The 72089-nt window shown below is 40.2% G+C and overlaps 2 protein-coding genes and 2 pseudogenes across 2 annotated transcripts; all 4 read left to right on the forward strand.

Moving 5' to 3' along the window:
* Positions 1-1116, forward strand: part of LOC136157601 (vomeronasal type-1 receptor 4-like) — a 4537-nt pseudogene extending 3421 nt beyond the window's left edge.
* Positions 1117-12150: 11034 nt separating this feature from the next.
* On the forward strand, positions 12151-19159 carry LOC136157602 (vomeronasal type-1 receptor 4-like; annotated as a pseudogene).
* A 6112-nt stretch (positions 19160-25271) lies between these two features.
* On the forward strand, positions 25272-26189 carry LOC136157603 (vomeronasal type-1 receptor 4-like). Its single transcript, XM_065919433.1, has one exon. It carries the CDS (start codon positions 25272-25274, stop codon positions 26187-26189), a length of 918 nt encoding a protein of 305 aa, XP_065775505.1.
* Positions 26190-36272: 10083 nt separating this feature from the next.
* Positions 36273-37061, forward strand: LOC136161683 (vomeronasal type-1 receptor 4-like). The gene has a single exon (XM_065926708.1). The coding sequence runs from the start codon at positions 36273-36275 to the stop codon at positions 37059-37061; it is 789 nt and encodes a 262-aa protein (XP_065782780.1).
* The last annotated feature ends 35028 nt before the right edge of the window (positions 37062-72089 follow it).

Consider the following 72089-nt stretch of genomic DNA (forward strand, 5'->3'; position numbering starts at 1 on the left):
TGCTGATAACTGAAAAACATAAAGTAAATATTTCTTAGGGGAATTAAGGGTAAATGGAGAATAATGGATTTCAGCTGACATGATGCATGTAACCCACACATCATGTTCCCATGCAGGACATTTTAACTCACAAGACAAGCATCAGTGAGTGAACTGAGAGGATGGCCAGCAGCGATTTGAGAATATCTTGTCAAATATCTTATCTCTGTTATCTTCTTAACACAGACTGTGGTTGGAATCCTGGGGAATATCTCACTCCTTTGCCATCATATCACCATTCACTTCACTGGCTCCAGGTTAAGGTCCACGGATTTGATACTTAATCACCTGATTGTGTCAACTCCTTAGTCCTCCTCTGTAAAGGGGTCCCCCAGACAATGGCAGTGTTTGGGAGGAAGCATATTCACAGTGATTTTGACTGCAAACTTCTCTTCTTTCTGCACAGAGTGGGGAGGGGAGTGTCCATCGGTAGCATCTGCCTCTTGAGTGTCTTTCAGGCGATCACGATCAGTCCCTGGAACTCCAGGTGTGCAGTGCTGAAAGTAACAGCTCCCAAGTACATGGTTCTCTCTATTTCCCTGTGTTGGATCCTGCAAATGCTGGTAAATTTCATTTTTCCTCCACATATAAATGGCAAATGGAATGACAAAAGCCACATAAACAGGAAGGATTTTGGATATTGTTCTGTTCATCATGACAAAATCCAACAGTTATTGTCTGCAGCATTGCTATCACTCCTGATGTTCTGTGTTTGAGGCTCACGCTCTGGGCCAGCAGCTTCATGGTTTTCATCCTGTACAGACATAAGCATCGTGCTCAACACATTCGTAGGACCGATACCCCTCCAAATTCTCCCCTGCGTCCAGAGCTACCAAAACCATCCTTCTCCTGGTGAACACTTTTGTCTATTTTTATACTCTTTCCTCAGTATTTCAACTGATGATGGCCCTTTTTGATTATCCCAGCTGGTTCCTTGTGAATATCACTGTAATCTTGGCTTTGTGTGTCGCAAGTGTCAGTTCCTTTCTGCTCATGAGCTGTGACTCCAATGTACACAGACTCTATTTTGCCTGCATAAGGAACACAAAGTCACCTACTATTATGAGAAATGTGTGAATTGGGTGTATTTCTGAAGTGTAGAGTTGACCATTCATCAATTCACCTCAGTTGTTGTTCAGACATTTAGTCATGTCTGACAATTTGGACTGCAACACGCCAGGCTTCCCTGTCCTTCAACATCTCCTGGAGTTTGCTCAGACTCATGTCCATTGAATTGATGACATCATCCAACCATCTCTTCCTCTGTCATCCTCTTTTCCTGCCTTAAATCTTTCCCAGCCTCAGGGCTTTTCTAATAAGTCATTTCTTTGCATACGGTGGTCCAAGTATTGGAGCTTTAGTATTAGTCCTTCTAATGAATATTCAGGATTGACTTCCTTTAGAATTAACTGGTTTGATCTCCTTGGAGTCCAAGGGACTCCCAAGAGTTTTTTCCAACACGACAGTCCATATTATCAATTCTTCAGTGGTCAGCCATCCTTATGGCTTCACCTCAGAGACCTAGCTAAAATTTTGAATCTCAAGAGAATGGTAAACAAGACATGCTGAGCATCTTCTTCAAATAAACAATTGTAATAGTATTGTCATGACATACAGTTATCTTGTAAAGAATTATATGATTGAATTTTCTAATACTTTCAGAAAATTAGTTCAGAATTTATGTGATAATAAAATCAAGTCTTGAAACTATCTGCATTTTTTTTCAATATTTGGAGGCTAATTACTTCACAACATTGCAGTGGGTTTTGTCATACATTGACATGAATCAGCCATGGAGTTACATGTATTCCCCAATCTGCATATTATAAGCTATTCAGGTGTATAGTTTTCAGTCTGCAACAATAAGTTTCCTAGAAGTTATACAGGCACGAACTTATAGAGAAAGGTATGCATGACTATGGGTTAACATGTGCAATAGTCATTAATGAAACAGAACAAGTTAATGTCCTCACAGAATAAAGAGTGACCTGGTGTGTAGTTGGAATTTAAAATCCATCTCCTTCAGTAGAGACTTTGGCAGTCCATTATGAGTTTTATAGATAACATGCCTAGAGAGGTGGTAGTACTTATTAGAAATATGTTGTTTGGAACTGAGATTAAAACATTTAAATACTTTCATGCAGAAATGACCAGATTGAAGTGAAATGCACTTTCCAAAAAGAAACACAAAAACAAAAGAATACTCCAATAATTTTCAAACAATAGATGAACTATGTCAGCTGATTTTTAAAATTAAAATGTATTTGACATAAGTATTGTGCAAATTTAAAGTGTACAAAATATTGAAATAATGTTACAGTCTTACATGTACATAGCTGTCGAGTTTTCCCAGCACCACTTTTGAAGAAACTGTCTTTTCTCCATTATATAGTCCTGCCTTATTTATCTTTTTTTTTTTTTCCATTTATTTTTATTAGTTGGAGGCTAATTACTTTACAATATTGTAGTGGTTTTTGCCATACGTTGACATGAATCAGCCATGGATTTACATGTGTTCCCCATTCTGAACCCCCCTCCCACCTCCCTCCCCATCCCATCCCTCTGGGTCTTCCCAGTGCACCAGCCCCGAGCACTTGTCTCATGCATCCAACCTGGACTGGTGATCTGTTTCACACTTGATAATATACATGTTTCGATGCTGTTCTCTCAGATCATCCCACCCTCGCCTTCTCCCATAGAGTCCAAAAGTCTGTTCTATACAATTGTGTCTCTTTTTCTGTCTTGCATATTGGTTATCATTACCATCTTTCTAAATTCCATATATATGCATTAGTATACTGTATTGGTCTTTATCTTTCTGGCTTACTTCACCTTATTTGTCATAGATTAATTGACCAATAGCACATGGGTTTATTTCTGGTCTCTCTATTCTATTCCAATTATCTATGTGTCAATTTCTGTGCCAGTTTGATACGGTTTTGGTGACTGTAGCACTGTAGTATAGTCTGAAATAAAAGAGCTTGCTTCCTGCACTGTCTTCTTTTTTTTTTCTTTTGAAAGCAGATACGTAATACGCTTACCAAATTCCAGTGGTGTGACCAAATGGGATGGATATTCTCTTTCAAAAAACAGGAAATCAGAAAGAAGAAGCAACTCACCTGTCCAAGGCAGGTAAAATCCAAGGAAGGTAAATTCTGTCAGATTTTAAAGTTTGAGAAATATCATGTTTGACTGGATAATCTGTCCCCTGGGCTACCTGCATACAAACCCACCTTTCAGACACCAGTGGCCATGACCACACGTATGGTGCATACTGTGGTTCATCGCACCATTCACTAATAAAAGCAGCTGTTGCTTTGTGAAGTAATAGCTGAAGCTGGGGCTAGGACAGAATACACACACACACACACACACACACACACACACACACACATATATATATATATATAGAGAGAGAGAGAGTATTTAAACCTGAGTATATATATATATATATATATATATATATATATATATATAATACACATTTCCTTGAGAATCCTATATTAAATAGTAGAAAATAGGAAATGCTTTAAATAAGAAGTAAGAAGAACCATAATGATGGGCTATATCAGAGACACACAGAAGTCACCTAAAAGAGCTGCCAATCCCCAAGTTGGACAATTTGATTTTTTAAGAGAATGGTTTTGGATTATAACTCAAAGTATAAAAATTAATGTGTACCAGTGAAAACTGAAATGAAATACAGTTGAAGAAATAATGTATTTGAGGAAACAGAATTCCTCTTCAGAAAGATTCTACATAATTGTGTTAAAAGTTTATCATGAAAACGGTGGAATATCACATCCCATGCTTAAGTGTGGCCTTCATATAGTGTCTTACTTTCAATGAGTACACCATGAAAAGGGACAAAAATAACATTTGATGAGAAAATCAGAGGCCCCTACCTCATTCCGGAGACCTAGGTTAATATCAACAGTGATAAGTCATGTTGGTTGTATGGACCCTTGACATGATGAAATGAAAATGGCTTTTACACCTCTGCAGGCTTCCTCCCCAAGACACAGAACCCAAGTATAATCATGAGAGGAATGTCACATTAATCTCACTTAAAGGTCATTCCAGAAAATACCAAACTAGTGCTCCTCAAATCTATCACCATCATTAAACCTGAAGAATGTCTGATTAATTGTCACAACAAACAGGAGACTAGGGAATGATGACTGCAAACATGACAATTGGTATCTGGATCAATTCTTGGAAAAGAAAAGGGATATAAAAGAGGAACTGAGAAAATCTGAATAAAGTATTGACTTTAGTTAACACAAATTAATTACTAGTGGTTCATTGATTAAACAACTTGACACATACAGGACTTCAGAGTAACCAATTGAATGTGGAATATAAGGAGACTCTGTATAGTCTTGCCATTTTTGAAAATCTATAACTATTCTAAAATAAAATCTTCCTAAAAAACCAACTTGACTTATAATTCTCAATACATAATTGTGTGAACCCCACAAATTTTCTCCTGAGTTATCCTTTGTAATACATAACAAGAGGGTGAGATTCTCTGCTTGATTTTCAGCAATCTCAGCTAAGGGGTGGTAGGGGGTGAAGATCTCCTTCAGGCCACACATAGAAGCCTTGGGGTTCTATATATGGTGCTTGAATGGGGCATTCCAATCCCTGAGCTCAACCTTTTCACTCACCTCTTAGTCCAGCAACATTGGGAGCATGCAACCAATGTTAATACATTCATTAGTTTCTCCCAAATGTTCAAAAGTATTTTAAGCAGAGTCACTCAGATATTTACTTATCTAAGAGGTGATGGGGTGTATCCCATGCAGATGTGTTGGGAGTCTGTACTGCTGAATCAGGACACGGACTCTAGGTGCTCTCTTTACTGCTGGAAATGAGCTCATTAGTGTCTGTACTTCTAATCAGATTCGAAGTGAAGTGAAAATCGCTCAGTCGTGTCTAACTCTTTGTGATCTCATGGACTTAGTCTATGGAATTCTCCAGGCCAGAATACTGGAGTGAGTACCCTTTCCCTTCTCCAGGGGATCTTCCCAACCCAGGGATTGAACCCAGGTCTCCACACTGCACGCAGATTCTTTACCAGCTGAGTCACAACAGAAGGGCTTCAGATTCGAAAGTCATTTTGAAAAACACAGGAACCAATGCAAAACTCTCTCTTAAACTCCATTTCTCTAGAATCACTCCTTAAAACAGTGGACTCATGACATTATTTGATATTCCTAAAATGAAATTCTCATACAGCAATGCTAATGAGTGCTTACAACATTATGCAAACTTTAAATACACAAACAACATAAGAAATGTAAAAATCTAATACAAAATAGTACATGTACCTATTTTCTTTTTCTTTTTTTTTTTTAATGATTTTTTTATGTGGACCATTTTTAAAGTATTTGTTAATTTTGTTACAATATTTCTTCTGTTTTACATTTTGCTTTTCATCCACAAGGGATGTGGGATCTTGGCTCCCTTTCCAGGGATCAAACCTGCTATCCTTTCACTAGGAGGTGAAGTGTTAACCACAGCACCACCAGCAAAGTCCCAGGTCCTCTTTTTTTTTTTTTTTTTAATGAACCCCAGCTAAAGTTTCATCAGTTGTGTGTATCTTTTTGAAAAATCACCTCTTGGTTTCATTGACTTGTTCTGTTGGTGTTTTGATCCCTGATTTTTAAAATACTCTTTTTGATTTATACCATTTCCTTTGTCTCCTATCTTTGACATTTTATGTAATTCCTCTTATAATCTCTTTAGATGGTAGGTTAGGTTGTTTATTTGAAATTCTTCTTTTTTTCTTCAGGTAGGCTTTTATCTTTCTCAGTTTCTCTTAGACTTGCCTTTTCTTTTCTTTCTTTTTTTTTTTTTTGTGGTTTTTTAAATGTTATTTTTTTTATTTTTTTTTTCCAGGGGGTTTTTTCATACATTGATATGAATCAGCCATAGAGTTACACGTATTTCCCATCCCGATCCCCCCTTCCACCTCCCTCTCCACCCGATTCCTCTGGGTCTTCCCAGTGCACCAGGCCCGAGCACTTGCCTCATGCATCCCACCTGGGCTGGTGATCTGTTTCACTTTAGATAATATACATGCTGTTCTTTCGAAACATCCCACCCACACCTTCTCTCACAGAGTTCAAAAGCCTGTTCTGTACTTCTGTGTCTCTTTTTCTGTTTTGCATATAAGGATATCATTACCATCTTTCTAAATTCCATATATATGTGTTAGTATACTGTAATGTTCTTTATCTTTCTGGCTTACTTCACTCTGTATAATGGGCTCCAATTCCATCCATCTCATTAGAACTGATTCAAATGAATTCATTTTAATGGCTGAGTAATATTCCATGGTGTATATGTACCACAGCTTCCTTATCCATTCATCTGCTGATGGGCATTTAGGCTGCTTCCATGTCCTGGTTATTATAAACAGTGCTGTGATGAACATTGGGGTGCACGTGTCTCTTTCAGATCTGGTTTCCTCACTGTGTATGCCCAAGAGTGGTATTGCTGGGTCTTATAGCAGTTCTATTTCCAGTTTTTTAAGAAATCTCCACACTGTTTTCCATAGTGGCTGTACTAGTTTGCATTCCCACCAACAGTGTAAGAGGGTTCCCTTTTCTCCACACCCTCTCCAGCATTTATTGCTTGTAGACTTCTGGATAGCAGCTATCCTGACTGGCGTATAACGGTACCTCATTGTGGTTTTAATTTGCATTTCTCTGATCATGAGTGATGTTGAGCATATTTTCATGTGTTTGTTAGCCATCTGTATGTCTTCATTAGAGAAATGTCTGTTTAGTTCTTTGGCCCATTTTTTGATTGGGTCATTTAATTTTCTGGAATTAAGCTTCAGGAGTTGCTTGTATATTTTTGATATTAAGCCTTTGTCTGTTTCCTCATTTGCTATTATTTTCTCCCAACCTGAGGGCTGTCTTTTCACCTTACTTATAGTTTCCTTTGTTGTGCAAAAACTTTTAAGTTTCATTAGGTCCCATTTGTTTATTTTTGCTTTTATTTCCAATATTCTGGGAGGTGGGTCATAGAAGAACTTGCTGTGATTTATGTCAGAGAGTGTTTTGCCTATGTTCTCCTCTAGGAGTTTTATAGTTTCTGGTCTTACATTTAGATCTTTAATCCATTTTGAGTTTATTTTTGTGTATGGTGTTAGAAAGTGTTCTAGTTTCATTCTTTTACAAGTGGTTGACCAGTTTTCGCAGCACCACTTGTTAAAGAGGTTGTCTTTTTTCCATTGTATATCCTTGCCTTCTTTGTCAAAGATAAGGTGTCCATAGGTTCATGGATTTATCTCTGGGCTTTCTATTCTGTTCCATTGATCTATATTTCTGTCTTTGTGCCAGTACCATACTGTCTTGATGACTGTGGCTTTGCAGTAGAGTCTGAAGTCAGGCAGGTTGATTCCTCCAGTTCCATTCTTCTTTCTCAAGAATACTTTGGCTATTCGAGGTTTTTTGTATTTCCATATAAATTGTGAAATTATTTGTTCTAGTTCTGTGAATAATACCATTGGTAGCTTGATAGGGATTGCATTGAATCTATAGATTGCTTTGGGTAGAATAGCCATTTTGACAATATTGATTCTTCCAATCCATGAACACGGTATATTTTTCCATCTGTTTGTGTCCTCTTTGATTTCTTTCATCAGTGTTTTATAGTTTTCTATGTATAGGTCTTTTGTTTCTTTAGGTAGATATACTCCTAAGTATTTTATTCTTTTGGTTGCAATGGTGAATGGTATTAATTCCTTATTTTCTCTTTCTGTTTTTTCATTGTTAATGTATAGGAATGCAAGGGATTTCTCTGTGTTAATTTTATATCCTGCAACTTTACCATATTCATTGATTAACTCTAGTAATTTTCTGGAAGTGTCTTTAGGGTTTTCTATGTAGAGAATCATGTCATCTGCAAACAGAGAGTGTTTCAATTCTTCTTTTCCTATTTGGATTCCTTTTACTTCTTTTTCTGCTCTGATTGCTGTGGACAAAACTTCCAACACTATGTTGAATAGCAGTGGTGAGAGTGGGCATCCTTGTCTTGTTCCTGATTTCAGAGGAAATGCTTTCAATTTTTCACCATTGAGGGTGATGCTTGCTGTGGGTTTGTCATATATAGCTTTCATTATGTTGAGGTATGTTCCTTCAATTCCTGCTTTCTGGAGAGTTTTAATCATAAATGAGTGCTGAATTTTGTCAAAGGCTTTCTCTGCATCTATTGAGATAATCATATGGTTTTTATCTTCCAATTTGTTAATGTGGTGTATTACATTGTCTGATTTGCAGATATTAAAGAATCCATGCATTCCTGGGATAAAGCCCAATTGGCCATGGTGTATGATTTTTTTAATATGTTGTTGGATTCTGTTTGCTAGAATTTTGTTAAGGATTTTTGCATCTATGTTCATCAGTGATATTGGCCTGTAGTTTTCCTTTTTTGTGGCATCTTTGTCTGGTTTTGGAATTAGGGTGATGGTGGCCTCATAGAATGAGTTTGGAAGTTTACCTTCTTCTGCAATTTTCTGGAAGAGTTTGAGTAAGATAGGTGTTAGCTCTTCTCTAAATTTTTGGTAGAATTCAGCTGTGAAGCCATCTGGTCCTGGGCTTTTGTTTGCTGGAAGATTTCTAATTACAGTTTGGATTTCCTTGCTTGTGATGGTTCTATTAAGATCTTCTCTTTCTTCCTGGTTCAGTTTTGGAAAGTTATACTTTTCTAAGAATTTGTCCATTTCATCCAAGTTGTCCACTTTATTGACACAGAGCTGTTGGTAGTAGTCTCTTATGATCCTTTGTATTTCAGTGATGTCTGTTGTGATCTCTCCATTTTCATTTCTAATTTTGTTAATTTGGTTCTTCTCTCTTTGTTTCTTAATGAGTCTTGCTAATGGTTTGTCAATTTTGTTTATTTTTTCAAAAAACCAGCTTTTAGCTTTGTTGATTTTTACTATGGTCTCTTTAGTTTCTTTTGCATTTATTTCTGCCCTAATTTTTAAGATTTCTTTCCTTCTGCTAACCCTGGGGTTCATAAGTTCTTCCTTCTCTAACTGCTTTAGGTGTAGAGTTAGGTTATTTATTTGGCTTTTTTCTTTTTTCTTGATATAAGCCTGTAATGCTATGAACCAGAATTGCCTTTTCTATTTCCTGATTTCTAAAGTTTATTTTTATTTGCTTCAAGATAATTTCTGATTTTCTTTTGATTTCCCGTTGATCCTCTGGGTTTTTGTAGTATTTTATTTAGTCTCTAGGTTTGATCCTCGTCAATTAAGTAATTGCTCAGACCACTGAGCCTTCAGATCCAGATGATTTTATTCAAAAGATACTCTTTTTGAATCCTGTCTTTGTGCATTTATTCTGCATCCCATTCTTATCACCAACAGAATTAAATAAGAATAAAGAGTATTTTCTGACAAGATTTCCTTCATAATTGTCATGGAATGATGAAAGTAAGTCTAAATCATTGATTTTATTTGTGCTAATGATTCATATAATGAGTTCCCTATCGTGTTCCTCCTTTCCCTTTTATCTATTTGAGTATACCTCCCAGGTATTTCGATTCATTCCATTTCTCCACCAATACTTTAATTGATGGTTCAGATTAGTGGACTATTGATTGGGAGAGTACTAGAGAAACATCTCATGGAAGTGAAGAATCCAGAGAGACCCACGTAGTTACCTCAGTCACGTGCATATTTCAGTATTTCTTATACTCGTCCATGTGAGAACCTGTCTGCCATTAGTGATCACGGAAAATAAGAAGGCTCTTAGAAACACTCCTTTAGTCTCCTAAAGGTGCTAACCAGAAACTTGTACCTTTTTCCCAGTAATTAACAACTGAGAGAAAAGTTTCCAGAAATGTTCTCAGATCCCAGGCCTGCACTCCCATTGCTGCTGCAGGTGAAATGATAATTGCAGCTCTGATGGGAGGAGCCGGGAAGGCACAGCATCTAAAACCCATATATCAGGGTGCGGCTGCCTCCCTCCTACACACATACTGGGTATAATGACCATCAGGGAACCCACTCTCCTAAGAGAAGGACGGTGCCAGGTAAGAATGTTCTATTTCAGTCTGAGAGGCAGAGTCTGTACAAGAAAGGCAGATCAAGATGCTGAGTAAAGCAATTATATCAGAAAGGCACAGTCTTCTGTGTAGTGACCAGGTACAGTGCCAACTCTAGGTGGGAACATGGGAATGTTGTGAAATATGAGCTGAACTGGTAAAGAGAGATGGGGTCCTAACCCTAAACCAATCCCTGCTGGCTCCTCCTGGAGTTTAATTGAATCCTCACTGACAGTGACCTGTTGTGGCTTGGTCCAAGTGATAACGAAACCTGATTATTAAGGTGCTTAAAACTGCAGATGTAAAATCAGTTTATTCTTCAATCTACCTTAGGGTAAACATAGACTCGATGTTCAGGGTGAGTAGTAAAGTGAAGTCGATCAGTTGTGTCTGACTCTGTGCGACCCGGTGGACTGTAGCCCACCAGGCTCCTCCATCCAGGGAATTCTCCAGGCAAGAATACTGAAGTGGGTTGCCATTTCCTTCTCCAGTGCATGAAAGTGAAAAGTGAAAGTGAAGTCGCTCAGTCGTGCCCGACTCCTCGAGACCCCACGAACTGTAGCCCAGCAGGCTCCACCGTCCATGTGATTTCCCAGGCAAGAATACTGGAGTGGGTTGCCATTGCCTTCTCCATAAAGTGTATGATGAGTCTGCAAAAAATATGTCATTCTGCACAGAAACTGTACCCAAATGGAAACGGGTTGGAAGAAAATGTTTTCTCTGACTCTGGATGTTAATGGAGACAGTAATTGTGTCCTCACTGATAACATCCTGAGTCCACTGATTATGGTGAGGCTGTCTTCACTCTTAATGTTAGGAAATGTTAAGGAAAGTCACATAATGCTGAGTTTCAGGGAGCAACTGTCATTCATATATCATATTGCTTCTGCCCACTTAAAAAGTATCTTAATATCAATCTAAATATGTGGTATTTTCTTTTGTAAAATGGATGAGAATACAGGACTTGCAGGTTTTGATTTGTATATATCTCTGTTATGTTAACATCACCTGCAAACCCTAATTCATTGTCGTATTTTCTATTACAAATAGATAATTATATCACCTGAAAATAATAATTTAGTAACTCCTTACACTAATTAATCATGCATGAGTATTTCATGTCCCAAAGTTTATGGTACATGTGACTATTTAACAATTTCTGGGATACATGGTATTATCACTGCTTTTCTGAAATAAAAGCAAAGGATTTTCCTGCTTGCACCCTAATTCTGAGTCATCCTCATGTTCATGACATTACCTTGTCTTGGGCAGGTTCCTGCCGGATTCTCCTGGCAACAGGGCATGTACCTACACTAAGACACCTAAAGCCTCAGTCAGAATACATAGTGCCCTCCAGAACAAAATTTTACAAAAGTGGAATCTTCTTATCATGGAAATTATAAAATAGTACCATTCTAAAATCAAAGAACAAGCTGTGGGGAAAAAAAGCTAAATATAAATCTGGATTATTATATGAACACAGGTAGTTAGCTTTTTGGCAGAAATAGGGGATCGATGCACTTTATTTACCAGTCCAGTGGGTTTCAAGTCCTCACTCTGTCCTAAAAGCAGATTTTGACAAACAGTCAACTGCTCTGTGGTTATCTTACCCTCTTCTGTGTCACTAAGGTCAAATTAGTGTCTGGCTCATAGATTTTGAAGAATGAAGAAGTGATCACGTGTAGAGCCTGCAGTGATTAATTTTACTTATTGCTGCTGTGGCTGCTGCTACTGCTAAGTCACTTCAGTCATGTCCAACTCTGTGCGACCCCATAGATGGCACCCCACCAGGTTCTGCATCCCTGGGATTCTCCAGGCAAGAACACTGATTGGGCACTTTTATGTATTAGTGCTCTTAAATATCATACATGCAACTGTTTATAGACTGCTAGTTTCCAAGTAGGACTAATGTTAAGTGGAGAATATGAGATACCAGCTGACACCATGTATGTAAGCCACACCTCACGTTCCCAGGCAGGATATTCTAACTCACAAGACAAACATCAGTGACTGTGAACTGAGAGGACAGCCAGCAGTGATTTGACAATGGACATGATCATCTCAACACAGCTTGTGATTGGAATCCTGGGGAATTTCTCACTCCTTTGCAGTTATATCATCCTTCACTTCATGGGTTACAGGTTAAGGTCCACAGATTTGATCCTTAAGCACCTGACTGTGGCCAACTCCTTGGTCCTCTCTAAAAGAGTCCCACACACAATGGCAGTCTTTGGGTGGAAGAATATCCTCAGTGATTTTGGCTGCAAACTTCTCTTCTTTCTGCACAGAGTGGGGAGGGGAGTGTCCACCGGTAGCATCTACCTCTTGAGTGTCTTTCAGGTGATCATGATCAGTCCCTGGAACTCCAGGTGGGCAGCACTGAAAGTAACAGCTCCCAAGGACATGGTTCTATTTTCCTGTGTTGGATCCTGCTGCTGCTAAGTCGCTTCAATCGTGTCTGGCTCTGAGTGACCCCATAGATGGCAGCCCACCAGGCTCCCCTGTCCCTGAGATTCTCCAGGCAAGAACACTGGAGTGGGTTGCCATTGCCTTCTCCGGTTGGATCCTGCAAATACTGGTAAATGTCATTTTTCCTATATATATATAACTGGAGAATGGAGTGACAGAAGCATCACAAAGAAAATAGATTTTGGATACTGTTTTTCTATTGTTACTGACAAAACCAGAGAGGCATTGTCTGCAGCATTGCTGTTGTTCCCTGATTTTTATGCTTGGGACTCATGCTCTGGGCCAGCGGTTCCATGGTTCTCATCCTGTACAGACATAAACAGCAGGTCCAGCACATTCGGGGGAACAACCCCTTCCCCAGGTCCTTCCCTGAGTCCGGAGATACTAAAACCATCCTTCTCCTGGTGAGCACTTTTGTCTATTTTTATATTCTTTCCTCCATCTTTCAACTTGTTGTGGCTCCTTTTGATTATCTGAGCTGTTTCCTTGTGAACAAGATTCTAATCATAGCAGCGTGCTTCCCTACTGTCAGTGCCTTTCTGCTCATGAGCTGTGACTCCAGTGTACACAGGCCCTACATTGCCTGGATAAGAAATAAGAAAATCCCCTACATTTATCTTGTATATGTGAATTGTATGTGTTTCCACAGTGCACAGTTGCCAAATCTTTCATTCCTTCACTTTCAGTGTCCAATGAGAATTTTTGAAGTGGAACCTAGATAAGAATTGCTTCCAGTCTGATTTATGTTGTTGGAAGAATTTGTTTCCTTTAATAGACTTAGATTTGAATTCTCTCCATCTACCATGCCTGTATTGGCAAATTGAGTCCCCCTCCTGTTTTCAATCTGTCTTTCAATTATCTCTATTTGACTTCTAAAGTTCAGCTAAGTATAATCAACCAACCTTCCTTAACCAGAAAAATCTGTTTTAGTCAGCTGACGGCTGCTATATCAAGAATACCCCAGGTGATTGCTCCACAATGGTGGAGCAGGAAAACTGTGAGCTCTTAACTTCTCATTGACACACCAAAATTACAACTGTATACAGAGCAAATATTGATGAGGAAGACTGGAAGCTACCAGAAAAGGTCTGCTACAACTCAAGAAATGCAGAAGGATCCACAACGAGGCAGGTAGAAGGGTTGGAATCTCTGTAGAGCCAAGAATCATAGTGCTGGGTGCATGAATTACATACAGGACAATAATAATACATCTACAGAGATTCTACTCAAGGGGTGAGGGTTCTGAGCCCCTCATGGGGCTCCAACACGGAGAAGATGAGCACCCAGAACATTTAGTTTTGAAAGCCAGCAGGGCTTTCTTTCAGGAGAGCCGGAAGGCTGTGGGAAATAGAGACTCCACTCTCTTTTTTTATTAGAGTTATAGTTGATTTACAATGGTGGGTTAGCCTCAGTGTACAGCAAAGTGACATGGGTTTTTTCTTCGGATTATATGCCACTTTAGGTTATTACAAGATACTGAATATATTTCCCTATGCTACAAAGTAACCCTTTAAAAATAAAGACTATCAAAAGCAACAAGAGAAAAGGAACAAGTTACCTACAAGGGCACACCCATAAGGCTATCAACTGACTTTTCAGCAGAAATGCTGCAGGTCAAGGGGTGTGGAACAGTATTACTTAAAAGATGAAAGGAAAATACTGGATTGACCAAAAAGTTCATCTGAGTTTTTCTGTAAGATCTTATGGAAAAACTCAGATGAACTTTTTGACCCAACCAATATCTGTAACCAAGGTTACTCAGCAAGGCTTTCATTTAGATTTGATGGGGAGGTTAAAAGTTTTACAGGCAAGCAAAAGATAAGAATTCAGCACTGTGAAACAAACTGTAAAAGAAATGCTAGAGGGACTTCTCTAAGCAGAAAAAAGGCCACAGTAGAAGCATGAACATTACAAAGGGAAAAATCTCATTGGTAAAGGTAGTAAATCAACCGTGTTCAAAGCTAGTAAAATGCTTTAAAAACATAGTAAAAACATCCATTTCCTCAGAAAGTAACAAAGGAAGTAAAAGACATGTGCTTGGAAACGTGTAAGACACTGAGGAAAGAAATGACAACACAAACAGGTGGAGAGATATACCAGATTCATAGTTTGGAGGAATTAGAATTGTAAAAATGAACATACCACCGATATAACCTACATATTCAGTGGAATCTCTTTTATGTTCCCATGCCTCCTGTAACCCTTATTCCCCACAATGCAAATATGTGAGGTGCCCTTAATGTTTTTTGCTTAACCTCTGAGTTCCCTTAAATCCTGCGGTGGACTTGAAACCTACTGCGGCCTTCAAATCCATGTGCTGTTTACACCTGCACCCTCTTTCCTCCTACTCTGCACCCCAGAACCCCTTTCCCTCACCTTACCCTCTGACCTGCCCCCCATGTCCTCTTGCTTATCTCTCTCCATCACACCCACTCCCAGTCATACCCACAGACATTCCAGCGTTTATACCATACTCCCCACCTCAAGTGGCAAAGCTTTCAGACATTTTTAAAAGATACATGTCTAATATATCATCCTTGAGTGTTTGACAGGATAGATAGAGGGAAAGGTGCATACGTTTCTGCCCTTTTTCTGGCCTTCACTGCCCAGAAAAGATGCAGACTTTCCTTATACAAATATATGATGGATATAATAACCCTCTTGATGACCAAATAAATGATTCTGTGAAAGTGAGTGGGATTGTGTCATTTATGTTGATATGTGAGTGAAGGGTGTGCCATAATGTGAGTGTGGTTCCATGTGTCATGAGCATTTGTGAGTGTGGGGTGAGTGTGGAGTATGGGGTGACTGAGTATATATCTGAGAGTGAAAACACATGTGTGTCAGACGGTCTATGTATGTGTATCTGTGTGTTTGGAGTATGTGCTGTCCAGATATGATTGCGTTCACTGACTTGGAAACAGAGGGTCGTGTGGTGAAGAATAAGCCTTACCCAAAGTGAGGTCAGCAGAGCAAAGGGGAAAGAAAACTTGAATTACTAGAAATCTGTGAAAATGCATGTAATAGCTTTGTAGGATGGAGTGACTGTCTCATTAAACCTCTATTTACCTCATACTGGCTCTTCAAATGTTCGAGATTTGAATTCAGAGATACTATTGCCATCTGTCTTGTGAAGCCTATAGGAAATGTACTAAATACAGATGCTCAGGCAAATATGTGCATTTTGCTGAGAGCTGCGGCCAGAGACCAGGAGATGCCCTGTGCAGAGAACAGTGAGCGGTCTGGCGTCCTAGGCTGCTGTACCCCTTGTATCTCTCCCTTGTCTGGTGCTAATCTCTATTTTTCCATATAATAAACCATAACTGTGAGGAGAGCAGCACCAGTTAGTTCTGAGTCCTTCAAGAGAATTGCCGAAATGGGCATGGATTTGGGAAAGCCAGCACTTGCAGTTGGAATCAGAAGTGGATGTGCTCCTGTGTGAACTGTGTTTCCTTAACTTCCTATCGGGACCAAAACCGCCCGTGGGGACTAGAGAGTGGACCTTGTTCAGACTGTGAGTGTCTCTGTTGGAAAATCCAAAGCAGGGATGGAGGCTCTTATTTTGTTTGCCTTCATCAATCCCATAACCAATGAGTGCTCCTTAATGAAATTTCAGCACAAGTGTAAAGACCTCTGGTAACAATCCAATGCTGTTGATTTGAGAAAGTGGCACTGGCTTGTCTGATGCTTAAAGGAATTGTAAAAACAATCTGTTATACCACCTGACCCTTGCGCCTTTGTTTATAAAGGATGCCTTTCAAAATGCTCTGTTTTCTGTGCATATATCCCTATTTGCACTTAATGTCACTGTTAGCATCAGTCAGTCAGTTCAGTCACTCAGTCAAGTCCGACTCTTTGCAACCCCACAGACTGCAGCAAGCCAGGCTTCCCTGTCCATCACCAACTCCCGAACCATGCTCAAACTCATATCCATTGAGTCAGTGATGACATCCAACCATCTCATTCTCTGTCATCCCCTACTCTTCCTCCCTTCAATCTTTCCCAGCATCAGGGTCTTCTCAGATGAGTCAGTTCTTTGCATCAGGTGGTCAAACTATTGGAGCTTCAGCTTCAGCATCAGTCCTTCCAATGAATATTCAGGACTGATTTCCTTTAGGATTGACCCGTTTGATCTTCTTGCATTCGAAGGGACTCTCAAGAGTCTTCTCCAACACCACAGTTCAGAAGCATCAATTTTTCGACGGTCAGTATGAGAGTCCAACTCTCATATCCATACATGACTACTGGAAAAACCATAGCTTTGACTAGATGGACCTTTGTCAGCTAAGTAATGTCTCTGCTTTTTAATATGGTCTCTAGTTAGGTCATAGATTTTCTTCCAAAGAGCAAGCGTCTTTTAATTTCATGGCTGCAGTCAGCATGTGCAGTGATTTTGGAGCCCCCCAAAATAAAGTCTCTCACTGTTTCCATTGTTTCCCCATCGATTTTCCATGAAGTGATGGGACTGGTTGCCATTTTCTTCATTTTTTGAACATTGTGTTTTAAGCCAACTTTTTCACTCTCCTCTTTCACTTTAATCAAGAGGCTCTGTAATACTTCTTCACTTTCTGCCATAAGGGTGGTGTCATCTGCATATCTGAGGTATTGATATTTCTCCTAGAAATCTTGATTCCAGCTTGTGCTTCCTCCAGCCTGGTATTTTGCATGATGTACTCTGCATATAATTTAAATAAGCAGGGTGACAATATACATCCTTGATATACTACTTTCCTAATTTCAAACCAGTCTGTTGTTCCATGTCCAGTTCTAACTGTTGCTTCCTGACCGGCATACAGGTTTCTCAAGAGGCAGGTCAGGTGGTCTGGTGTTCCCATCTCTTGAAGGATATTCCACAGTTTGTTGTGATTTCCACAAAGGCTTTGGTGTAGTCAATAAAACAGAAGTAGATGTTATTCTGGAACTCTTGCATCTTTGATGACCCAATTGATGTTGGCAATTTGATCTCTGATTCCTTTGCCTTTTCTAAATCCAGTTGAACATCAGGAAGTTCACAGTTCACGTCCTGTTGAAGCCTGGCTTGGAAAATTTTGAACATTGCTTTGCTAGCGTGTGAGATGTGTGCATTTGTCTGGTAGTTTGAACATTCTTTGGCATTGCCTTTCTTTGGGATTGGAATGAAAACTGACCTTTTCCAGTCCTGCAGCCACTGCTGAGTTTTCCAAATTTGCTGGCATATTGAATGCAGCACTTTCATAGCATCATCTTTTAGGTTTTGAAATAGCTCAGCTGGAATTTCATCACCTCCACTAGCTTTGTTTGTAGTCATGCTTCCTAAGTCCCCCTTGACTTCGCATTCCAGGATGTCTGGCTCTAGGTGAGTGATCACACCCTCATGGTTATCTGGGTCATGAAGATCTTTTTGTATAGTTCGTCTGTGTATTCTTGCCACCTCTTCTTGATATCTTCTGCTTCTGTTAGGCCCCTACCATTTCTGTCCTTTATTGTGCCCACCTTTGCATGAAATGTTCCCTTGGTATCTCTAATTTTCTTGAAGAGATCTCTATTCTTTCCAATTCTACTGTTTTTCTGTGTTTCTTTGCATTGATCACTGAGGAAGGCTTTCTTATCTCTCCTTGCTATTCTTTGGAACTCTGCATTCAAATGGGTATATCTTTCCTTTTCTCCTTTGCTGTTTGCTTCTCCTCTTTTCTCAGTTCTTTGTAAGGCCTCCTCAGACAACCATTTTGTCTTTTTGCATTTCTTTTTCTTTGGGATAGTATTGAACATGGCCTCCTGTACAGTGTCACAAACCTCTGTCCATAGTTCTTCAGCCACTCTGTCTATCAGATGTAATCCCTTGAATCTATTTGTCACTTCCATTGCATAATCATTTGGGATTTGATTAAGGTCATACCTGAATGGTCTAGTAGTTTTCCCTACTTTTTTCAATGCAATAAGAAGTTCATGATCTGAGCCACAGTCAGCTCCTGGTCTTGTTTTGTGCTTGAGGGCATTATGATAAAACATCTTTAAATTAACATTCACTTCTTTAAACCCAGTACCATTAAGGAAACTTCCTTACTGGCATTTCCCTTTGAACTGCTTAATTTTTAAGAAGTGGTTTTAAAAGAAATAAAATCTTGAAAAATAGATTATATGAATTACATATGACACAAAAAGTACCGTATCTGTAAAGTACCATCGCTTAGAAACTTCTCCGTATTTTCATTTCTAAATTAAATAATTTAATTTGGTGGTTGTGCTGGGTCTTTGCAGCAGTTCATGGCCTTCTCGTCGCGGTGGCTTCTCTGGTTGCAGCTCCCAAGCTCTCGAGCACAGGCTCATAGCTGTGACACCCCAGCTTAGTTGCCCCACACCATGTGGGATCTTCCCAGACCAGGGCTTGAACTTATGTCCATCTGCATTCGCAGGCAGATTCTTATCCACTGTACCACTGGGGAAGTCTCAAATTAACCTGTTTTTATTATCCAAATGAAAAAGCAACATCATGCATGTTCTTCCTTTTATTCCTATCCCAGATATTCTTCTTGTACTACTTCTAAATCCAAGTCTCATAGTAGTGCATCTTGGAAGTCCGGAGATGAAGGATGAGCTAGATGTTTAGTGGAAGAGCTTCTCGGGGAATCAGGAAATCCTGAGACACACATAACTCACTCCCAGTCACTCACACATCAGCATGACTCTTCCTTCCACAGGTGAGCTTCTGTGCCATCAGGGATCATGAAAAATTACAAGCCTCTTCCCAAACACATCAGTGGTCTCTTTGGAGATACTCACCGGAAAGTCATAATTGGTTTTGGTAATTAGCAACTCAGAAAATGTTTTTCAGAAAGATCATTAGCTCCTCAAGCCTGCCCTGTCATTACTACTTCAAATGAAATGATAATTGCATTCTGAGGGAAATGAGGTCACAGAACATAAACCTATATCTCAGGGTCTGAGCGCCTCCCCCCCGCTCACATCCTGGCTGTCATGACCTTCACCCTGAGCCCACCATCCTGGCAGTGGGAAGGAGTCAGGCGAGTATTTTCTATTTCAGCCCAAGACAGAGTTTATGGAAGGAAGTCTGTAAGTGTTCATGTCTGGAAAAGGGATTTGGGGGGTAAGAACAGATTCAGTGGCAAAGCTAGACAGTGAAGCAGAATAAAACTGCAGGTATGAGCTGAGCTTGTAAAGAGACATGAGGATCCCAAACCCTGCCTAATGCCTCCTGGTGTCGTTGAATGAAATCTTCACTGTGGGTGATCAATGTTGAATCATCAGAGTGAGGATGAAGAATCATTATTTTAAGGTCTTAAGGCTTTTTGTTTTGAAATCATTCTGATGTTACCTTGCATGAATGCTTGAGGGCTCAGTTGTGTCCAACTCTTGGTGACACCATGGACTGTATGTAGCCCACCAGGTTCCTCTGTCCATGGAATTTTCCAGGCAAGAATATTGGAGTGGGTTGCCATTTCCTTCTCCAGAGAATCTTCCCAACCCAGGGATTGAAACTGCATCTCCTACATTTCAGGTGGATTCTTTACCACTGAGCCACCTTTATATTACTTCACAGCATTTAAAGATTAAATTTTCTTTATAATTAGAGGTACATTTTCTAATGCCTTTTTGCCTATAGTACAGAGTGAGAGAGCACTGTGCGTGCATGTTCAGTCACTTCAGTCATGTCTGACTCTTTAAGACTCTAAGGACTATAACCTACCAACCTCTTCTGTCCTTAGAACTTTTCAGGCAAGAATACTGGAGTAAGTTGCCATTTCCTCCTCCAGGGGATCTTCCCAACCCAGGGACTGAACCCACATCTCTTTCATTGCAGGCGGATTCCTTACTGCTGAGCCACCAGGGAAGCTAGGATAGCACAGTAACAATTTTGTAATCCTCTGCATACATTGGGAATATAAATTTGTTTTTGGATAAAAATGATTTTTTTATCAAGCTCTTGGAATATGATACATTTACTAAATACAGTCATTATCACCATTGAAAACATTCAAGGTCTAACAACTGTGGAGAGATGCTTTCCCTACTCAAGTTAGAGAAGTAAAATTTAAGGAAAAGATAACTTTTATTATGAGTGTTAAGATATAGTCAGGACCAAATGTATCTTGTCTTGTCTTGTATGGCTTGATAATATTCTAACATCAATTCCAAGCTCACAGCTCATATCTTTATGATTTCAACTTAAACAATACACAGGGTTCCATATTCACTATGTTGCATTTAACTGTGTTGCATTTAAGACATGCATAAAATATATGTCTCATATTTTAACATCTTTCACAAATCTTGCTTCATTGTTAACAGTTTTATTCATTGTAAGCATTAATAAATACCTAGGCATTTAGAGCAAAATTATTAATAACAGGTAAAAGAGCTACACTCTTTTTTTCACATAGCAGTACTTCATCCATTACAGTTTAGTGGAGAAGGATTGATCATCCAATATTTTATTTGATAGATACCATTGTGTTTTGATCCTGGAATGAGCAAACGATCCTTTCTATAGCCAACTAACGCTAAACAAATCTAGCATCGTTAAATCCAATTTGGACATTTACTGTAGTCTGTGAAACTGCATCTGTACTTTATGATGACCTCAAAAAATCATTTATATTTTATATTGACAATATGGTAAATTCTTAGACTAAAAACTAGTTCCTAATAGTATTGAAACACGTATATTATCATATGTGAATTAGATCACCAATCCAGGTTCAATGCATGAGCCAGGGTGCTCAGGGTTGGTGGACTGGGATGATCCTGAGGGGAGAGAGTTGGGAGGGGGATTCAGGATGGGGAACATATGTACACCCATGGCTAATTCATATGAATGTATGGGGAAAACCACTATAATACTGTAAAGTAATTAGCCTCCAATAAATAAATTTATATTAAAACAAAAGCAATTTCACACCCCTTAAAAAATTAATTTTTTAAATTTCCTAAAAACAGAAACTGTTTACAGGCATAAGTATATAATAAAATTTTAAAATGATGTGAATTAGGTAGAAAAGTATAAAAACAGAATGAAATTCAGCTCTGGATGATTTGAAAACAGAGTTAACATGATTCATTAATGTAAAACAGTAGTCAGGGCACTGTCTTGGCAACTATCCTACCAGGTTCCTATCACTCAGCCCCATAGCAGCATATGAATTTACACAGGTCATTCAACTCTCTGCACCTCAGGTCTCCTTATTGAAAGAATGCTGAAATTACTGGAAATAATGCCCTCAGGAAGATAATGTACCTCTGGCAGGTACAAAAATCAAAGAAGGCACCTCATGTGATATAGAATGATAGTGATGCATCCATCATAAACACTATTTAAAGGTTACATATACAACTCTGTGAGGCCTCTTACTTTAGGTAAGAGATAAGATAATCTTTAGATAAGATAATTTACTTTATCAAAGCAAATATGGGATTTCCACTGATCTGATGACTGTAGCCCACCGCATATGTTGCAAAACAGGATCCTCTCATTCTGAAGACAAAGCACCAGTCACCAGCAACTGGCAGAATGGCCTCTGGGGATTTGCAAACAAGGGTCTGCTCATTTCAGGCTACAGGAGGAATCCTAGCATTTTCTTCCTTTACCATTATCTCTTCCTAAAGGTTGAGATCCACACATTTGATCCTCAAGCACATGTATACAGTTGCTTGTTGGTCATTCTCTTTAAGGCATCCTCATCACACTGGCAGTTGTTAGTTAAAACATGTCTTCAATGACATATTCAATTTTCTGCCTCTTATGTGTCTCCAGCCATCATGATCCTCCCCAGGAACTAGAGTTGGGTAAAACTGAAAAGCTCCAAAGGAGTGGAGGTTTCACATTCCTCTGCTGGACCTTGTATAAGCTGGTGTATATCAATTCCCAGTGCATAGACTTGCCGAATGAAGCAATAGATGAACACAAAGAACAAAGATCTGGGATACCACTCTTCTGAATTATAAAATCAGTGACTCACTATATGCAGCCATGTTGTTATTGTCTGAAGGTCGTTGTTGGGCTTATGATCAGGACCTGTGGCTCTCAAAGGCTCATCCTTTACAGACACAATCAGCAGATCCAACATTCAAAGAAACAGCTTTTTCCCAGTCTTTTTAAAACTGTTTTTTGTAATAGATTTTTTTAAGTTAAAAACATATGCACAGGTTATAAATGCACAGCCTAGTGGAGTTTCAGGAATGGCCACAACTCTGTAGGCAATGACTGGGTCAAAAAATAGACTGTTGAGCTTCCCTGGTGGCTCAGTGGTAAGGAGTCAGACTGCCAATGCAGGAGATGTGGGTTCAATCCCTGATCTGGGAAGATTCCACACACTGCAGGGCAATAAAGCTCATGCACCAACTATTGAGCTTATGCTCTAGAGCCTGGGAGCCACAAATACTGAGCTCACATGCTGCAATGAATGAAGCCTGAACACCCTAGAGCTTGAGCTCCACAACAAGAGAAGCCACTGCAATGAGAAGCCTCAGCACCACAACTAAAGAGTAGACCCTGCTCTCTGAAACTAGAGAAATGCCTGTGCAACAATGAAGACCCAACGTGGCCAAAACACAACAAAAAAAATTATATATATATATATATATATATATATATATATATATGAATTAAACTGAATGTTGTGGGTCACCTAGAATCCCTCTATACTCCAGGTCTCTATTCCCAAGACTATAGTTTTCTTGAATCTATTTGTAGGTCAGGATTTTTGGTAAGAGATTTACAACTATTCTAACATTTAAGAGATTAGATCACGTTCACCTGATTTATATTTAAATGGAATCACAGGGTTTGAAAACCTTCATATTGGCCTTTTCTCCCAGTTGCATATGATTTTGGGGAATCTATGTGTGTGTAGTTGTTCTAGTCAGTAACTTGTGTCTAACTGTTTGCAATCCCATGAACTGTAGCACTCTGGGCTTCCTGCCCTTCCCTATCTCCCGGAGTTTGCTCAAGCTCATGTTCACTGAGTTAGTGATGCTACTTAACTGTCTCATCCTCTGGTCCCCCTTCTCCTCCTGCCCTGTCTTTCCCAGCATCAGGGTCTTTTCCAGTGAGTCATCTCTTCACATCAGATGGCCAAAGTATTGGAGCTTCAGCATCAGTCCTTCCAATGAATAGTCAGGTTTGATTTCCTATAGGATTGATGGGTTTGATCTCCTTTCAGTCCAAGGGACTCTCAAGAGACTTCTCTAGCACCAAAATTTGAAAGCATCTATTCTTCAGCACACAGCTTTCTTTCTGGTCCAACTCTCACATCCACAGGTGACTACTCTTTGTATTATTGCATTTAATTTTTAGTATACATTAGCATTGCTATATAGGCCTTCACTGTGTGATTATCAAAGGATTAATTCTACTGATTTATTCTACTGTTCATGGACAACTGGGTAGTTTTTATTCTAGGGCTATTATAAGTAATGTGTGGACTTCCCAGGTGGCTCAGTAGGTAAATATCTGCCAGCAATTCAAAAGACACAGGTCTTATTCCTGCGTTGGGAAGATCCCCTGGAAGAGGGCATGACAACGCACTCCAATATTCTTGCCTGGAGAATCCCTGTGGGCTACAGTCCATAGGGTCTCAAGTAGTCAGACATGACTGAAGTGACTGAGCATGCATACACACATGAGTAATGAGTAAGTGCTAGCATATAAATTCTACTATTCTTGATGATACACATAGGAGAGGAACTGTTGAAACATAAGATTACATCTAGTCTCCAAAATCTTTGTTCCAATTTTAATATGTGATTGAGATTCTTGGTTGACCCACATCTTTGCCAAAACGTTGTATTTCTGTCATTTCCATTCTAGTTTTCTGGATGGTGTTTGATGTGTAGGTAACGGTTCTATTTTCCTTTTCCTGATTCCTAAGGACATTGAATATTGTTTAGATATTTATTATCTGCTGAATAATTATTGATGTTTCTGTTGAAAACAGTTTGGTCATGTTTTATTCTACTATATGGTCTTTAGGAGTTCTTTGTGTTGGTGACAAATCTTGTGTGTGTTCGTGTGTGTGTGTTTTGATGTAAGCCAGTGTTAATAGAAGCTAAAGATAATATAAAGTCATTTTCCCATATGGTTTATAAGTTTTATGGTGTTTCAGGTATATTTTTAATTTAAAATTTTGAAATTGTTTTTCTAAAAATTGCATAATTTTTAAAATTAGAAATGGAATCTACTCAGAATAGATTTGTCTGATGATGTGGGCTGTGATTGAAGTGTTACTTTTCTCTAATCTGGCTAGCAAATTTCAGCTTATTCTTGAAATGTTGTAATAAGCTCTCTTTCCAATTACTCTCACTTGTCATTGCTTCCTCCAGGTTAACTCTTCTTCATCCTTATTGCTGACTTTTCCTTGAAATACACCAGCTATCTCTCCATCTCTTCCTGTCTCATGAGACATTGGCAAACCAATAGGAGCACAAAAGTAACATTACATTTGCTGTCAAAAAACATCAATGAGACATTTAACTCAGAAGAATGACTGTCACTATTTAATGGGAAATATTTTGGGGACGTCTGTGGTATTCCGGTAGCTGAGACTCAGTGCTCCCAATGCAGGGGGCCTGGGTTCAATCCCTGATCAGGGAACTAGATCCCATATGCCACATTGAAGATCAAAGATCTGGTGCAGCCTAATAAATAAATAATAAAGATTAAAACCCTTTAAAAGAAGGAGAACACTTTCATTTAAAAATATTGAATGAAAAAAATAACCCCCAGAGATCTTGCCCTAGGAATAATATTCATATCACAGATTATGATTGGAATTCTGGGCAATTTCTCCCTTCTTTACCATTACCTATTTCTTTACCACAGTCAATGCAGGATGAGAGCCATAGTTATGATTCTAAAACACCTGACTATAGCCAACTCCTTGATCATTCTCTCGAAAGGAGTCCCTCAGACAATTACAGCTTTGGGGTGGAAACATGGGTTCAGTGATTTTGCCTGCCAACTTATTTTCTATGTTGAGAGAGTGGGCAGGAGTATGTCCATCGGCACCACCTGCCTCTTGGTTATCTTCCAGACCGTCACGATCAGCCCCATGAACTCCTGTTGGAAGAATCTTAAAGTCAAAGCCCCGAAGTACATTGCCTTCTTCATTTCCTTCTGCTGGATCCAGTGCCTGTTTGTAAATCTCATTTTTCCTCTGCATACATTATATGTTTCTGACAAATGGCGCAGCATAAACATGACAAATACAAGAGATTTCGGGTACTGTGTTGCCACAGATCTTGAGAACATCTCAGGCTCAATATATGCAGCTTTGATAGCATTCCCTGAAATGTCATTTTCTGTGCTCATCTTCTGGGCCAGTGGCTCCACGATTCTCACCCTGTACAGACATGGTCGGCGAGTCCAGTATATTCACAAGGCTAGTGTGTCTCCCAGACCCTCCGCTGAGTCCAGAGCCACCCAAAGCATCCTACTCTTGTCGAGCACCTTCATGTGTTTCCACACCCTGTCCTCCATCTTTAATGTTATTCTTGCTCTTAATCAGAATCCTAGTTGGTGGTTGGTGAATACAGCCAGCCTGATTTCCATGTGTTTTCCCTTTATCAGCCCCTTTCTGCTCATGAGCCGTGACTCCACTGTATCCATTCTCTGCATTCATTGATGAGGAACTCAGTACAGTATCCCTAATCTTATCAGAAAAATGTAAATTGCATGTCTTTAAATATTTATTGGGGTATAATTGATCTATAACATTATGATAGTTTCAGGTGTAGATCAAAGTGATTCAGTTGTACATATATTCTTTCATTTTCAGATTATTTTCCCATTAATTTACTACAGAATAATGAGTAAAATTCCCTATACTATACAGTAGGCCCTTGTTGGTTATTTATTTTATATACAGTACTGTGTATCTGTTAATCCCAAACTCCTAATTTATCTCTCCCTCCCATGTTTCCCCTTTGGTAACTATAAGCTTGTTTTTGAAATCTGAGTCTCTTCCTCTTTTCTAAATAAGTTATTTGTATCATTCTTTAATTTAATCTCCCAAAATAATAATAAATTAGGTTCCACATATGAGTGATATCATATATTTGTCTTTTTCTGTCTGACTTACTTCGCTTAGTATGACAATCTCTAGGTCCATGGTGTTATTTTTCCACAACTGTCAGGTATTCATTCACTCATGAGCATAAGGCCAATGGACAGTATACAAGGAAGCCACATGTCTTTCAAAGTAGTGAGTGTGGGTATTTTCATCGTTGGTGAATACAGAACCTACATGGGCAGAGTGGAGAGGAATAAAGAACTCTGCCTCTTTCTGATGCTTAGTAACCTGAGTGTCATAGTCCTTTTAAAAAAAATTTTTTTTAATTCTGTATTGGAGTATCGTCAATTAACAATGTTGTGATAGCTTCAGGGAGATAGCAAAGGGACTCAACCATACATATAAGTGTATCCATTCTCCCTCAAAATCCCCTCCCATCCATGCTGCCACATACATTGAGCAGAGTTCCCTCTGCTAAATAGTAACTCCTTGTTGGTTATCCATTTTTAATATAGCAGTGTGTACATGCCCATCCCAAATTCTCTAACTATCCCTTTCCCTCAATCTTCTCACCTACTTAGACAACCATTTTGTTATCTAAGTCTGTGAGTCTCTTTCTGTTTTGTAAATAAGTTCATTTGTATCATTCTTAAGTTAGATTCTAAAAAATCATAATTCAATCGATTCCACATATGAGTGATATCATATATTTGTCTTTCTCTGTCTGACTTACTTTACTTAGTATGGAGTTCTGAGAACTTATTCCAGATTTTTGTTGATATGCTTGTGTTTTAAAAAAATGAAGAAACTCATAAGATGGGTATAGCATCTTATTTGTGACAAATGGCACTTTTTAAAATTTTCATTTATTTCTTTAGCTATGCCAAGTCCTAGTTGCAGCATGCGGGTTCACTAGTTGCTGCAGGCCAACACTTAGCTGCACCTTGAGGGGACGAGTTCCCCAACCAGGGGATTGAACCTAGAATCCTGCATTTGGAGTGCAGAACCTTAACCACTGGACCACCAGGGAAGTCCCCAGAGGGCTGTTTCTTTGGTATACAGGAAAATTAGCAGCTCCAGCAGGGAGTAGCAAGTGACAGAAATGTCATAGATTCAGGACGAAAGTTAAGCCTGAGAAGTTCTCTGGTCCTCAGCCAATATTAGGAGAAGTGTTTTGAGACATAGCGAAAAACAGTCCAAAATTTACATGAGGAGACGTCACCTGAGGGCCCCACTAAGCTCGCCGTGCTCTCCTCTACCCTTCATGCTGATGCCATTCCTTAAAACCCATCTGCTAGTGAGCGCAGTGTAAAACTGAGGGTAGAGCTCCAGAGCAAGCTTCAGAGTTGCCATCACACCATCCTTGTATCAGAAAACCTGGCTTTTCAAGACTGACTCATTGTCCCATCCCCAGACTGTCCTTGGGAGAAATGTGGTAGCTTCTCAGGGGTTCTTAAAGTCATGTGGAGGGCAGAAGGGACAGCCCGGCGCCCTTGGATCCCTTGAGCCCAAAGCCCAGAGCTTCACCTCTGAAAAAATCAATGAGCCTAGAAGATTGAAATCAGGAAAAACATTAAGGACGGAATGAAGAACTGGGATCACCCATTCCAGTGGGTAATTTTCCTGCCCTATTCAGACAATAAAAATGTGAGCAGGATCATCCATTTCTGCCACCTACATTTCAAGATCCCCCAAAAGGATCAGGCATATATTTCACTGATTTACTCCCCCCCCCCCCAGTAAAGAAATGAAATTCCTATGCAAAAAGGTATTACACAGTCTGTCTCTGAATAATTCCAAATCCTTTAAAACCAGAGTTTTGTTCATGCACAGTAGAGACACTGAAACTCAGAACTCAGGAGCATAAGCCTCTGACTTTGTGGATGACAACAAACTGTGGGAAATTCCTCAAGAGATGGGAATACCAGAAGACCTTACCTGCCTCCAGAGAAATCTGTATGCAGGTCAAGAAGCAACAGTTAGAACAAGACATGAAAAATCGGACTGGTTCCAAATTGGGAAAGGAGTACGTCAAGGCTGTGTATTGTCACTCTGTTTATTTAACTGATATGCAGAGTACATCATGTGAAAAGCTGGGCTCGATGAAGCACAACCTGGAATCAAGATTGCCGGGAGAAATATCAATAACCTCAGATACGCAGATGACACCACACTTATGACAGAAAGCAAAGAGGAACTGAAGAGCCTCTTGATGAAAGTGAAATAGGAGAGTGAAAAGCTGGCTTAAAACTAAACGTTCAAAAAACAACGACAATGGCATCCAGTCCCATCACTTCATGGCAAATGGAAGGGGAAACAATGGAAACAGTGACAGACTTTATTTTCTTGGGCTCCAAAATCACTGAAGATGGTGGCTGTAGCCATGAAATTAAAAGACACTTGCTCCTTGAAAGTAAAGCCCATAACCAACCAGGACAGCATATGAAAAAGCAGAAACATTACTTTGCTGCCAAAGGTCGATCTACTCAAAGCTATGGTATTTCCAGCAGTCGTGTATGGATGTAAGACTTGGACCATCAAGAAAGCTGAGTGACAAAGAATTGACGCTTTTGAATTGTGGTGTTGGAGAAGACTCTTGAGAGTCCCTTGGACTGCAAGCAGATCCAACCAGTCCATCCTAAAGGATATCAGTCCTGTATATTCATTAGAAGAACTGATGCTGAAGTTGAAGCTCCAATAATTTGGCCACCTGATGCTAAGAACTGACTCACTGGAAAAGACCTTGAGGTTGGGAAAGACTGAAGGCGGGAAGAGAAGGGGATGACAGAGGATGAGATGGTTGGATGGCATCACCAACTTGATGGACATGAGTTTCAGCAAGCTCTGGAAGTTGGTAATGGACAGGGAAGCCTGATGTGCAGAAGTCCATGGGTCGCAAAGAGTTGAACATGACTGAGTGACTGAGCTGAAGGCAATCATCAGCCTATTTCCAGGGGAGAAAATGGAGTTGAGGTGTGAACTGTAAACGGTGGAGAAAGGTAAACTCAAGGATTTGGGTCTAAGCCCAAAGTGAGCCATGGTGGATATGTCAGTGACTAGAAGCCTTCCGTGTACCATGAGCAGAGGCCATGAGAGTGCTTCAAAGACAGATGTGAGTGCTCCAGCCAACACTGAAAAGCCACCTCCAAGACCCAAATATATTCCTTCACTATCATTTCTATTATTCTACCTCTAACATGAATCTAAGTCCTTACCCAGGATCTAAAACTACATACTCCAGTGTAGGATAAGAGATGCAGGAAAGAGAAGAAGAGGTAGAGCTGTTTTGAGTAGAAGAAAGAAGGTCCCATACAAGGACTTCCCTAGTGGTCTGGTGGCTGAGACTCCAAGCTCCCACTGCAGGGGGTGTGCAAGTTTGATCCCTAATCAGGGAACTAGATTCCACATGCTGAAACTAATAGTGCGCATGCCAACTAAAACCCAGCACAGCCAAGTAAATGAATAAAAGAACACACACATATAAAATTCTTATGTTCTGTTCAAGTTTAATTGGGTGTTTTTTTGTTTGTTTGTTTGTTTCCAGAACAAAGCCTGGCAGACTCACAATTGACTTTCTTAAATGGGTTGGGGGAGGTTGTGGGGGTATCCCTAAGATCAAAAAACCTGTTTATGAAGGCAACAGATTTCAGAGTTGTGTAGCAATCCTCATCATTTCAAAATAACCCTCATCATGAAAAATCATGAGCTTCTCTCAAACACATCAGTGGTCTCTTTGGAGATACTCACAGGGAGTAATTAGCAACTCAGAAAAAGTTGTTCAGAAGATCATTAGCTTCTCCAGCCGGCCCTGTCATTGCCACTTCAAGTGAAACGATAATTGCAATTCTGAAGGAGGATGAGATCACAGCTCATAAACATATATCTCAGGGTCTGACTGCCTCCCTCCCACTCACATCCTGGCTGCCATGACCTCCATCCTGAGACCAGCATCCTTCTCATGAGAAGGAGTGAAAAGAAGTCGAGTACTTTGTATTTCAGTCTAAGAGGCAGAATCTGTAAGGAAGGAGGTCTGAGTAAGTGTTCATGTTTTGAAAAGGGATCTTTCTTTGGGCTGGGGGTAGAGTCAGGAAGGTAGAACAATTCCTTAGGAGAGGGTTTAGGTAAAGCGAGATCAGATCTTTGATGTTGTTCAGTTGCTCAGTTGGGTCCGACTCTTTGCATCCCCATGGACTGCAGCACGCCAGACTTCCCTGTCCTTCACTATCTCCAGAGTTTGTACAGACTCATGTTCATTGAGTCGGTGATGCCATCCACCCATCTCTTCCTTTGTCGTCCCCTTCTCCTCCTGCCTTCAATTTTCCCGGCATCAGGCAACATCGAACCTGACAGCTCCTAAAGTTATTTGTGAAATTCTTACTGTGGAGGACTCAAGGAACAATCCTATTGATAATAATGAGTATTATTTTTAAAAGTAATTATTTTACTTGCAACATGTGAACTCTTAGTTGCAGCATGTGGGATCTATTTTCCTCACCAGGAATCAAACCCAGGCTCCCCGCATTGGAAGCACTGAGTCTTGGCCACTGGACACCGGCAAGTGCTAAAACATCATGTTGAGCAGCTTAAGGGTTGTATTTTTAAGTTTAATCTGCTGTAACATTACCTTTCAGAAATTCTAGACTAATTTTAAATTTGTATTAGAAACGTTATCATAATGCCTTTATGCTTTCCAGAAAGACTAGGATAGAAAAGCAATGATTTTCTAATCCTCTACAGAAAGCATACATATGAATATGTTTGAAGAACAGAAGGGATTTTTCACATATATATCTAACTCTAGGTATATAACATGCTTAATGGACATAGCAATGGTGTCTTATCTGAAACACCTGAAGTCTGATGACAATAGCGAGATTGCTATCCCTCTTCAAGATAGAGACGCAGCATTTCAGGAAAAGGCAGCTTTATAATGGTGAGGTTTTGAATATAGTTGTCAGGACCAAATGTATCTTCTCATATATTGTCTAATCTCATATTCTAACACCAATTCCAAACACATTTTCATTTCTTTATGCTTCCACCTTTGCAACACATGAGTCAGTATTTTCCAGATTATTCTTTTGCATGTGCCTGATATATTAATATTCTTCACAAATCAAGTTATATTGTTGTCTCACTAAACCTTGATTTTAAAAATACCTAAGGGTTTAGACAAAAATAATTATTTCATTTCTATCCTTTACTCATTTATCATTTAGTAGTAATTCATGGTTCATAGTTTTTTAAATAAAGTAATATCATCCAAGTATTTTTTGATAGATACCATAGTAAATTTGTGCCTGGCATGACAGGAATACACCTTTCTGTTGCAAAACTTACATTGAGGAAATCTTGTGTTCATTATATCTAATATGGGCAGGAAGTACTTTCCTTTAAGTCTGGGTGTATACGTGTTAGTTGCTCAGTTTGTGACCCCACGGACCGTAGCTCGCCAGGCTCCTCTGTTCTTAGGATTTCCCAGGCAAGAATACTGGAGTGGGCTGCCATATCCAATTCAGGGAATCTTCTTAATATGTTATTTACCTACAGAATAAATACTTATGCAGATATGGAAACTATTTACAACCAAAATTATAATATATAAAAGGTATGGAATAAACCAATACTTTAGCCACTTGATGAGAAGAACTGACCCATTGCAAAAGACCCTGAGCGGGGAAAGATTGAATGCAGGAGGAGAAGGGGATGACAGAGGATGAGACGGTTGGATGGCATCATGGACTCAATGGACATGAGTTTGAGCAAGTTCCAGGAGTTGGTGATGGATAGGGAAGCCTGCTGTGTTACCGTCCATGGGGTTGCAAATAGTCGGACACAGCTGAGTGACTGGACTGAACTGATAGTATTAACTGTATGATATAAAAACAAAACTGAATTTCACACTGGATTATTCAAAAACAGCTGACGTGCTTGGTTGGTGCATCACAGTAGTTAGGCCACTGTCTTGGACTCAGCCTACAAGGTTCATACCACAACTCAGCCTGTAATCAGAATGTGAATTTAGACAGACCACCTGACCTCTCTGTACCTAGGATCTCCTTATCTTTGCAATAAATCAGTGTCAGTGCCTACCCCCATGCAGTTATGTACATCAAACACCTGGCAGAATAGCCTCCAGGGAGTTGGCATTAAGAACGGTGTGCTCATCTCAGACTGTAGTTGGAATCCTGGGCGTTTTCTCTTGTTACCTTAATCTCTCCCTTTACTACAATGAATGAGGGTTGACGTTCACAGATTTGACCTTCATGTCAGGACTGTAGTCGCTTTTTGGTCATTCCCTTTAAAGGCATCTCCATGACAACGGCAGCCTTTAACTGAAGCGTGTCTTCAGGGATTTAGCCATGCACATGTGATCTCTATGCCCCCAGAGCTGGCAGGGTGTGTCCATTGGCACCACTGTCCTTAAAAATCTCGAGCCATCAAGATCGGCCCCAGGAAACCCAGGTGGGTGGAACTTAAAGCAAAAGCTTCCCTGTGATCCAGAGGTTAACACTGTGCTCCCAGTGCAGGGGGTCCAGGATCAAACCCTGGTCAGGAACTAGAAGCTGCGTGCCATAACTGAGAGTTTACATACCATTAACTAAGACCTGGTGCAGCCAAATGAATAAATGAATAGGATGAAATAAATAAAACCCTCTTAAAAAATAAAGCTCCTGAGCATATCGGGGTCTCCACTTTGCACAACTGGACAGTATGTAACTTCTTTCTTGAAGTTTCTCTTTGAAGATTATGTCTACTGTCCATTATATTTCCTAGTCTTTAGGAGAAGATTGTGTGGTCACAAGTCATATCTCTGTGTAAACATTATTTTCCCCATGGATATGATGCCAAATGGAACAACACATTAAAACAAAGCATGAAGACTTAGGATACTGATCTGCTGAATTTAATGGCAAAATCAGTGATTCACTGTATGCAGTGAATGCATGCAGTGTATGCGGTGTTACTGTATAACACTGTATGCAGTGTTACTATTCTCTGATGTTTCATTGTTGGAGTTCTGATCTGGGCTTACAGCTCCCCTCCTTTGCAGACAGAGACAGCAGATGAGACACATTCACAGACACAGGCTTTCCCAAGCTCCTTCCACATTTTTTCATTATACATGTCTTTTTAAAAATTAAAGGCATGTTCGCAGGTTATATGTGCGAAACTCAGTGAAATTTCAGGAATTATTGCACGTCTGGAGACCACAACTAGATCAAGAAACAGAATGTTCTGTTTCCATGAAACTCTCTTGTGCCCTTTCTGACTCACTGTTTCCAAGGCTATAGCTTTGTTAGCTATATTTGTAGGCCTGGATTATTCAGTATATGATTACAACTATTATGACATTTAATATTGGATCACTTTGCCTCTCTTGGCCTCCACATGAAAGAAATCATACAACATCTTTCACTTGGACTTTCTCCTCCATTCCATCTTTGTGAATTGTATTGCTTTATATTATTGCCGTTTTTTCATTATCATTGCTATATTGAACTTCGTTCTGTGACTATCAAAGGATTTTTTTTTTTTTTGCAAAGTGATGTCTCTGCTTTTTATTTTATTTATTTTTTATTAGTTGGAGGCTAATTACTTCACAACATTGCAGTGAGTTTTGTCATACATTGACATGAATCAGCCATGGAGTTACATGTATTCCCCATCCCGATTCCCCCTCCCACCTTCCTCTCCACCCGATTCTTCTGGGTCTTCCTAGTGCACCAGGCCCAAGCACTTGTCTCATGCATCCCACCTGGGCTGGTGATCTGTTTCACCATAGATAATATACATGCTGTTCTTTCGAAACATCCCACCCTCACCTTCTCCCACAAAGTTCAAAATTCTGTTCTGTCCTTCTGTGTCTCTTTTTCTGCTTTGCATATAGGGTTATCATTACCATCTTTCTAAATTCCATATATATGTGTTAGTATGCTGTAATGTTCTTTATCTCTCTGGCTTACTTCACTCTGTATAATGGGCTCCAGTTTCATCCATCTCATTAGAACTGATTCAAATGAATTTTTTTAACGGCTGAGTAATATTCCATGGTTTATATGCATCACAGCTTCCTTATCCATTCGTCTACTGATGGGCATCTAGGTTGCTTCCATGTCCTGGCTATTATAAAGGATTAAATGATCATTCAACTATTAATCGATAGGTGGGTTTTAAGAGTTAGGGGCTATTACAAGTAATAATTTGGGCTCTCATTAAATTCTATTAATATAACTAATCCTTGGGTGATACATGTACAAAATCCTATTGAGTATACTCATAGGAGCAGATTTCTCAGAACAGGATTACATCTGATCTCCTAAGTAGATAAAAACAGTTTTCCAAAATATGTGTACCAATTTGAACACCCACCATCAGTGTATGAGATTCTTGGTTCATTCACAGCTATGCCAAAATTTGGCATTTTTGTCATTTCTGTTTCAGACTTCTTGATGGTATTCAATGACATATAGGTAGTGGTTATATTCTGATTGTCCTGATTACCAAGGATGTGGGATATTTTTCAAATGCCTTATCCACTGAAAAACTTTCTTCTCAAAGTTTCTGTTTGAAGACTCTGTCCACTGTATATTCTATTTTGTGGTTTGTAGGACTTGCTTGTGTGGTTCTAAGTTGTATCTTTGTGTGTATATATGTATTGATGAGAAAATCAGTCTTAATTTTCATGTGTGCAAAAGTTACTTCACCACATGTTTTATATATTCTGCTCTGTTTAGTGTATATATATTTTTTAAATATTTATTTATTTAGCTGCATTGGGTCTTAGTTGAATCATACGGGAACTTTGTTCTATCATGCAGGATTTTTTGTTGTGGTGCACAGACTCTCTAGTTGCAGATACCAGGCTTAGTTACCCTATGGCATATAGGGTCTAAGTTGCCCAACCAGGAATCAAATCTGTGTCCCCTGCTTTGCGAGGCAGATTCTTAGCTACCAGACAACCAGGGAAGTACCTTTAGCATATATTTTAATTCTAAGACCCTAGAATAACTCCTGTCTTTTTTTCCAAAAATAATACATTATCTTCTTTAAAATACCAGCTGAGCCACACAGGAAGCACAAGAATACTGGAGTGGGAAGCCTATGGCTTCTCCAGCAGATCTTGCCAATGCAGGAATTGAACCAGGGTCTCCTACATTGGAGGCTGATTTTCTTTACCAACTGAATCATCATGGAAGACCCTACAATAATAATACATAATCTTCTTTAAAATTTAGAAGGGAATGCATTTAGAATTGACCTCTTTTATGATGAAGGCGGTGATGGAGATATTTATTCCTCCAGTAAACTTCTTCTTAAAGTCTTGTTTCATGTTATCTTTCAATTTACTCTCAGTTGTCATTGCTTCCTCCAGGTCACCACCACTTCATCCTTCCTGCTGATTTTTTCATAAAATATACTGATCCTCTCATCATCGTTTCCTGTCACATGAAGCCTTGGCAATTTCAGAAATCACGCAAGGAAACTTGACTGTCAATGTCACAGATTTATATAAACCATCCTGCTCTAAGGCATCACTGTTGCCATCATTTAAAGGGGAGTATCTTGAATGACACAACAGCTTCCAGCCAACTGGGCGTAGAAATAACCTTCTTGGTACAGACTGTGCTTGGGATCTGGGGCAACTTCTCCCTTCTCTACCATCACCTATTTCTTTACCACACTCAGTGCAGGATGAGGGTCACAGTTTTGATTTGCAAGCACCTGGCTATTGCCAACTTTTTGGTCATTCTCTCGAAAGGAGTCCCTCAGACAATTACAACTTTGAGGTTGAAACACTTTGCTAGTGATTTTGCCTGCAAACTTATTTTGTATGTTGAGATAGTGGGCAGGAGTATGTCCATCGGCACCACCTGCCTCTTGAGTGTGTTTCAGACGGTCACGATCAGCCCCATGAACTCCTGTTGGATGAATCTTAAAGTCAAAGCCCCAAAGTACATTGTCTTCGTCTTCTTCATTTCCTTTTGCTGGAACCAGTGCATGTTTGTACATCTCTTTTTTCCTCTGTATGCGTTATATGTTTCTGACAAAAGGTGCAGCACACACATGAGAAATACAAGACATTCAGGGTACTGTTCTGACACAGATCTTGAGAATATCTCAGGCTCAATATATGTAGCTATGATAGTGTTCCCTGAAATGTCATTTTCTGTGCTCATCTTCTGGGCCAGTGGCTCCATAATTCTCACCCTGTACAGACACAGTCAGAGAGTCCAGTATATTCACAAGGCTAGTGTTTCTCCCAGACCCTCCGCTGAGTCCAGAGCCACCCAAAGCATCCTGCTCCTGGCGAGCACCTTCATGTGTTTCCACACCCTGTCCTGCATCTTTAATGTTACTTTTGCTCTTTATCAGAATCCTGGTTCGTGGTTGGTGTATACAACTGGCCTGATTTCTGTGTGTTTTCCCTTCATCAGCCCCTTCTTGCTCATGAGCCGTGACTACATGGTATCCAGTCTCTGATTTCAGTACATGAAGAACTCAGTATCCCCTAATCTTATCAGAAAAACATAAACTGTATGTTTTTAAAATTTTATCAAGGTATAGTTGATTTATAGTGTTGTGTTACTTCCAGGTATATTATAAAAGTGAATCAGCTATACATTTGTATGTATATCTACCCTTCTTAGATTCTTTTCCCATATAGGCCATTACAGAGTATTGAGTAGATTTCCCTGTGCTATACAGTAGGTCCCTTCATTTTTGTTGTAAACCAGGCTTTGGGGCATGTGTGACATGGTTCCCCACCCAGGGATTGAACCCCTCTACCTGCCTAGAAAGGACTTAGTCTTGACCACTGGACCATCTGGGAATTCCCCCTAGGTCCTTATTAGTTACCTATTTTATATATAGTAGTGTATATTTAGGGCTTCCCTGGTGACTTGATGGTAAAGAATCCAGCTGCCAATGCAGGAGACTCCAGTTTGATTCCTGGGTCGGGAAGATCCCACATAACACAGGGTAACTAAGCCCATGCACCACAACTTCTAAGCCTATGTGCCTAGAGTCTGTGCTCTGCAAGAGAAACCACCGCAGTGAGGAGCCCAGACTCACTGCAACTAGAGAACGCCCTCACGCAACAAGGAATACCCAGCACAGCCTAAATAAATTCCACTTCTGATCCTTCAGTGTATAAAGGGTAAAGGTTTTCCAGGCATATTTATATGCCTATGATGCTTGCACCATGGGCGCAAATGTAGAAATAATCGACGTGCAAGTTCTTAAACCAGTTTAAATGAGGTGTTTTTGTTTGTTTTCTGTTTTGCTTTTTTAATTAAGATATTTTAAAAAATTGAATTATATGTCATGTTAGTCTCAGCTGTACACACAAAGTGATTCAGTTATTATTTTTTCTTTTTCACATTCTTTTCACTTATATGTTATTTCAAAATATTGAGTGCAATTCCCTGTTCTGTACACTAGATCCTTATTATTTAGCTATTTTATATATGGTAGTGTGTACATGTTAATTCAAACTTACTAATTTATCCCTCTTCCTCCTTTTCCCTTTTGATAATCATAAGTTTGTTTCTATGCCTGTGAGTCTCTTTCTGGTTTGTAAATAAGTTTATTTGGATTTTTTTTTTTAATATTCCACATAAAAGCAATATTGTATTTGATTTGCTTTTCTCTGCTGGTTTACTTCATTTAGTATGATAATACCTAGGTCCATCCATGGTGTTGCAAATGGCATATTTCATTCATTTTAATGGCTGAGTAACATAGCATTATGTCTCATTACCATTTCTGGGGGCAGTCCTAAGATGGTGGAGGAATAGGATGGGGAGACCACATTCTCCCTGACAAATTCATGGAAAGAACATTTGAACGCTGAGCAAATTCCACAACACAACTTCTGAATGCTGGTAGAGGACATCAGGCACCCAGAAGGCAGCCCATTGTCTTCAGAAGGAGGTAGGACAAAATACAAAGATAAAAAGAGAGACAAAATAAAAACAGAGAGAGACAAAAGAGGTAGGGGTGGAGATCCATCCCGGGAAGGGAGTCTTAAAAGAGGAGAAGTTTCCCAACACCAGGAAACACTTTCACCAGTGGGTCTGTGGGGAGTTTTGGAATCTCAGACGGCAACATAACCAGGAGGAAAAATAAATAAATAAATAGATAAATAAAACCCACAGATGACGTGCCTAACGGCAACTTCCAGCGCTCACATCCACCACCAGCAAGTGGTTGAACAAGGACACGCAGGCTGCATTGCTTAGGGTAAGGATTGGGCCTAATGCCCTGAGGGTAATCTGAGGGAACTGACGTCAGATAGCAACCCAAACTGTGGGATACCCAGAAGGGGAGAGAAAAAAAGAGAGAGAGAGAACTATTCTGCGAAAGCCCTAACCTAAGGCACTGCCATGCCCACTCACAGAACAAAGAACTGAGCGAATACCAGAGGAGAGCTAGCCAGCTGCGAATCGGCCCATCCCCAGAGACAGGGAGGCAGGTGGGGTCAGCCTGAGCCAGAAAGGGGCAATCTCGGCCCCAGAGAGGCATCCTCTACCAAACCGCAAGCAGGTCCCCGGTTGTTAGCCAAGACTTCTTGGGATTCTGGACGGTTGACATCCACCTGGAGGGTCGCAGTCAGAGATCAGCTGCGCAAAAGAGATACATGGCACACCTGAGCCGGGCGTGCCCGCTGCCACCCAGGAAACCAAGCGCCTGGGACCGGGGAGGTGATGAGACGCACTCCCCACTTGGGGAGACTGTGCTAGCCAAGCACCTGGTCACCTGAGCTGCTCGGCCCCGGGAAGGGCAAAAAATGCAGGCCCAACTAATTCTGCTCCTTTGTGGAGTACCCAAGAACCTGAACCTGAGCGGCTCAGACATGGGAAGTGCAGGCAACCCAGGGCCCGCCTCAGACAGCTCCCCAGCAGAGGAACCTAGAAGTGTAGACTGGGAAATCCCACTTGCTGTGAGCTGTGGCAAACTCAGTGCGGCCGAGACACTGCATGCACTCCCACACATGCCAGTGATATTTGTTCAAGGTGTTCCTCCCTCCCCACAGCATGACTGAACAATGAGCCTAAATAAGTGACCACCTTTGCCCCCCTGTGTCAGGGCGGAAATTAGACACGGAAGAGACCAGCAAACAGAAGAAGCTAAAACAAACAGAGGGAACCGCTTTGGAAGTGACGGGTACAACAGATTGAAGCCCTGTAGATAGCACCGACTACATTGGAAGGGGCCTATAGGTCTTGAGAAATATAAACTGGGTCAAGAAACTATCTGAAACTGAACTGATCCCACACTGCCTGCAACGGCTCCAGAGAAATTCCTAGATATATTTTTACAATTATTATTTTTTTAAATGATAAAAAACTTTCATTTTTAAATCCTCTATTACTCTTTTAATTTTCATTTTTATAATCTACATTTACCTTGCAAAAAAAAAAAAAAAGACCCTGTTTTTAAGCAACCTTTATGTATATATTTTATAGTTTTTGTGACTTTGTTTTTTTAATATTGTATTTTTGAGAGTCTAACCTATACTCTGGATTTTTAATCTTTGCTTTTTGGTATTTGTTATCAATTTTGTACCTTTAAGAACCCAATTTTCAGCACCCATTTTTACTTGGGAGTGTGATTACTGGCTTGATTGCTCTCTCCCCCTCTTGACTCTCCTTTTTATCCACGAGGCTGCCTCTATCTCTTCCCTCTCCCTTCTCTTCTCTACCGAATGCTGTGAACCTGTTTGTGTGTTCCCGGCTGTGGAGAACACTTAGGGAACTGATTACTGGCTGGATCTGTCTCTTTCCTTTTGATTCCCCCTTTTCTCCTCCTGGTCACCTCTGTCTCTCTCCTCCCTCTTCTCCTCTATATAACTCTGTGAACCTCTCTGAGGGGTCCAGACTGTAGAGAGCACATAGGGAATTGATTACTGGCTAGCTTGCTCTTGCTCTCCTTTTGATTCCCCCTTTTCTCCTCCTGGTCACCTCTATCTCCCTCCTCCCTCTTCTCTTCTCCATGTAACTCTGTGAACCTCGTCAGGTGTCCCTCACTCTGGAGGAGCTTTTCATCATTAACCTAGATGGCTTATCATTGGTGCTGTATAGATGGAGAAGTCTTGAGGCTACCGTAAGAATAAGACTGAAAACCAGAGGCAGGACGCTTAAGTCCAAAACCTGAGAACACCAGAGAACCCCTGACTCCAGTGAACATTAGTCAAAAAGACCTCATCCAAAAGCCTCCATCCCTACACTGAAAGCAAGCACCGCCTAAGAGCCAACAAGTTCCAGAGCAAGACATACCATGCAAACTCTCCAGCAAAGCAGGGACATAGCCCTGAGCTTCATTATATAGGCTGCCCAAAGTCACAGCAAATCCACTGACATCTCAAAACTCATTACTGGACACTTCATTGCACGCTACAGAGAGGAAATCCAGTTCCACCCACCAGAACACCAACGCAAGCTTCCCTAACTGGGAAACCTTGATAAGCCACCTGTCCAACCCCACCCACAGTGAGGAACCTCCACAATAAAGAGGAACCACAAACTGCCAGAATACAGAAAGGCCACCCCAAACACAGCAATCTAAACAAGGTGAAAGGGCAGAGAAATACTCAGAAGGTAAAGGAACGTGATAAATGCCCACCAAACCAAACCAAAGAGGAGGACATAGGGAGTCTGAAAAAGAATTCAGAATAATGATAGTAAAAATGATCCAAAATCTTGAAAACAAAATGGAGTTACAGATAAATAGCCTGGAGACAAGCACTGAGAAGATGCAAGAAATGTTTAACAAGGACCTAGAAGAAATAAAGAGTTAATCAATAATGAATAATGCAATCAATGAGATCAAAAACACTCTGGAGGGAACCAGCAGTAGAATAACGGAGGCAGAAGATAGGATAAGTGAGGTAGAAGATAGAATGGTAGAAATAAATGAAGCAGAGAGGAAAAAAGAAAACAGAATAAAAAGAAATGAGGACAACCTCAGAGACCTCTGGGACAATGTTAAACACCCCAACATTCGAATCATAGGAGTGTCAAAAGAAGAAGACAAAAAGAAAGGCTGTGAGAAAAAACTTAAGGAGCTAATAGTTGAAAACTTCCCTAAACTGGGGAAGGAAATAGTCACCCAAGCCCGAGAGTCCCAAACAGGATAAATCCAAGGTGAAACACTCCAAGACACACATTAAGCAAATTAACAAAGATCAAGCACAAAGAACAAATATTAAAGCAGCAAGGGAAAAACAAAAAATAGCATAAAAGGGGATTCCCATAAGGATAACAGCTGATCTTTCAATAGAAATTCTTCAGGCCAGAAGGAAATCTCAGGATGTACTTAACATGATGAAAGAGAAAAACCTACAACCCAGATTATTTTACCCAGCAAGGATCTCATTCAGATATGAAGGAGAGTTCAAAAGCTTTAAGGACAAGCAAAAGCTGAGAGAATTCAGCACCACCAAGCCAGTTCTTCAACAAATGCTAAAGGATCTTCTCTAGACAGGAAACACAGAAAGGGTGTGTTTCAAACCCAAAACAACAAAGTAAATGCCAACGGGATCATACTTATCAATAATTACCTTAAATGTAAATGGGTTGAATACCCCAACCAAAAGACAAAGACTGGCTGAATCGATACAAAAACAAGACCCCTATATATATTGTCTACAAGAGACCCACCTCAAAACAAGGAACACATACAGACTGAAAGTGAAGGGCTGGAAAAAGATATTCCATGCAAATAGAGACCAAAAGAAAGCAGGAGTAGTAATACTCATATCAGGTAAAATAGACTTTAAAATAAATGCTGTGAAAAGAGACAAAGAAGGACACTACATAATGATCAAAGAATCAATCCAAGAAGAAGATATAAAAATTATAAACATATATGTATCCTACATAGGAGCACTGCATTATGTAAGGCAAATGCTAACAAGTATGAAAGGGGAAATTAACAATAGCACAATAATAGTGGGAGACTTCAAACCCCACTCACACCTATGGATAGATCAACTAAACAGAAAATTAGCAAGGAAACACAAACTTCAAATGATACAGTGGGCCAGTTAGACCTAATTGATATCTATAGGACATTTCACCACAAAACAATCAATTGCACTTTTTCTCAAGTGTACATGGAACCTTCTCCAGGATAGATCACATGCTGGGCCATAAATATAGCCTTGGTAAGTTCAAAAAAAATGAAATCATTCCAAGCTTCTTTCCTGACCACAGTGAAATAAGATTAGATATCAATTACAGGAGAAAAACTATTAAAAATTCCAACATATGGAGGCTGAACAACACGTTTCTGAATAACCAACAAATCACAGATGAAATAAAAAAAGAAATCAAAATATGCATAGAAATGAATGAAAATGAAAACACAACAACCCAAAACCTATGGGACACTGTGAAAACAGTGCTAAGGGGAAGGTGCATAGCAATACAGGCTTACCTCAAGAAACAAGGAAAAGGTCAAATAAATAACCTAACTTTACACCTAAAACAACTAGAAAAGGAAGAAATGAAGAACTCCAGGGTTAACAGAAGGAAAGAAATCTTAAAAATTAGGGCAGAAATAAATGCAAAAGAAACAAAAGAGACCACAGCAAAAATCAAAGCAAAAAGCTGGCTCTTTGAGAAGATAAATAAAATTGGCAAACCATTAGCCAAACTCATCAAGAAACAAAGGGAGAAGAATCAAATCGACAAAATTCGACATGAAAATGGAGAAATCACAACAGACAACACAGAAATACAAAGGATCATAAGAGACTACTATCAGCAACTATATGCCAATAAAATGGACAACTTGGGAGAAATTGATGAATTCTTAGAAAAGTATAACTTTCCAAAACTGAACCAGGAAGAAATAGAAAATCTTAACAGACACATCACAAGCATAGAAAATGAAATTGTAATCAGAAATCTTCCAGCAAACAAAAGCCCAGGGCCAGATGGCTTCACAGCTGAATTCTACCAAAAATTTAGAGAAGCGTGAACACCTACCCTACGCAAACTCTTCCAGAAAATTGCAGAGGAAGGCAAACTTCCAAACTCATTCTATGAGGCCACCATCACCCTAATTCCAAAGCCAGACAAAGAAGTCACAATAAAAGAAAACTACAGGTCAATATCACTGATGAACATAGATGCAAAAATCCTTACCAAAATTCTAGCAAACAGAATCCAACAACATATTAAAAAGGCCATACATTATGACCAAGCAGGTTTTATTGCAGGGATGAAAGAATTCTTCAATATCAGCAAATCAATCAGTGCAATACACCATATTAACAAATTGAAAGATTATCTTTAGATGCGGAGAAATGCTTTGACAAAAGTCAACATCCATTTATGAAAAAACCCTCCAGAAAGCAGGAATAGAAGGAACATACCTCAACATAATAAAAGCTATATATGACCAACCCACAGCAAACATTATCCTCAATGGTGAAAAATTGAAAGCCTTTCCACTAAAGTCAGGAACAAGACAAGGGTGTCCACTCTCACCACTACTATTCAACATAGTTTTGGAAGTCTTGGCCACAGCAATCAGAAAACAAAAACAAATAAAAGGAATCCAGATTGGAAAAGAAGAAGTAAAACTCTCACTGTTTGCAGATGACATGATCCTCTACATAGAAAACCTTAAAGATTCTTCCAGAAAGGAACTGGAGCAATCAACCTCCCTGACTTCAGGCTATACTACAAAGCTACAGTCATTAAGACAGTATGGTACTGGCACAAAGACAGAAATATAGATCATTGGAACAAAATAGAAAGCCCATAGATAAATCCATGCACCTATGGACACCTTATCTTTGAAAAAGGAGGCAAGAATAAACAATGGAGAAAAGACAATCTCTTTAACAAGTGGTGCTGGCAAAACTGGTCAACCACGTGTAAAACAATGAAACTAGAACACTTTCTAACACCACACACAGAAATAAACTCAAAATGGATTAAAGATCTAAATGTAAGACAAACTATATTACAGTATACTAACACATATATATGGAATTTAGAAAGATGGTAACGATAACCCTATATGCAAAAGAGAGAAAGAGACACAGAAGTACAGAACAGACTTTTGAACTCTGTGGGAGAAGGTGAGGGTGGGATGTTTCGAAAGAACACCATGTATATTATCTATGGTGAAACAGATCACCAGCCCAGGTGGGATGCATGAGTCAAGTGCTGGGGGCTGGTGGGCTGGGAAGACCCAGAGGAATCGGGTGGAGAGGGAGGTGGGAGGGGGGATCGGGATGGGGAATACGTGTAACTCTATGGCTGATTCATATCAATGTATGACAAAACCCACTGAAAAAAAAATAAAATTAAATTTTAAAAAAAAGAAAGAAAAAAGAAAGTAATGGGAAATATGTATAATCCTTTGGAAAGTGGAAATTCAACCTTCTCTTTATAGTTTAAAGATGAAATGGGATTTGTTTAGCATGTTCAATTAAAGCTTCCCTTGGTTAAAAAAAAAAAAAAAAAAGACAAACTATAAAACTCCTAGAGGAAAACATACGCAAAACACTCTCTAACATAAATCACAGCAAGATCCTCTATGACCCACCTCCCAGAGTAATGGAAATAAGAGCAAAAATAAACAAATCGGAGCTAATGAAACTTAAAAGCTTTTCCACAACAAAGTAAACCATAAGCAAGTTGAGAAACAGCCATCAGAAGGGGAGAAAATAATACCAAATGAAACAACTGACAAAGAATTAATCTCAAAAGCGTATGGGCAGCTTATGCAGCTCAATTCCAGAAAAATAAATGACCCAATCAAAAAATGGACCAAAGAACTGAACAGACATTTCTCCAAAGAAGACATACAGATGGCTAACAAACACATGAAAAGATGCTCAACATCACTCATTATCAGAGAATGCAAATCAAAACCACAATGAGGTACCATTACATGCCAGTCAGAATGGCTGCCATCCAAAAGTCTACAAACAATACATGCTGGAGAGGCTATGAAGAAAAGGGAACCCTCTTACACTGTTGGTGGAAATGTAAACTAGTACAGCCACTATGGAGAACAGTGTGGAGATTCCTTAGAAAACTGGAAATAGAACTGCCATATGACCCAGCAATGCCACTGCTGGGCATACACACTGAGGAAACCAGAATTGAAAGAGACATGTGTACCTGAACGTTCATCGCAGCACTGTTTGCAATAGCTAAGACATGGAAGCAACCTAGATGTCCATTGGCAGATGAATGGATAAGAAAGCTGTGGAAGATATACACAGTGGAATATTACTCAGCTATTAAAATGCATTTGAATCTGTTCTAATGAGGTATATGAAACTGGAGCCTGTTATACATAGTGAAGTAAGTGAGAAAGAAAAACACCAATACAGTATATTAACTCATAAATATGGAATTTAGAAAGATGGCAACAATGACCCTATATGCAAGACAGCAAAAGAGACACAGATGTAAAAACAGACTTTAGGACTCTGTGGGAGAAGGCAAGGGTGGGATAATTTGAGAGAATAGTACTGAAACATGTATATTACCATATTTGAAATAGATCACCAGTCCAGGTTCAATGCATGAGACAGGGCACTCAGGGTCAGTGTTCTGGGATGATCCAGAGGGGTGGAATGGGAAGGGAGGTGAGAGGGGGGTTCAGGATGGGGAACACATGTAAACCCATGGCTGATTCATGTGAATGCATGGCAAAACTGTTACAATACTGTAATTAATTAGCCTCGAATTAAATTAATTAAAAATTTATAAAATGAGAATTTTCCAGAAAAAGAAAAAAACCCATCTTTCTGGTGAGTAGAGTATAGAACTAGAAGTAGAGCTCCAGAGCAAGCTTCAGAGTTGCCGTCACACCATCCTTGTATCAGAAAACTTGGCTTTTAATGACCAACTCATTGTCCCATCTCCAGACTGTCCTTGGGAGAAATATGGTAGTTTCCCAGGGGTTCTTAAAGCTATGTGGAGGGTAGAAGGGACAGCCAGTTGTCCTTGAACTCCTAGAGCCCAGAGCCCAAAGCTTTGTCTCTGAAAGAAGCAATGACCCTAGAAGTCTGAAATCAGGAAAACATTAAGGACAGAATGAAGACTGGGATCTCCCATTCCAGAGGGTAGCTTTCCTGCCCTATACATACAATAAAAAATGAGAGCAGGATCATCCATTTCTGCCAACTGAATGGCAAGCTCCTTCAACAGGGTCAGGCATATATTTCAGTGCTTTAACCATAGTAAAGAAATGAGTAGAAATTCCTTTGCAAAAAGGTATGACACAGTCTGCCTCTGACTAATTCCAAATCCTTTCAGCCAAAACTTTCTTCATGCACAGTAGAGACACTGAAACTCAGGCCTCAGGAGCATAAGCCTTTGACTGTGTGGATCAAAACAAACTGCGGGAAATTCATCAACACATGGGAATACCAGACCACCTTACCTGCCTCCTAAGAAACCTCTATCCAGGTCCAAGGCAACAGTTAGAACCAGACATGGAACAACAGACTGGTTCCAGGGGAAAGGAGTATGTCAAGGCTGTTTATTGTCACCCTGTTTATTTAACTTCTATGCAGAGTACATCAAGCCAAATGCCAGGCTGGAGGAAGCAGAAGCTGGAATCAAGCTTGCTGGGAGAAATGTCAATAACCTCAAATATGCAGATGACACCACCCTTATGGCAGAAAACAAAGAGGAACTGGAGAGCCTCTTGATGAAAGTGAAAGAGAACAGTGAAAACGCTGGCTTAAAACGCAATATTCAAAAAACGAAGATCATGGCATCTGGACCCATGACTTCATGGCAATAGAAGGGGAAAAAATGGAAACAGTGACAGACTTCATTTTCTTAGGCTCCAAAATCATTGTACATGGTGACTCAGCCATGAAATTAAAAAACACTTGCTGCTTGGAAGAAAAACTATAACACACCAGGACAGCATATTAAAAAGCAGAGACATTACCTTGCTGACAAGCTCCTTCTAGTCAAAGCTATGGTCTTTCTAGTAGTCATGTACGGATGTGAGAGTTGGACCTTCAAGAAAGTTCAGTGCCAAAGATTTGATGCTTTTGAACCATGGTGTTGGAGAAGACTCTTGAAAGTCCCTGGGACTGGAAGGAGATCAATCCAGTCAATTCTAAAGGAAATCAGTCCTGAATATTCATTGGAAGGACTGATGCTGAAGCTGAAGCTCCAATACTTTGGCCACCTGATACTAAGAACTGACTCATCGGAAAAGACCCAGATACTCGGAAAGATTGAAGGTAGTAGGAGAAGGGGACGACAGAGGGTGACATGGTTGGATGGCATCCGAGACTTGATGGACATGAGTTTCACCAAGGTTAATGAGTTGCTGACGCACAGGGAAGCCTGGTGTGCAGAAGTCCATGGGTTGCAAAGAGTTGATGGGGTGACTGAACTGAAGGCAATTATTGGCCTATTTCCAGGGGAAAAATGGAGTTGAGGTGTGAACCAAAAATGGTAGAGAAAGGTCAACTTAAGGATTTGGCTCCAGGCCCAAAGGGAGCCAAGGTGGATATGTCAGTGACTAGAAGCCTTCTGTGTACCATGAACAAAGGCCATGAGAGTGCTGTAAAGACAGATGATTGCTCCAGCCAACACTGAAAAGCCACCTCCAAGACCCAAAGATATTCCTTCACTATCATTTATGTTCCTCTAGCTCTAACGACCACCTAAGTCTTCACCCAGGATCTAAAACTGCATAGTTCAGTGTAGGATCAGAGATGCAGGAAAGATAAGAGGTAGAGCTGTTTTGAGCACAAGAAAGAAGGTCCCATACAGGGACTTCCCTGGTGGTCTGGTGGCTGAGACTCCAAGCCCCTATTGCAGGGGGTGTGCAAGTTTGACCCCTGATCATGGAACTAGATTCCACTAGCTGCAACTTGTAGTGTGCATGCCACAACCAAGACCCAGCACAGTCAAGTAAATGAATAAATGAACACACACAAAAAAAATCTCTTGTGTTGTGCTCAAGTTTAATTGGGTGTTTTTTCTTTGTTTCCAGAATAAAAGCCTGGAGGACTCACAATTGACTTTGTAAGTGGGTTGGGTGTGGTTGTGGAGGAATCCCTAAGATCAAACAAACTGTTTACAAAGGCAACAGATTTCAGAGTTGTGTAAAAATTCTAATCACTTCAAAATAACCCTCATCATGAAAAATCACGAGCTTCTATCAAACACATCAGTGGTCTCTTTAGAGATACTCACAGGAGACTCACAATTGGTTTTGGTAATTAGCAACTGAAAAAAAGTTTTTCAGAAAGATCATTAGCTTCTCAAGCTGGCCCTGTCATAGCCACTTCAAGTGAAAAGATAATTGCAGATCTGAAGGAGGATGAGATCACAGCTCATAAACCTTTATCTCGGGGTTTGACTGCCTCCCTCCCACTCATGTCCTGACTGCCATGACCTTCACCCTGAGCCCAGCATCCTTCTCTTGAGAAGGAATGAGAAGGAGTCGAGTACTTTGTATCTCAGTCTAAGAGGCAGAGTCCGTAAGGAAGGAGGTCTGAGTAAGTGTTCATGTTTGGAAAAGAGAACTTTCTGTGGGCTGGGGGTAGAGTTGGAACAGATCCAGTGACAAAGCAGGTCAGGAAGGCAGAACAATTCCTTAGGAGAGAGTTTTGGTAAAACAAGATCAAGATCTTTGTTGTTCAGTCCCCCAGGTTTGTCCAACTCTTTGCAACCCCATTGACTGCAGCACATCAGGCTTTCCTTTCCTTCACTGTCTCCCAAAGTTTGCTCAGACTCATGTCCATCGAGTCAGTGATGCCATCCACCCATCTCATCCTCTGTCCTCCCATTTTTCTCCTGCCTTCAAACTTTCCCAGCATCAGGTAACAGCGAACTTGACAGCTTCTAAAGCTATTTTGTGAAATTCTTACTGTGGAGGACTCACAGGAACAATCCTGATGATCATAATGAGGAATCATTTTAAAAAGTATGCGTTTTGCTTGCAGCATGTGAACTCTTAGCTGCAGCATGTGGGATCTATTTTCCTAACCAGGAATCAAACCCAGGCTCCCTGCATTGGAAGGACAGAGTCTCAGCCACTGGACGACCAGGGACATGCCAAAAGATCATCTTCAAGGAGCTTAAGGGTTGTATTTTTAACTTCAATCTGTTGTAATGTTACCTTTAGAAATTCTAGATTAATTTTAAATTTGTATTAAAAGTGTTATCATACTGCCTCTATGCTTTCCAGAAAGACTAGGATAGAAATGTAATGATTTTCTAATCCTCTACAGAAAGCATGAATGTGAATTTGTTTGAAGAACAGAAATGATTTTTTATATATATATGTCTATCACTAGGCCTATAACGTGCTTACTGGACATAGCAATCATGCCTTTTCTGAAACATTTGTGGTCTGATCATGATGGTGAGATTGCTTTCCCTCTTCAAGATAGAGAAGCAGCATTTCAGGAAAAGGCAGCTTTATAATGATGAGTTTTGGAATACACTTGTCAGGACCACATGTATCTCCTCATGTGTTGTCTAATATCATAATATTCTAACACCAATTCCAAAGACACATTCATTTCTTTACAGTTTCACTTTTGAAACACACAAGAGTCGATATTCTCCAGATTGTACTTTACATGGGTCTAGGATGTTAATATTCTTCACAAATCTTGTTATATTGTAGTCTCACTTAATCTCGATTTTAAAAAGACCTAAGGATTTAGATCAAAAATATTATTTCATTCTATCCTATACTCATTTATCATATAGTAGTATTTCATGGTCCATAGTTTATTAAAGTAATATTGTGCAAGACTTTTTTTGATAGATACCATAGCTAATTGGTGCCTGGCATGTTAGGAATGCATTTTTCTCTTGCAAAACTTATATTGAGGAAATCTTGAGTTCATTAAATCCAATATGGACAAGAGGTACTTTCCTACAGGACTGTATGTCTCTGTCTGTGTACATGTTAGTGGCTCAGTTTGTGACCCCATGGACTATAGCTCACCAGGCTCCTCTGTTTATAGGACTTCCCAGGCAAGAATATTGGAGGGGGTTTCCATTTCTGAATCCAGTGAATCTTTTTGATACATTATTGACCTACAGAATAAATACTTATGCAGATATGGAAACTTTCTACAATGAAAATTTTAATATATAAACACTATGGAATAAACTCCAATACTCTGGCCACCTGATGTGAAGAACTGACTCATTGGAAAAGACCCTGATGCTGGGAAAGAGTGAAGGCAGGAGGAGAAGGGGACGACAGAGGATGAGATAGTTGGATGGCGTCACCGACTCAATGGACATGAGTTTGAGGAACATCCAGGAGCTGGTGATGGACAGGGAGGCCTGGTGTGCTGCCGTCCCAGGGGTCACAAAGAGTTGGACACGACTGTATGACTAAACTGAACTGATAGAATAAACTGTATGATACAAAAACAAAACTAAATTTCACAATGGATTATTCAAAAACACAGCTGAAGTGTTTGGTTGGTGCGTCACAGTGGTTAGGACACTCTTGGACTCAGCCTACCAGGTTCTTACCACCATTTAGCCTGTAATCAGTGTGTGAATTTACACAGATCCCTTGACCTCTCTGTACCTAGGATCTCCTTATCTTTGCAGTAAATCAGTGCCAGTCCCTACCCCATGCAGTTATGAACATCAAACACCTGGCAGAAAGGCCTCCAGGGACTTGGCAACAAGAATGTTGTGCTCCTCTCAGACTTTAGCTGGAATCCTGGGTGCTTCCACTCTTACCTTAATCTCTTCCTTTACTAGAATAACCGTGGGCTGAAGTTCACAGATTTGACCTTCAGGCACAGACTGTACTAACTTTATGGTCATTCCCTTTAAAGGCATCTCTGTGACAACGGCAGGCTCTAACTGAAGCTTGTCTTCAGTGATTTAGCCATGCAAATGTGCTCTCTATGCCCCCAAAGCTGGCAGGGTGTGTCCATTGATCCTCCTGGCCCCTTAAGTGTCTCCAGCCATCAAGATCAGCTCCAGGAAATCCAGGTGGGTGGAACTTCAAGCAAAAGCTCCTAAAGAAGGGACTTCCCTGTGGTCCAGAGGTCTTAACCCAATGCAGGGGGTCCAGGTTCAATCCCTGGTCAGGGAACTAGGTGCCACATGCAATATCTGAGAATTTATATGCCGTAACTAAGAGTCTGCATGCCATTAACTAAGACCTGGTGCAGGCAAATAGATACATAATAAGATGAAATATATAAAATCATTTAACAACAACAACAAAAAAAAAAAAACTCCCGAGCATATCAGGGTCTCCACTTTGCACTACTGAAGAGTATGTAACTTCTTTCTCAAAGTTTCTGTATGAAAACTATGTCTACTGTTCATTATAATTCCTGGTCTTTAGGAGCAGATTATGTGGTCACAAGTCGTATCTCTCTGTACACATTATTTTCCCCATGAATATGATGCCAAACAGAGCAACACATCAACACAAAGCGTGAAAACTTAGGATACTGCTCTGCTGAATTTTATGACAAAATCAGCGATTCACTGTATGCAGCAGTGTTACTATTCTCTGATGTTTCATTGTTGGAGTTATGATCCCAGATTACAGCTCCCCTCCTTCACAGACACAGGCAGCAAATGAGACACACAGAAACAACCTTTCCCAAGCCTCTTCCACATTTCTTGAAAATACATGTTTTCTTAAAAAAAAAAAAAAAAAAAAAAATTTAAAGACATGTTCCCAGGTTATAAGTGTATAATATTTCAGTGACATTTCAGGAATGATTGCACCTCTGGAGACAACAACTAGATCAAGAAACAGAATGTTTCAGTTCCCATGAGATTCTTTTTGCCCCTTCTAACTCACTGTTTCCAAGACTAGCTTTCTTGGGTGTATTTGTAGGCCTGGATTATTGGGTACACATTTACAACTATTATGACATTTAATACTAGATCACTTTGCCTGTCTTGGCCTTCACATGAAAGATATCATACTGCATCTTTCATTTGGACTTTTGTCCCCCATTCCATTACATCTTTGTGAATTTATCTTTATTGTTTTATATTATTGGTGATTTTTCATTATCATTGCTATATAGGACTTCATTGTGTGACTATCAAAGGGTTAACTGATCATTCGCCTGTTAATGGGTATTAAGAGTTATGGGCTATTACAAGTAATGATTAGGGCTCTCATATAGATTCTATTAATATAATTAATCTTTGGGTGATATATGTACAAAATGTTGTTGAATATATTCATAGAAGGGGATTTCTAGGAACAGGATTACATCTGGACTGCTAAGCAGATACCACAGTTTTCCAAAATGTGTGTACCAATTTGAACACCCACCATCAGTGTATGAGATTCTTGGTTCATCCACAGCTATGCCAAAACTTAGCATTTCTGTCATTTCTGTTTCAGATTTCTTGATGGTATTTGATGACATATAGGCACTGGTTATATTTTAATTGACCTGATTGCCAAGGATGTGGAATATTTTTCCACATGTCTTATCCGTTGAATAAATTCTTTCTCGAGGATTCTCTTGAAAGACTCTGTCCACTCTATATTCTATCTTGTGGTTTTTAGGACATGCTTGTGTATTTCTAAGTTATATTTGTGTCTCTGTGTGTGTATTGATGACATCCAGTCTTAATTTTAATGTGTGCAAAAGTTATTTCACCATATGGTTTACATATACTGTGCTCTTTAGTGTATATATATATAGGTATTTCAAATATTTATTTATTTAGCTGCATTGGGTCTTGATCATGTGGTATCTTTGTTGTATCATGCAAAATCTTCTGTTGTGGTGCACAGACTCTCTAGTTGCAGATCCCAGGGTTAGAAACCCCATGGCATATAGGGTCTTAGTTGCCCAATCAGGTATCAAACCTGTGTCCCCTATATTGCAAGGCAGTTTCTTAACTACCAGACAACCAGGGAAGTACCTTTAGCATATATTTTAGATTGTATGACCCTAGAATAACTACTGTCTTTTTTTCTAAAATAATACATTATCTTCTTTAAATACCAGCTGAGCCACACGAGAAGCCCAAGAATTCTGAAGTGGGTATTCTTGAAGTGGGTAAGACTATCCCTTTTCTAGTGGATCTTCCTGACCCACGAATCGAACTACAGTCTCCTGCATTGCATGCAGATTCTTTACCAACTGAGCCATCAGGGAAGTCCCTAAAATAATATATATCTTCTTTAAAATTTAGAAGAGAATGCACTTAGAATTGACCTGTTTAATGATGAGGGTACTGATGGAGATATTTTTTTCCTCCAGTAAGCTTCTTCTTAAAAGGTGGTTTTATGCTATCTTTCAATTTACTCTCACTTGTCATTGCTTCCTCCAGGTCACCACCACTTCATCCTTCCTGCTGACTTTTTCATAAAACTTACTGATTCTCTCATCATCATTTTCTTTCTCGAGAAGCCTCAGCAATTTCACGAAAGCACATAAGGAGAGTTGTCTCTCGATGTCACTAATTGATACGAGCCACTCTGCTGTGAGGAATCACTGCTGTCATCATAGAAAGGGGAGTATCTTGAATGACACAACAGCCTCCACCCAACTGGCCATTGGAATAACCTTCTTGGTACAGACAGTGCTTGGGATCTGGGGCAACCTCTCCCTTCTGTACCATTACCTCTTTCTTTACCACACTCAGTGCAGGATGAGGGTCACAGTTTTGATTTGCAAGCACCTGGCTATTGCCAACTTTTTGGTCATTCTTTCGAAAGGAGTCCCTCAGACAATTACAACTTTGAGGTTGAAATATTTTGCCAGTGATTTTGCCTGCAAACTTATTTTGTATGTTGAGAAAGTAGGCAGGAGTATGTCCATCAGCACCACCTGCATCTTGAGTGTGTTTCAGACCGTCACGATCAGCCCCATGAACTCCTGCTGGAAGAATCTTAAAGTCAAAGCCCCAAAGTAAATCGCCTTCTTCATTTCCTTCTGCTGGATCCAGTGCATGTTTGTAAATCTCATTTTTCCTCTGTATGCACTATATGCTTCTGAAAAATGGCACAGCACAAACATGACAAATATAAGAGATTCAGGGTACGGTGCTGCCGCAGATTTTGAGACCATCTCAGGCTCAATATATGCAACTTTAGTAGTGATCCCTGAAGTTTCATTTTCTGTGCTCATCTTCTGGGCCAGTGGCTCCATGATTCTCACCCTGTACAGACACAGTCGGCGAGTCCAGTATATTCACAAGGCTAGTGTGTCTCCCAGAACCCCTGCTGAGTCCAGAGCCACCCAAAGTATCCTACTTCTGGCAAGCAACTTCATGTGTTTCCACACCCTGTCCTGCATCTTTAATGTTAGTTTTGCTCTTTATCATAATCCCGGTTCATGGTTGGTGTATACAACTGGCCTGATTAATGTGTGTTTTCCCTTTGTCAGCCCCTTTCTGCTCATGAGCCGTGACTCCATTGTATCCAGTCTCTGTTTTCAGTACATGAAGAACTCAGAATCCCCTAATCTTATCAGAAAAGCATAAATTGTATGTTTTTAAAATTTTATCAAGCTGTAGTTGATTTGCAGTGTTGTGTTAGTTCCGGGTATGTAAAAAAGTGAATCAGTTATACATATATGTGTATATCTACTCTTTTTAGATCCTCCCTCATGTAGGCAATTACAGAGTATTGAGCAGAGTGGCCACTTCTTCTTTGTTGTAAACCAGGCCTCGGGGCATGTGGGACTTGTTTCCCTGACCAGGGATTGAACCCCTTCTCCCTGCCTAGAGAGGGCTTAGTCTTAACCACAGGACCACCTGGGAAGTCTCCACTAGGTCCTTAGTAGGTACTTATTTTATATGTAGTAGTGTATATTTGGGGCTTCCATGGTGCCTGGGTGTGAAAGAATCCGACTGGCAATGCAGGACACTCCAGTTCGATTCCTGGGTCGGGAAGATCCCACATACCACAGGGCAACTAAGCCCATGGACCTCAACTGCTGAGCCTGTGTGCCTAGAGCCTGTGCTCTGCAAGGGAAGGCACCACATTGAGTCCATGCTCACCGCGCCTAGAAAAAGCCCACATGCAACAACCAAGACCCAGTATAGCCTAAATGAATAAATAAATAAAATTCCACTTGTGATCCTTTAGTGTATAAAGGGTAAAGGTTTTCCAGGCATATTTTATATGCCTAAGATATTTCCACCATGGTCTCAAATGTAGAAACAATCCATGAGCAAGACTTAGCCCAGTTTAAATGAGGGCTTTTGTTTGTTTGATTTTTATTTTGCTTTTTCAATTTAGATATTCTAAAAAAAACTGAAGTATATGTGATGGTAGTTTCAGGTGTAGACAGCAAAGTGACTCACTTGTATATGTATATGTTTTTTTCTTTTTCAGATTCTTTCCCTTAGAGATTATCACAAAATATTGAGTGCAGTGCCCTGTGTTGTACACTAGGTTTTTGTTGCTTATCTATTTTACATATGGTAGTGTGTATATGTTAATTCCAGCTTGCTAAATTGTCCCTCCTCCCCCTTTTCCCTTTTGATAATCATAAATTTCTATGTTTGAGTCTCTCTATCTGTTTTGTAAATAAGTTCATTTGTCTCTCTTTTGAAAAATAGATTCCACATAGAAGCGATATAATATGCTACTTGTTTTTGTCTGTCCGGCTGACTTAATTTAGTATGATAATCCCTAGGTCCATCCATGGTGCTGCAAATGGCATTATTTCATGCTTTTTAATGGCTGAGTAATATTTGATTGTTTATATACCATACCTTCTTTATCCATTAATCACGTGATGGACATTGAGGTTTTTTCCATGTCTTAGCTACTGTAAACAGTGCTGCTATGAACATTGGGATGCACTTATCTTTTCTCTGGATACATGCTCAGGGGTGGGATTATGGGGCATATGGTATTAACTGCTCTACTTTTAGATTTTTTAAGGAAACTGCAGCCTGTTCTTGATAGTGGCTGAACCAATTTACATTCCCACTAACCATGAACGAGGATTTCCTTTTCTACATACCCTCTCCAACATTTACAATCTGTAGACATTTGATGATGGCTATTTTGACCAGTATAAGGTGATATCTCACTAGTCTTGATTTGCATTTCTCTAAAAATTACTGATGTTGAACATTTTTTCATGAGCTTGTTGGCCACGTGTATACTTTGAAGAATTATCTATTTGGATCTTCTGCCCACTTTTTGATTGGTTTGCTTGAATTTCTGGTATTGACTTGTATGAGCTGTTTGTATATTTTGGAGATTAATCCCTGTCAGTTGCATCATTTGCAAATATTTTTTCCCATCCTGCAGATTGCCTTTCTGATAACAGGACTATTTTTGTTTGTTTCATGGAGTGGACACCAGCCTCTCTCACATTATGAGTCAGCTGGGGCTTTAGACTATGTGGTATCAGGCTGGCTTCTAGAGGAACTGGAGATAACAGGATTAGCCTGACTCTCAGAACAACTGGAGACTAAAGCTCAGCCACACAGACAGATCCTGATGGAGCTCAAGTACAACACTCTGGGCACCTGGGCTTGGGTGATGTTCCCTGGTGACCGTACTCCTGTGAAGTCAGGTATCAATGCCAGGAAAATGACATACCATCACTTCATGGGGAGAGGAAAACTGGAGCTCCAGTTTGACTATTGTTTCTGAACTCTGGCCCATGCATCTCCTCCACTGACAGATGTTATTTTATTAGTCACTCTGTCGTGTCTAGCTCTTTATGACCCCAAGGACTATAGACCACAGAGGTCCATGGGATTCTCCAGGCATGAAACTGGAGTGGGTTGCCATTACCTTCTCCAGGAGATCTTCCTAACCCAGGGATAGAACCCGGGTACCCTGCATTGCAGGTGAATTCCTGACGGTCTGATACACCAATGAATCTTTACCTTCTAATCAACCATTACAATGAGTGGACAAGTTCTCAGTGAGTGCTGAGTCCTTCTAGAGAATTATGGAAAATGAGTGTGCTTTTAGGAACCCACACACTTGCAGTTAGTGTCAAAAATAGGTGTGGCCTGACTGATTATGTTTCACTCTCAAACTTCTCAGTTGGACTGAAAACTCCTACAGGGCAATTGGACAGTGGGCTTTGTTCAGATTGTGTGTTTCCCTGCTGGAAAATGAAAAGAGTGATTTTTCCCCTTAAAGTTGTTGTCTCATCATTTATTGCATAACCAGGGAGTGCTCCTGAATGAAATTCAGGGAAAGTATGCACAAAGATCTCTGGTAAGCATTCAGTACTGCTGAATGCAGAGAGCAGTCCTGGCTATAGTTAAAAGAATAGCAGAGAACTTCCCTGATATCCAGTGCTTTAGAATCCCCCTGTCAATGCAGGGGACAAGGGCTGGATCGCTGGTTCAGGAAGATTCCACAGGCCATGGGACAACTAAGCCTGTGCACCACAACTACTCAAGACCATGGGTCTAGAGCCTGTGCTCTGGGAGAATAGAAGCCACCACAATGAGAAGGCCACACACCACAATTAGAGAGGAGCCCCCACCCACCATGACTAGAGAAAGGCCATGTGCATCAGTGAAGACCCAGTGCAACCAAAAATACACTTTAAAAAAAAGAATAGTTGATAGTGCCTGCTAAATCATCTGATTCTGGTGTTTTCATTTGTGATGGGCACTTTTATAAATACCACTCTGTCTTCTGTGGATATTTATATTTTTGCCCTTCATATCAGCATTGGGATTTGTATTGATAAAGTAAAATATCCTAGAAAATGTCGATTATCACCATATCCATTTTAATTTTCATTAATACAAATTTGTACAAATTAGGTCAATGATTTCTTTTTTTTAACTTTTAATTTTATATTGGAGTATAGCCAATTCATGGGGCTTCCTAGGTGGCAGTAGTGGTAAAGAACGTGCCTGCCAATGCAGGACACTTGGTTCAATCCCTGAGTCAGGAAGATTCTCTGGAGGAGGGCATGGCAACCCACTGCAGTATTCTTGCCTGGAGAATCCCATGGACAGAGGAGCCTGGCAGGCTATAGTCCATAGGGTTGCAGACAGTCGGACACAACTGAAGCGACTTAGCAAACACATAACCAATTAACAGTGTTGTGATACTTTCAGATGAACAGTGGAGGGACTCAGCCATACACATACATGTCTCCATTCTCCCAAGACAGTGATTTGTAATGTAAGCTATTGACATGTTCTTCCTTTTATACTTCAATTCAGTTAAGTTCCACAGTCTTGTCTGACTCTTTGCGAGCCATGAACCGCAGCACGCCAGGCCTCCCTGTCCATCACCAACTCCCATGGTTTACTCAGACTCATGTCCATTGAGTTGGTGATGCCATCCAACCATCTCATTCTCTGTCATCTCCTTCTCCTCCTGCCTTCAATCTTTCCCAGCATTAGGGTCTTCTCAAACGAGTCAGTTCTTCCCATCAGGTGGCCCAAGTATTGGAGTTTCAGCTTCAGCATCAGTCCTTCCAATGAATATTCAGGACTGATTTCCTTTAGGATGAACTGGTTAGATCTCCTTGCAGTCCAAAGTACTCTCAAGAGTCTTCTCCAACACCACAGTTCAAAAACACCAATTCTTCAGTGCTCAGCTTTCTTTATACTCCATAGCTGCAGGCCAACACTTATTTGTGTCTTGTGGGACCTAGTTCCCCAACCAGGAGATCGAACCTAGACCCCCTGGATTGGGAGTGTAGAGTCTTAACCAATAGACCACCAGGGAAGTCCCCAGAGAGCTGCTTCTTCTGTATACAGGAAATTAGCATCTCCAGCAAAGAGTAGCAAGTGATAGAAATGTCATAGATTCAGGAAGAAAGTTAAGCCTGAGAAGATCTCTGGTCCTCAACCAATATTAGCAGAAGTGTTTTGAGACATGGCGGAAAACAGTCCAAAATTTACAGGAGGAGAAGTCACCTGAGGGCTCCACTAAGCTCGCCATGCTCTCCTCTACCCTGCATGCTGATGCCATTCCTTAAAACCCATCTGCTAGTGAGCGCAGTGTAAAACTGAGGGTAGAGCTCCAGAGCAAGCTTCAGAGTTGCCGTCACACCATCCTTGTATCAGAAAACTTGGTTTTTCATGACTGACTCATTGTCCCATCTCCAGACTGTCCTTGGGAGAAACATGGTAGCTTCCCAGGGGTTCTTAAAGCCATGTGGAGGGCAGAAGGGACAGCCAGGTGTCCTTGGATCCCTAGAGCCCAAAGCCCAAAGCTCCGCCTCTGAAAGAAGCAATGAGCGTAGAAGATTGAAATCAGGAAAACATTAAGGACAGAAGGAAGACCTGGGATCTCCCATTAAAGAGGGTAGTTTTCCTGTCCAATTCAGACAATAAAAAACTTGAGTAGGGTCATCAATTTCTGCCACCAAAATGGCAAACTCCTTCAACAGGGTCAGGCATATATTTCAGTGCTTTAACCCCAGTAAAGAAATGAGTATACTAATACATATATATGAAATTCAGAGAGATGGTAAAGATAACCCTATATGCAAAGCAGAAAAAGAGACACAGATGTACAGAACAGACTTTTGGACTCTGTGGGAGAAGGTAAGGGTGGGATGTTTCGAGAGAACAGCATCAAAACATGTATATCATCTAGGGTGAAATAGATCACCAGCCCAGGTTGGATGCATGAGACAAGTGATCAGGCCTGGTGCACTGTGTAGACCAGGAGCGATCGGGTAGAGAGGGAGGTGGGAGGGGGGATCGGGATGGGAATACATGTAAATCCATGGCTGATTCATATCAAAGTATGATTAAAACCACTACAATAAAAGAAAAGAAAAACAATTCCAAATTATTAAAAAGAAGAAATGAGTGGAAATTCCTTTGCAAAAAGGTGTACCACAGCTTGTCTTTGACTAATTCCAAATCCTTTAAAACCAGAGATTTCTTCATACACAGTAGAGACACTGAAACTCAGGACTCAGCAGCATAAGCCTTTGACTGTGTGGATCACAACAAACTGCGGAAAATTCATCAACACATGGGAATACCAGACCAACTTACTGCCTCCTGAGAAATCTGTATTCTGGTCAAGAAGCAACAGTTAGAACCAGACATGAAACAACGGAGTGGTTCCAAATTGGGAAAGGAGTATGTCAAAGCTGTATATTGTCACCCTGTTTATTGAACTTCTATGCAGAATACGTCTTGTGAAATGCCAGACTGGATGAAGCACAAGCTGGTATCAAGATTACCAGGAGAAATACCAATAACCTCAGATATGCAGATGACACCACCCTTATGGCAGAAAGCAAAGAGGAACTCAAGAGCCTCTTGATGAAAGTGAAAGAGAACAGTGAAAAAGCTGGCTTAAAACTCAACATTCAAAATACGAAGACCATGGCATCAGGCTCCATCACTTCATGGCAAATTAAGGAGGAAACGATGGAAACAGTGAGAGACTTCATTTTCTTAGGCTCCAAAATCATGGTGATTGCAGCCATGAAATTAAAACACACTTGGTCCTTGGAAGTAAAGATATAACACACCAGGACAGCATATATAAAAATGGAGAGACAGTACTTTGCCGACAAACTTCCATAAGTAAGCTATGGTTTTTCCACTAGTCATGAATGGATGCGAGAGTTGGACCATAAAGAAAGCTGAGTGCCAAAGAATTGATGCTTTTGAGCCATGGAGTTGGAGAAGACTCTTCAGAGTTCCTTGGACTACAAGGAGATCAATCCAGACAATTCTAAAGGAAATCAGTCCTGAATATTCATTGGAAGGACTGATGCTTAAGCTAAAGCTCCAATACTTTGGCCACCTGATGCTAAGAACTGACTCACTGGAAAAGATCCACATGCTGGAAGAGACGGAAGGCAGAAGGAGAAGGGGACGATAGAGAATGAGATGTTTGGATGGCATCAACGACTTGATAGACATGACTTTCAACAGGCGTGGGAGTTGGAAAACCTGGTGTGCAGAAGTCCATGGGTCACAAAGACTCAACTGAGTGACTGAACTGAAGGCAATTATCGGCTAATATCTGGGGGAGAAAATGGAGTTGAGGTGTGAACCCTAAATTATGGAGAAAGGTCAACTCAAGGATTTGGCTCCCAAAGGCAGCCACGGTGGATGTGTCAGTGACTAGAATCTTCCATGTACCATGAGCAAAGGCCATGAGAGTGCTGCAGCCAACATTGAAAAGCCACCTCCAAGAACCAAAGATATTCCTTCACTATCATTTGTGTTCCTCTAGCTCCAACTTCAACCTAAGGCTTCACCCAGGATCTAAAACAGTGCAGCCCAGTGTAGGATCAGAGATGCAGGACAGAGAAGAGGTAGAGCTGTTTTGAGCACAAGAAAGAAGGTCCCATACAGGGACTTCCCTGGTGGTCTGGTGGCTGAGACTCCAAGCTCCCATTGCTGGGGGTGTGCAAGCTTGATCTTTGATCAGGGAACTAGATCCCACATGCTGCAATTAATAGTTTGCCTGCCTCAATTAACACCCAGTAAATAAATAAATGAACACACACACACACACAAATTCTTATGTCATGCTCAAGTTTAATTGGGTGTTTCTTCTTTGTTTCAAGAACAAACCTTGGTAGACTCACAACTGATTTTGTTAAGTGTGTTGGTTGTGGGAAGTGTGTGGTGGGGGAGTCCCTAAGATCAAACAATTGGTTTATGAAGGCAACAGATTTCAGAGTTGTGTAAAAATCCTAATCATTTCAAAATAACCTTCATTATGAAAAATTATGAGCTTCTCTCAAACACATCAGTGGTCTCTTTGGAGATACTCACAGGAGACTCACAATTGGTTCCAGTAATTAGCAACTCAAGAAAAGTTTTTCAGAAAGATCATTAGCTCCTCAAACTGGCCCTTCATTGCCACTTCAAGTGAAATGATAATTGCAGTTCTGCAGCAGGATGAGATCACCACTCCTAAACCTTTATCTCAGGGACTGACTGCCTCCCTCCCACTCACATCCTGGCTGCCATGATCTTCACCCTGAGCCCAGCATCCTTCTCATGAGAAGGAATGAGACGGCGTCGAGTACTTTGTATTTCAGTCTAAGAGGCAGAGTCCATAAGGAAGGAGGTCTGAGTAAGTGTTCATGTTTGGAAAAGGGATCTATCTGGGCGGCGGTGGGTAGAGTGGGAACAGATCCAGTGGCAAAGCAGGTCAGGAAGGTAGAATATTTCCTTAGGAGAGAGTTTAGGTAAAGAGAGATCAAGATCTTTGTTGTTGCTCAGTTGCTCAGTTGGGTCGGACTCTTTGCAGCCCCATGGACTGCAGCACACCAGACTTCTCTATCCTCCACTATCTCCCAGAGTTTGGTCAGACTCATGTCCATCGAGTTGGTGATGCCATCCACCCATCTCTTCCTTCATCATCCGCTTCTCCTCCTGCCTTCAGTCTTTCCTGGCATCAGGCAACACTGAACTTGATGGCTCCTCAAGCTATTTTCTGAAACTCTTACCGTAGAGGACACACAGGAACAATCTAGTGGTAATAATGAGGAATCATTTTTTTAAAGTATTTATCTTAGTTGCAGCATGTGAACTCTTAGCTGCAGCATGCGGGGTCTATTTTCCTGACCAGGAATCAAACCTGGGCTCCCTGCATTGGGAGTGCAGAGTCTTAGCCACTGGACACTGGGAACTGCCATAAGATCATCTTCAAGAACTTTAAGGCTTGTATTTTTAAGTTCAATCTGCTGTACCATTACCTTTCAGAAATTCTAGACTAAGTTTAAATTTGTATTACAAGTCTTATGGTAATGCCTTTACGCTTTCAATAAAGACTATGATAGAAAAGTAATGATTTTCTAATCCTCTACAGAAAGCCTGAATATGAGTTTGTTTGAAGAACAGAAATGATGCATTTCATATGTATCTAACTCTAGGCTATAACGTGCTTACTGGACATAGCATTTGTGTCTCTGAATCATTTGCGGTCTGATGACGATGGCGAGATCGCCATCCCTCTTCAAGATAGAGAAGCAGCATTTCAGGAAAAGGCAGCTTTGGAATGGTGAGGTTTGGAATACAGTTGTCAGGACCAAATGTATCATCTCATATGTTGTCTAGTCTCATAATATTCTAAAGTCAATTCCAAGCACACATTGATTTCTTATGGTTTCACTTCTGCAACACACAAGAACACATTCATTTCTTATGGTTTCACTTCTGCAACACACAAGAGTCAATATTCTCTAGATTGTACTTTACATGGGTCTAGTATGTTAATATTCTTCACAAATCTTGTTATATCGTAGTCTCACTTAACCTCAATTTTAAAAAGACCTAAGGATTTAGACATAAATAATTCTTTCATTTCTAGCCTATACTCATTTATCATATAGTAGTATATCATGGTTCATAGTTTAATAAACAAAATAATATTGTCCAAGTCTTTTTTTTTGATAGATACCATAGTCAATTTGTGCCTGGCATGATAGGAACGCACCTTTCTGTTGCAAAACTTATGTTGAGGAAATCTTGCATTCATTATATCCAATATGGACAGGAAGTACTTTCCTATAAGTTTGTGTGTGTGTGTGTGTGTGTGTGTAAACATGTTAGTGGCTCAGTTCATGACCCTATGAACTGTAAGTTGGCCAGGTTCCTCTGTTCTTAGAATTTCCCAGGTAAGAAACTGGAGTGGGTTGCCATTTCCAATCCAGAGAGTCTTCTTGTAATTTAATTGATGTACAGAATAAATACTTATGCAGATATGGAAACTTTTTATAACCAAAATTATAATATACAAAAGGTATGGAATAAACTCCAACATTATGGCCACTTGAGAAGAACTGACCCATTGCAAAAGACCCTGAGCTGGGAAAGATTGAAGGCAGGAGGAGAAGGGGATGACAGAGGATGAGATGGTTGGATGGCACCACCAGCTCAATGGACATGAGTTTGAGCATGCTCCAGGAGTTGGTGATGGACAGGGAAGTCCATGGGGTATGCAAATAGTCAGATACAACTGAGTGACTAGACTGAACTGGTAGAATAAACGATATGATATTAAAAAAAAAATAAACTTCAGACTGGATTATTCAAAAACAGCTGATGTGTTTGGCTGGTGTGTCACAGTGGTTTGGACACTGTCTTGGACTCACTCTACCAGGTTCATACCACCACTAAGCCTGTAATCAGTGTATGAATTTAGACAGATCCCTTGACTTCTCTGTACATTGGATCTCTTTATCTTTGTAATAAAATCAGTGCCAGTGCCTACCCCATGCAGTTAGGGCCATCAAACACTTGGCAGAATGGTGTCCAGGGAGTTGGCAATAAGAATGGTGTAATCCTCTCAGAGTATAGTTGGAACCCTGGGTGTTTTCTCTCTTTATCTTAATCTCTTCCTTTACTACCATGAATGTGAGTTGAGCTTCACAGATCTGACCTTCAGGCACAGGACTGTTGCTTTTTGGTGATTCCCTTTAAAGGCATCTCCATGACAATGGCAGACTTTAACTGAAGAATGTCTTCAGGGTTTTAGCCATGCAAATGTGTTCTCTATGCCCCCAGAGCTGGTAGGGTGTGTTCATTGGCAGCACTGCCCCTGAAGTGTCTCCAGCCTTCAAGTCAGCCCCAGGAAATCCACGTGGGTGGGACTTAAAGCAAAAGCTCCCAAGAAGGGGACTTCCGTGTGGTCTATAATTTAAGACTGTGCTCCCAATTCAAGGGATCCAGGTTCAAACCCTGGTCAGGGAACTAGAAGCCACATGCCATAACTGAGAGTTTACATACCATTAACTAAGACCTGGTGTAGCCAAATAAATAAATGAATAAGATTAAATAAATAAAATTCTCTTTTAAAAAAAAAGCTCCTGAGCATATCAGGGTCTCCACTTTGTACTACTGAACAGTATGTAACTTCTTTCTCAAAGTTTCTGTATGAAGACCATGTCTACTGTTCATTATATTTCCTGGTCTTTAGGAGAAGATTGTGTGGTCAGGAATCAAATCTCTGTGTAAACATTATTTTCCCATGGAAATGATGCAAAATGGAGCAACACATCAACACAAAGCTTGAAGACTTAGGATGCTGATCTGCTGAATTTTATGACAATATCAGCGATTCACTGTATGCAGCAGTGTTATTATTCTCTGATGTTTCATTGTTGGAGTTCTGATCTGGGCTTACAGCTCCCCTCCTTCACAAGCAGCAGATGAGACACATTCACAGAAACAGACTTTCCCAAGCTCCTTCCACATTTTTTGATAACACATGGTTTTTAAAATTAAAGACATGTTCCCAGGTTATAAGTGTATAATATCTCAGTGAAATTTCAGGAATGATTGCACCTCTGAAGACCACAACTACATCAAGAAACAGAATGTTCTCAGTGCCCATGAAACTCTCTTGTGCCCCTTAAACTCACTGTTTCCAAGGCTATAGCTTTGTTGGGTATAGTTGTAGGCCTGGATTATTCGGTTTACATTTACAATTGTTATTGCATTTAAAATTAGATCACATTGCCTCTCTTGGCCTTCACATGAAAGAAATCATACAGCATCTTTCATTTTGACTTGTTCCTCCATCCAGTACATCTTTGTGACTTTTTCTGTATTGTTTTCTGTTATTGTTGTTTTTTCATTATCATTGCTATACAGCACTTCATTGCGTGACTATCAAATTCTTAATTGATCATTCAGCTGTTAATGGGTAGGTGGGTATTAAGAGTTAGGGGCTATTACAAGTATGATTGGGCTCTCATATAAATTCTATTAATCTAACTACTCTTTGGGTGATATATGTACAAAATCCTGTTGAGCATATTCATAGGAGTAGATTTCTTAGAACTGGATTACATCGGGTCTGCTAAGTAGATACCACAGTTTTCCAAAATGTTTTTATCAATATGAACACCCACCATCAGTGTATGAGATTCTTGGTTGATCCACAGCTATGCTAAAACTTGGCATTCTTGTCATTTCTGTTTTAGATTTCTTAATGATATTTGATGACATATAGCTAATGGTTATATTTTAATTGTCCTGATTACCAAAAATGTGAAGTCTTTTTCCACATGTCTTATCTACTGAATAACTTCTTTATTGAAGCTTCTGTCTAAAGACTCTGTCCACTATTTATTCTATTTTTTGGGTTTTAGAACATGCTTGTGTGGTTCTAAGTTGTATCTTTGTGTGTGTTGATGAGAACCAGTCTTAATTTTCATGTGTGCAAAAGTTACTTCACCATATGGCTTATATATTCTATTCTCTTTAGTGTGTATATATATGTGTGTGTGTGTGTGTGTGTGTGTGTGTGTATTTATTTATTTAATATTTATTTATTTAGCTGCATTGAGTCTTAGTTACATCATATGGGAGCTTTGTTATATCAATCAGGATGTTTGGATGGGGTGCAAAGATTCTCTAGTTCCAGATCCCAGGCTTAGGCCCCATGGCATATAGGGTCTTAGTTGCCCAACCAGGGATCAAACCTGCATCCTCTGCTTTGCGAGGCAGATTCTTAGCTACCAGACAACCAGGGACGTACCTGTAGCATATATCTGAAATTGTAAAACCTGAGAATAATTCTTGTCTTTTTTCTCAAATACTGCATCATCTTCTTTAAAATAACAACTGAGCCACACAGGAAGCCCAAGAATACTGGAGGGGGTAACATATCTCTTCTCCAGTGGATCTTCACAATCCAGATTTTGAACTGGGATTTCCTGCATTACAGGCAGATTTTCTTTACGAACTGAGCCATCAGGGATGTCCCTACAACAATACATCATCTTCTCTAAAATTTAGAAGGGGATGCATTTAGAATTGACTTGTTTTATGATGAGGGCAGTGATGGAGATATTTTTTTCCTCCAGTAAGCTTCCTCTTAAAGTGTTCCATGCTTTCTTCAATTTACTCTCATGTGTCATTGCTTCCTCCAGGTCACCAAAAATTCATCCTTCCTACGGACATTTTCATAAAATATACTGATTCTCTCATCATCGTTTCCCATCATGTGAAGCCTTGGCAATTCCACAAAAGAACAAGGAAACTTGGCTCTTGATGTCACAGATTTACATGAGCGATTTTGCTCTGAGGAGTCACTATTGCCATCATATAAAGGGGACTATCTTGAATAACACAACAGCCTCCAGCCAACTAGCCGTAGGAATAACCTTCTTGTTACAGACTGTGCTTGGGATCTGGGGCAACTTCTCCCTTCTGTACCATCACCTCGTTCTCTACCACACTCAGTGCAGGATGAGGGTCACAGTTTTGATTTGCAAGCACCTGGCTATTGCCAACATTTTGGTCATTCTTTCAAAAGGAGTCCCTCAGACAATTACAACTTTGAGGTTGAAACATTTTACTAGTGATTTTGCCTGCGAACTTACTTTGTATGTTGAGAGAGTGGGCAGGAGTATGTCCATCGACACCACCTGCCTCTTGAGTGTGTTTCAGACCATCACGATCAGCCCCATGAAATCCTGTTGGAAGAATCTTAAAGTCAAAGCCCCAAAGTACATTTCCTTCTCCATTTCCTTCTGCTGGATCCAGAGCCTGTTTGTACATCTCATTTTTCCTCTGTATTCATTATGTGTTTCTAACAAATGGTGCAGCACAAACATGACAAATACAAGACATTCAGAGTACTGTGCTGCCACAGATCTTCAGAACATTTTAGGCTCAATATATGCAGCTCTGATATCATTCCCTGAAATGTCATTTTCTGTGCTCATCTTCTGGGCCAGTGGCTCCACGATTCTCACCCTGGATAGACACAGTCGGCGAGTCCAGTATATTCACGAGGCTAGTGTGTCTCCCAGGCCCTCTGCTGAGTCCAGAGCCACCCAAAGCATCCTGCTCCTGGCGAGCACCTTCATGTGTTTCCACACCCTGTCCTGCATCTTTAACGTTGCTCTTGCTCTTAATCAGAATCCCAGTTGGTGGTTGGTGTATACAACTGGCCTGATTTCTGTGTGTTTTCCCTTTATCAGCCCCTTTCTGCTCATGAGCCGTGACTCCATTGTATCCAGTCTCTGCTTTCTGTACATGAAGAACTCAGTATTGCCTAATCTTATCAGAAAAGCATAAATTGTATGTTCTTACAATTTTATCAAGGTATAGTTGATTTATAGTGTTGTGTTACTTCCAGGTGTATATAAAAACTATTCATAATATGTATATCTACTAACATATAGGCCATTTAGAGAATTGAGTAGGGTTCCCTGTGCTATATAGTAGGTCCTTTCTTTTTTTGAGGTATGTGGAACTTAATTCCCCAGCCAGAGGTTGAACCCCTGCCTAGAAAGGACATTGTCTTAACCGTGGGACCATCTGGGAATTCACCCTAGGTCCTAATTAGTTACCTGTTTTAAATGTAGTAGCATATATTGGGGGCTTCCATGGTGACTGGGTGGGATAGAATCCGGCTGCCAAAACAGGAGACTCTAGTTCGATTCCTGGATCAGGAAGATCCCACATGCCACGGGGCAACTGAGCCCATGCACCACAATTTCTGAGCCTGTGTGTCTACAGCCTGTGCTTTGCAAGAGAAGCCACCGCAGAGAGGAGCCCATGCTCACCGCATCTAGAGACAGCCCGCGTGCAATAACAAAGACCCAGCACAGCCTAAATAAATAAAATTCCACTTCTGATTCTATCAGAGAAGGAAATGGCAACCCACTCCAGTATTCTTGCCTGGAGAATCCTGTGGACAGAGGAGCCTGGTGGGCTGCTGTCCATGGGGTCGCACAGAGTCAGACACGACTCAGTGACTGAACTGAACTGAACTGAATTCATCCCTCCTCCCCCATTTCACCTTTTGTAATCATAAGTTTGTTTTCTATGTATGTGAGTCTCTTTCTATTTTGTAAATAAGTTATTTGTATCTTTTTTTTACAAAAAGATTCCATGTATAAGGTATATTATATGCTATTTGTTTTTCTCTGTCCAGTTTACTTCATTTAGTATGATAATCACTAGGTCCATCCATGGCACTGCAAATGGCATTATTTCATTCTTTTAAATGGCTGAGTAATATTCTGTTGTGTTTCATATCATCTCTTCTTTATCCATTTTTCAGGTGATGCACATTTATGATGTTTCAATGGTTTAGCCATAGTAAACAGTGCTGCTGTGAACATTGGGAAGTGTGTGTATGTTCAAATTATAATTTTCTCTGGATATATGCCCAGGAGTGTAATTGTGGTATCATATTGTATTAATTGCTCTATTTTTAGTTTTATTTAAGGAAACTGCATTCTGTTCCTGATAGTGGCTAAAACAATTTGCACTCCCACCAACAATGAAGGAGGATTCCCTTTTCTCTATGTCTTCTCAAGCATTTATTTTTTATAAACTTTTTGATGATGGCGATTCTGACCAGTGATAAGTGATATTTTACTAGGTTTGATTTGCATTTCTCCAATAATTACCGATGTTGAGCATTTTTTCCTGAGCCTGTTGACCACCTGTATACTTTCTTTGAAGAAATGTCTATTTAGATCTTCTGCCCATTTTTGATAGATTTGCTTTAATTTCTGATATTGAGTTGTATAAGCTGCTTGTATATTTTGGAGATTAATCGATTTGCATCACTTGCAAATATTTTCTCACATTCTGTAGCTTGTCTTTCTGATATAAGAAGTATTTTTTTGATTGATGGCAGCACCACAAGCCTCTCTCACAGGATAAGTTTCTTGGGGCTTTAGGCTATGTAGTGTCAGGCTGGATTCTGGAGGAATTGGTGATAACAAGATTAGCCTGACTCTCAGAACGACTGGAGACTAAAGCTCAGCCACACAGACAGATCCTATGGAGCTCGAGTACAACACTCTGGGCACCTGGGCTTGGGTGACGCTCCCTGGTGGCCGTACTCCCTGAGTCATCAGGAATCAATCCCAGGAAAATGACATACCAAGACTTCATGGGGAGAGGAAAACTGGTGCTCCAATTTAGCTATTTTTTCTGAACTCTGACCCATATATCTCTTCCATTGACTGATGTCTTTTTTAGTCGCTCTGTCATGTCAAACTCTTTGTGACCCCAAGGACTATAGCCCACCAGGCTCCACTGTCCATGGAATTCTTCAGGCAAGAATACTGCAGTGGGTTGCCATTCCCTTCTCAAGGGATCTTCCTAAACCAGGGGTCAAACCCAGGTCTCCTGCTTGCAGCAGAATTCCTTACCATCTGAACCACCAGGGAATGTATCAGTACCCTGTAATCAATCATTACAGTGAGTAGACCAGCTCTCAGCGAGTGCTGAATCCTTCTAGAGAATGACTAAGTTGAAACTAAGTTGGTTTTAGAACCCTCACACTTGCAGTTAGTTTTAAAACAGACATGGCCTGACTGATTATGTTTCACTCTTAAACTTCTCAGTTGCACTGAAACTCACAAGGGAAATGGATGGTGGGCTTTGTTCAGATTGTGTGTTTGTCTGCTGGAAAATGAAAAGGAGTGATTTTGCCCAGTAAAGTTCATGTCTCATCATTCATTGCATAACCAATGAGTGCTCCTTAATGAAATTCAGTGAAAGTATGTACAAAGACCTCTGGAAACCATTCAGTATTGCTAAATGGAGAACGCAGCATTGTCTATAGTTAAAAGACTAGGAGAGGACTTCCTTGGTGTCCAGTGGTTTGTAATCCACCTGTCAATGCAGAGGACATGGGCCTGATGCCTGGTCCAGGAATTTTCCACAGGCCATGGGACAACTAACCTGTTCACCACAACTACTCAGGACCATGGGTCTAGAGCCTGTGCTCTGGGAGAATAGAAGCCACCACAATGATAAGTCCAAGTAACACAATTAGAGAGAAGCCCCCACTCACCGTGACTAGAGAAAGGCCATGTGCATCAGTGAAGACCCAGTGCAACCAAAAATACATTAAAAAAAAAGAAAACAATAGTTGATACTGCTTGCTAAACCATCTGATCCTGGTATTTTCATTTGTGACGGGCACGTTTATAAACACCATTCTGTCTTCTGTGGATAATTCTCTCTTTGCACTTCATATCAGTGTTGGCCTCTCTATTGATAAAGTAAAATATCCTAGAAAATGTCTATTATCACCATATCCATTTTAATTTTCATTAATACAAATTTGTACAAATTAGGTCAATGATTTCTTTTCTTTTAGCTTTTACTTTTATATTGGAGTATAGCCAGTTAATGGAGCTTCCCAGGTGGCACGAGTGGTAAAGAACCTGCCTGCCAATGCAGGAGACCGGTTCAATCCCTAAGTCAGAAAGATTCCCTGGAGGAGGGCTTAGCATCCCACTGCGGTATTCTTGCCTGGAGAATCCCATGGAGAGAGGAGCCTGACACGCTACAGTCCATAGGATTGCAAAGGGTCAGACACAACTGAAGCGACTTAGCAAACACATAACCAATTAACAGTGTTGTGATACTTTCAGATGAACAGTGGAGGGACTCAGTCATAGACATACATGTCTCCATTCTCCCAAGACAGTGATTTGTAATGTAAGCTATTGACATGTTCTTCCTTTTATACTTCACTTCAGTTAAGTTCTGTATCGTGTCTGACTCTGCGAGCCATGAACCACAGCATGCCAGGCCTCCATGTCCATCACCAGCTCCCGGGGTTTACTCAAACTCATGTCCATTGAGTCGGTGA

The sequence above is a fragment of the Muntiacus reevesi genome, chromosome 2, assembly GCF_963930625.1.
Source record: "Muntiacus reevesi chromosome 2, mMunRee1.1, whole genome shotgun sequence".
In the NCBI taxonomy this organism is placed as follows: Eukaryota; Metazoa; Chordata; class Mammalia; order Artiodactyla; family Cervidae; genus Muntiacus; species Muntiacus reevesi.

Bases quoted from the DNA above. Each gene is read 5' to 3' on its own strand.
- LOC136161683 (XM_065926708.1), top strand. From the start codon at position 36,273: ATGAGGGTCACAGTTTTGATTTGCAAGCACCTGGCTATTGCCAACTTT.
- LOC136157603 (XM_065919433.1), top strand. From the start codon at position 25,272: ATGAAAAAAATAACCCCCAGAGATCTTGCCCTAGGAATAATATTCATA.